Genomic DNA, 72,089 nt, shown 5'->3' with positions numbered 1-72,089 from the left:
CTTGCATGTTTCTTGTAACTGTAAGCTAAACAAAATATGTTAATTAAGTAGTTGCACAAATCTTTATAAATTCTTATTCATTTGATTTTCATGCAATACTTTTGAAATTTTAAAGTAACTACATTATTTCAAATAAAGTTTTATAGCATGATAACTTATGCACGCCGCAGCTTGAAAATTGTTAAGTTTCAAATTGTAATTACTAATATTAAGTCTCCTTAAAATTAAGAATGTTTGAATTTTTATGTTATATGACACTTGGAATTTTTTAATTCATTCAATTCTTTTATCAATAGGTAATTAAACACATTAAAAGAGACTGTGTTGTTAGTCACAGACACAGATGTTACAAAATATAAAACTGTAGCAAACTTGTTTCTAACATAAAACAGTCTGATATATATAAAGACATAATTCTTTTAGATACAAAGTTATGTGGATTAAGCAAACAAGGTAATGTATTAACATCTAGTAATTCTAAAAACTTTTTTCTAACATATTCATCCACAGGCCAGTCAAGTAGATAATGTTTTTCATCTTCAACAATGCATTTAGAATCGAATCAACTTCTATTTTCTCTAGGAATGACAAGATTACAATATCTATTTCTAGATACAACTAATATGCACTTATTCTTAATTTGGTAAGATGAGAAAAAGAAAATGAAGTGGTAAAACATAAATATGACTGGACTTCTAGCACGTTACCTTCCAGGTGAACACAAGGATTTATTATTTTTCTACATTGGAGAATATATACACAGAGGAATTCAAAATTAATTCAGTGGTTTTGGAAATCTATTTCACATTTACCCTACTTCCATTCAGGTAAACTTAACATTCAGGCATAAAGAATCTAGAGTAGGTGTTGAGGAGGCAGCTGGCCTATCCCCTCTTCCCAACACTTTAAGTTTTTTTTTCTCTGAACTAATTTTTTTTCTTTTAATTTCCTATAAAAATGTTTATCGAAAGCCCCCCTCCAACTGATGGACCTTAACTCCCCTCCCCCCCCCCCAATAAAATTTGGAGTCGAGAAAATTCTGTTTTTTTGTGGGGCCTAGTCAAGGATTTTTAGGTGTTATTTTCACTGATAATGCTCCCCCTTTTCAAAATCGACCCTATACCATGCCAGACACATTTTTTCACCGGAAGAATGATAGATTTAAAAATTCAAACTAATCTGATTAATAATATCTATTAAAACCAGGCTGTTCTCATTGCGTTTTGCTGGAACATAAGCAAAATTTAATGTAAACAAGTATGATGGCATGGATTGTTTAATGACTAAATATTTAATCATTGAATTAAAAACATTGCTTTTTTTTCACAGTCAATACTTGATTTATAAAATTAGCCACCTTTGAAGTAAAATATGCACTTCGCCCTTCGGTCTAAGTAAATATTGTACTCCTAAGGTGGCTAAATCATCGTATCTCAAAAACAACAAGTGTACAATTAGAGCTTACCACATTGAGTATTGAATGCATTAAAGTTATTAAAATGATTTTCAAAGATTTTATTTAGTTTAAGGCCAGGCATTTCAAATTAAATGTTAAATTGTCTCTGTTGATTTCAAATAACTTTGCCAACCTTTTTTTCATGTTCACTAGCCAATTGTATATCTTCTTAATTAAACATTTTCTCAACCATAGAAAAAATTTGTCTCCTCCTTCAACGAAAATTGGATTTTCTTAACTTGTAAACAAAGATAGAAAATGATCGTAACACTGACAGGCTTTTCTAGATAGCAAACCAGGCGAAATGGAAAGTTTCATTATTTTTCCAAAATATTAGCTGCTGAAAAAATAGACACTTAAAATATGGCTCTTTTTATATCTTAATCATAAAATTTCTTTAAATCAAGGTCGAATTTTCTGTCATATAATATAATTGTAAAAACGATGGTATTATATCTGCCATTGTTAAATCAGTTTTTTAAATTTATTTATTTTTTTTTTTATTTTTACAAAGCTTGTTTTGTTAGAGTTTTTAAAGATGCTACTGTTAAACAAATTGCTCATGTTCTCGCACAATAAACAGATTAATACCATCTAAATCAAAATTTTACAACTCTATCAATAATTTACATAAAATTCATTGAGAAATTCAATCTATCTACTTTTAATCATACCATGAGAATATGCGTCAAAAAATATAAACCTTTAAATTAGCAAAAGAAAATAATTGTTAAGTCTACTCATGTGTAAGAAAGGCAGATGCTGCATTGTAATTTATCAACATTTCTTCAATTTATTTAACTTTTTTTTAAAATTTGAATGCAGCTTTGAAATATACGTAACATGAACAGACATCGTCTTATCTGTCAATGTTACGTTATTTCACATGCAATGTCTGTCAGTTATCGTGTTATTTAGACAATTAATTATAAGAGCTGGTAAACTTATACCTTGATATAAACAAATGTATATGCTCAAACTTTGATAAAAATTCCAAATTAAACCTCTAATTGTTCACATTGATTTGATAGTTGTCTCAAAATTGGTATTATGACTCGTATTATTTGCATGCACGTAACTTACCACATGAACGTCACACTAGAACAGACAATCATTCAAGGCTCTTCTGGATTTATCTGGAATGCTTACAATCGGAAGCTAAACAGAGAAGCACAGAATACTGGGAGAAAATTAATTATTCATAATTTCCAGGTCACATGTAGATCCACTTTGGATCCGTGATTAATTTTGTAAATAGCACGTAACGCCTCGTTGATATGACAGACACAACAAGCATCCCGCGTATTTCAGCCTACACGCCTTATTTGGGGATCAGGGGCCAGTAAAGTGATAGATGTTTATTTTTTTTATCAATAGACAAGAAAGAAAAAGAGTTTGTATAAACAGTGCCTTTTTTACAACAATGTTCCCCACGTGTTGTAGCTGAAAGACGTTACGTTCAAAATATGAAGAGAAATAAACATTAATTTCTTCATAATTTGGGATAATTTAAGCATGAAAATATTTTGTTACGTAATTTCCATCCTTCCTTTATGGTTATGATTCAAGATTTTATATGTACTTTGCATTAATTTTATTTATCTGTGTATTTTAGTGACATGGTGGAAAATGTCCCCCGACATTAGCGTAAATCTAATAGAATTATCAACTTCATTTCGAGAAAAAAATATAAAGCAATCGAGAAATCTGGTAATTTTATCTTTATTATATATTTGCGATATATGTAACAATACGAAACGTTTTTTATTTTTATTTGTTAAATAATTTACTTTCTATTCCTCTTATTAAAATCGTAGTTCAAAATGTACACAAGAGCGAATTTAGAGCCTTACTTCTTGCTACTTTATGAATTCAGTTATTCCCTTATAAAAAAAAAAATATATTATTTTTTGCAAAAAAGTAAGAAATATGTTATCTTAATCATCATCAATTGTATATATCTGATCTTGGATTTTCTGCATCATACCCTTCAGAAATTAAATAAGGCACATTGTCATAGTAACCATTTCACATGATAATTCTTTTTTCTCCTATATGAGTTTATGATGATGTGGTATCAAACACTTTAAAGGTGCTTGGACACAGATTTGAACTTAATATTTTCTCTAATTTTCTGTATTACATCACGACTTATATGTTGCAATAGCATTTCACATGAAAATATATACATTTGTGGTATCTCTCTATTATATAAACATACCGAGAGCAAATACCTTCATACCTGTATGAAGTTTTTCGAAGGTCATAGGTCATTACGTGACCTAATCACACAGCGCAGTAATATCTACATAAAAATACTTACTCTACTTAGCAATATAGCATGTTTTTCATGCATAAAAATATACAAAATACGCAAGTAAAATAATAATCATTTTATTGACAATGTAAACGAATAATTAATACAGTTCTTGATCGATTTTACATAGAGAATAGAAAACTACGTGTTATAAGTTTCATGTCTGAGCTGCATAGTCTCAACGTTACTCTATTTTTCTTCTAGGCATCTGAATGATATATTTTTTTTTTCATTAAACTTTACTCACAATAAATTTGAAAATCTGTTGGAAAATGTCAATGTAATGCAATCACGCCACAAACAGCTGACAAACACTGCACTTCGGAAGTTCGGTAGGCACACCTCCATCATCGAGATCGTTGTCTGTTAACAATGTAAGCTGTCGCCAGTGTCTCCGTGTCAACACCATAATAAATATGCCTTACTGAAATCGTAGATTTTATGTTTCTGGTCAAATTTTATACTTGATTTTAAGTTAACTGGTCCGGACATGAGTCTCCATCCATCCCTTTCCGACCGAAATTCCTCCAACTTTTTATTATCAAACATCGGACGTGTTTCTTGTGGGTTTTTTTTTACATCGAATATGGATTTTCATGAATACAAAAATTCCCAGACACCAATATGCTCACTATAATTGATCACAAGTAGCCTTTCACAGAATATTCCCTTCAAAACAGAATCCTTTGTCAGATGAATTTGAAGCGTAACCGCTTTTCAAGCCGATTTACACCTTGCGTAATTTGTCAAAATCTACGACGAACGGTTAGTGCAATCGACGAACAGTTAGTGCAAATCATATTCGATTATCTTCAATTTTCCGTCTTAAATGTATATATAAGTAATAAATAACAAGTTTAAAAACTTCACTGGGAAATGAAGTGGGTCGGTACGTGATCAAATCTTCTGAGAAGGCCTTCATCAACTATATTCGTGTAATAAAGCATCATTAGATAAGATAAATTAACAATATAGAGTGCAAACGTCTCCGATGTTATTCCTCCATATATTCCTGTTCAGAGTCCAGAATAATTGCATCTGAAAGTGTCTCTCTGGGGATAGACACATTTTTGATAGGAAAAGGTTGGTGGCGTTCATATCCTAAATACCAAATTACACTTGCTATGTGCGAACAGCAACCGACGACTCTGGCACCAACCTTGCATGTACAATACCATCTTGTATAGGCTCCTGTTTGTTAGAGCAGCCAAATTGCAACCACAGAAAAGCCCTCGTTCAGCTAGATGCTCTTTTGTATATGAAGAGGCCTGTTTGAGCTGGTGCACGCCAAATGTTAGATTGCGTAAATCTTCAAAAGAAAGCTTTGGAAAATTGTCTAGTATATGACCACATTTCTCTAGCTCTGAAAGTACTGTTATTTTTCTCAGTAGTCCATTTTCTTGTAAATACTTCAAAAGATAGTTTGGTTCTTTGGATTTTTGTAACATGGTAACTGTGAGATGATCACGAAACTCAGGATCTCCCGTTGGAGTAAAAGTGGAACGGAAACGATTGCAAAGAGCACAAATAATTCGCACAAAGTCTCCTACACTAGGTATCAGAGTGTTTGGTATAACTTTTGTCACAGTTGTAATTAAATTATTATTAAATACTAGTATATGCTTTGCGAAATATTTAATATCGTATTCCGATTGGCGCGCATAGCCAATCGAATACAACCGGTTTTGCAGGTATGTGAGAGCCATGTGCGAGTGTTTTGTTTTGTACAGGTGAATTTCTATTTTTAGCATTCCTATACGTATGACTGACCAGTGACCTACCATGGACCGATGGATTTCACTATACTAATTTATATGCATGTTTTTACTAACTCGTGCACTATATAAAGTAGGAAACCCGCCAAATTCCCCACCCCAAGCTTTTGTGCCTTTACGGTGACAGATAATGTAACTATTTGTTATACCTTAGATCGATTCAATCGATGTGTATTATTTATTCCTGATTTGAATACTGGATGCCTGGTAAGATGTTCATTAATCTTGTAATTCATTTAATTGTTAAATATAGGTAACGATCTTCTGGCAGTCGTATTAATATCTTAATTACCTTTACTTTTCGTTAACGTTTAAATGTCTTTATGTTTCGTGTTTGTCTTTGTCTATTGTTTTGTATGAGTGTTGTAAGTGTGTTTTTCTATTTTCTAGGTTTTTTTTTTCTATATCCATAATTAAATAATTGAAGACCGAACCAGTTTTGTTTTCACTGAAAAAACAAGACCCTGACCCTGTGACAAATGGCGCCCACGTTCATTTCCAACTTGAAGTGATTTCTACATGTGTATTCCATTGATTTCCACGATGATATATCGTGAACTTCAAGTTTTTCTAATGGATGAAGACCAGGGTCCAGTAATCCACTGAGGGACGAGAGGATTGATCACAACGCCTGTGAATGTGACCAATGTCTATTACTTCCCCATGGATCCGCCTAGGCCGTAAGTCTGCCCATTTTCAATATGCACGTGTTTAAATACATTTTCTAGCTAGCTAACTTATATTTGACATTCCAATCATTCTATGGAATCGAGAACTGTGTCTCTCGGATGCTCAATGATCCGTGCAACGTGACTAGTGTTCCGGTAGATTTTCCCACTGCGTGTGAATTGATCCGGAACCTGAAGCTACAACTCTAAATACTGATTTCTTTGAATTAAATTTAAAGAGAAATATTTGTGCGCACTTGTAATTATATTTTCTATGCATTGTGTCATTTGTTTGTTTTATGTGTTCTTGTGATTTATGTTATATGTATTGATGTTGTTTGAGAGATGCCGGCTGTGTGTAAGAAGTGCGAGTGTAGATTTTGATCGGGATCGAGCTCCATGTTATTTTTTCTTGTTTTGGTGGTAAACGAAAAACGTGTTTTGAGATTCTTGAACGGTAATCGATCAGACTCTAGACTGCCAAATGTATGTGTACTGTGCTTTATGTATGTTTTGATGTGCATTGTGTTGTCTACAATTGTCTATGTTTTGTTGACTGTCAATGTGTTTTGTGTAGTATCTTTGAATCCCCCCTCCCCGTGTCCTATTTTGCATGTTGCATGTCACAATATCTTGTTTGCAGCGAATACTAACTTTTCCACAGCGACGTGAACCAACTTATGGACAAGAAAGACTGCTAACAATTTATTATTACATTGACTGTTTCAGCTGCAGTGGACCTGAGTGTGGTGTGCATGCGTGTCATAATTAGATACACATTGTTTTTATTTTGTGCGCTAAACTTTGCGATAATGGCAAGCAGCGAATCTGTTGATGAATTACAACAATTGATTAATGAAATCAATTCTGAGAACAAATATAGAATCATACCCAAAGAGGAATATGACTTGTTGGTAAATAAAACTGCTTTAGAAAAAGAAACACCAGTAAGTCAGTTTAAACCACAAGGAAAATTACCAGAATTTGAATTTGATGGTGCTAAACCCAAGGTTGCTCCAAACTTGCCATCTGCATCCCCAATATTTACCTCTTCAATGTTATCTAATCATGCTCTGATGCCAAATAGCAGTAGAGTTAAAATCCCATTTTTTAGTGGTACTGATCAAAAGGGTGAAGTCAGTTTTGATGTTTGGGCATATGAGGTTAGATGTCTGAAAAATCAGTTAACTGAGAATGATTTATTACAGCTTGTTCGTAGTTCCTTAAAAGGTCAAGCCCGTGAAATGCTTATTCCTCTCGGCGAAGGTGCGACTACTGACACAATACTCTCGAAGCTCGAAGACTTTTTCGGTAATGTGTCAACACCAGAGAACATCATGCAGAATTTTTACAGCGACCACCAGAGAGAAGGTGACACAATTGTTTCATATGGCTCTAGATTAGAGCAGTGCATTACAAAAGCTGTTAAGTTAGGACATGTTGATGCTAGTGCAAAAGATGCAATGTTGAGATCAAAGTTTTGGTCAGGTCTAAGAAGCACACAATTAAGAAATGCAACAAGGCACAAGTACGAAACTGTGAAAGAGTTTCACTCCCTTCTTAGAGAAATAAGACAGATTGAACAAGAGGAAACTAGTTTGAAATCTGTAAATTCAGTTCCAAAATCAAGTGTGGCTATGTCAAATAATGTAGATTTATTGACTATACAAAATTATGAACTGCAAAATATGCAAAAACAACTTACAGAATTACTTTCTCAGATGAAGAAACTTGATAGCAGAATGGGTAAAATTGAGCAAAGTTCCAATGCAAATCATCAAACCCAAACATTTGGTTCTAATCATACAGATTCTTTTCAGACAAATTCCTCCATCAATAATAACTACAGAGGAAGTTTCCAGGGCAGAAAGAGATTTGCCAACAGGGGCAGAGGAATGTATTTTCAATCTCAGAATCTGCTTCAGCAACCTCCAAACAAGCAGTACCAGCAACAGAGGGGGCAGCAGAGTCAGCATCCCTACCAACAGCAAAATCAACAACAGCACCAGATTCAGCAACAGACTCAGCAACCATGGCAACAGAGGCAGCTTACTGGCAGAACTCAACAGTCTGGTAACATGAATGGGTTTGGTACAGGTAGTACTTTAAACTAGTTTCATCTCCTGTTGCGGGGCAGACTGGAGGTGCATTTAAAAAAAGCCCTAATTATTCTAAAAATTCAGCCAGTCTTTTGTACAGGTTAGTTGGAGAATCCAATGAATCTGATATTATTGTCAATGGCATAAAGACCAAAGCACTCATTGACTCGGGATCCATGATAACCTGTATTTCAGAAGAATTTTTCAAAAATTTTAACCCCAGGCCTGAGTTATTTGACCTTTCAGAATTTGAACTTAATGTTCAAAGTGCTAATGGCAGTGCTTTGCCATATAGTGGCTATACTGAAATTGACATTTGTGTACCTTGCTTTGGTAATTCTACATATACTATTCCTGTTCTGGTAGTTCCCCAAACAAATTATTCAAAGCAAGTGCCCATGCTCATTGGAACTAATTTCATTCGTTTTTACAGGAATGCTTATAACCAAAATTCCACTGATTCAGAAGATGTTCCAACAGAATGGAAGTTAGCATTTGACAGTATGAATGAAGAGACACCAGTAAAGACAACTAACAAGTATACCATTCAAGTGTTACCAAATGAGACAAAAGTAATCAGAGGTCTGGTAAGAAATAACCATGGTATTGTATCAGCTTTGACTGAGCAAACAAATACTTCATTATCAGGAGGTCTCATTGTTTGTCCTAGAGTTATTCCCCTTACCCAGGGTAAACGTACGACTAGTATTCCTGTCAGGGTTTGCAATATTTCAGCCTCTATTGTACATATACCCCCAAAATCACTTTTATGTTCAGTCAGTGGTGTAAAGATGGTGGACTCTTGGAATCCTGAATCATCGGAACAAGGTATTAAGAAGTCAGAAAAGTCTCTGCAGGAATTGGACATCAAGATATCAGAGGAGAACTTAACTTCTAAACAAGTAAGTGAAGCTAAGAAGTTTCTCTCCTGTTGGACACATTTATTTTCAGATGGACCAACCGATATAGGTAAGACTGATATTTTAAAACATGAAATTAAGCTTACCGACAACACACCATTCAAAGAACCATATAGACGGATTCCACTCAGGAATGTATGCAGAAGTACGAGAACACCTCAAGGAGATGCTGGATGTTGGAGCTATTAGACCATCCCAGAGCCCATATTCCTCCAACATAGTATTGGTCAGAAAGAAAGAGGTAGTTTACGTTTCTGCATAGACTACAGGAAACTCAACTCCAGAACCATCAAGGACGCATACAACCTTCCTCGCATCGATGACACTATCGACAGATTGGTTGGGTCAAATTTCTTCACCAAACTAGATTTAACCAGTTCTTACTGGCAAGTTGAGATAGAAGAGAGGGATAAAGAGAAGACAGCCTTTTCGGTCAGCGGTGTTGGTCACTATGAGTGCAACAGAATGGGGTTTGGATTGACAAATGCACCTGCAACTTTTCAGAGGATTATGGAACGATGTATGGGTGAGTTGAACTTGAGAGACTGTCTTGTTTTTCTCGATGACATACTCATATTTTCCCAGACATTTGACGAACACTTGGACCGACTAACATCTGTGTTTCAGAGACTTGGGAAACATCATCTTAAGCTTAAGGCCAAGAAGTGTGAGTTTTTCAAAGAGAGTGTTACCTACTTAGGACATGTGGTAAGTAAAGCAGGTGTAGCTACAGACCCAGAGAAGATCAAGTCTATTTCTACATGGCCAGTCCCGCACAATATCAACACACTTCGTACCTTTCTAGGATTCGCAGGTTATTACAGGAGGTATGTTAAAGATTATTCTAAAATAATTAAACCCCTTAATGATCTTCTGAAGGGCCATTCAACGAACACTAAGGAAAAAGTCAAACCACCACCATGGAGATGGGGAGATCAGGAGTCTCAGGCCTTTGAGGAAATATAACGGAAACTAACATCACCACCAATCCTTGCCTATGCTGACTTTGACAAGCCTTTCATCCTCCATACAGATGCATCAAGGAATGGTTTGGGAGCAGTACTTTACCAGCAGCAGAATGGTGAGAAGCGTGTGATAGCTTATGCCAGCAGAGGTTTGAAGAACAGTGAGAGAAACTATTCTGCGCATAATTGGAATTCTTATCTTTGAAATGGGCCGTAACAGAAAAATTCTATGACTACCTGTTTGGAAATTACTTTGAGGTCATCACTGATAACAACCCCCTCACCTACATCCTAACCACTGCTAAACTTGATGCCACAGGTCATCGATGGCTGGCTGCTTTGAGCAACTTTCATTTTTCAATCCGTTACCGGAAGGGTATTAACAATGCAGATGCAGATGGCTTATCCAGAAGACCCTTAGAAACAGAAGTTATTCCTGATGTGGTCCAGTCCATCTGTAATGCACATACTACAGAGAGAGAAAACTGTCCCTACTTTGAGAATATATTCCTACCCGACAACCTCACATCAGCTTCATGTATGACTGTAAGTACTGGTATTGTACAAGATGAGGCACAGAGTGAGTCGAACATTTCTTCCTTACCTGATACTTCATGTCATGATTCATGTGAATTTTTTAACATTGATTGGCAAAAAGAACAATCAGCTGATAAAGATATTAGTAGAGTTGTACATTTATTGAAGCATTAAAGCCATTAAAGCCATTAAAGTCATTAAAGCCATCCAAAAAATAACGGGCCACAAGAAGTGATAACAGCTGTGTACCAGGTGATTGGTCACGGTAACTACTGTATAAACAAGTACACAGACCAAGCAATAACGGGTTACTAACAGGTGTGGGTGACGCTAATTACAAGTTAAACATGGACAATTCATTTTGAAGTTGCATTTTTTATAAGTTTTTGATAAAAAAAAAATACATCCGAGTAACCGATTAGCGATATTAGTATCTGATACTCAGACGTTCGATTGAGTACCCGGTTAACCGGGTACTCGTTGACATCCCTAATATATATATATATAGATAGATAGATAGATAGATAGATAGATAGATAGATAGATAGATAGATAAAGGTTTTGGTCTATAAAATGTCGCGTGGTGAGGATAGCTGAAATATCCTTTCACATACTATATATATAGCAGTATACAGGTACGCAGTATTGTTTTTAAAAGTGGAGGTGGAGGTGCAACCTTAGAAAAAAAATCAACTTTCCTGAAAAACTCTGACAAGAAAAAAAAAGAGGAAAATTGTCCAAACTCGAAAATCCTATTGGGGGGGGGGGGGGGGGGGGGTCGGTCGGACTCAACTTTTTTCATAACGAAATTTTATTCATACAATACCATAGTACCCTGATTTCACTATACTGCAAGAAAAAAAGGGACCAGCCTTTAAATGAGCAATTTCCATGGTAACAAGTATTGCTTGAAAAAAAAAAAAATGGGGGAGGCGCTCCTCCCCCCCCCCATCCCCCACTACGTGTCTGATTTATTTTCTGTGAACAATTAAATATGTCTAAGAGTGTCATTGTATTGATCATAACGCCACCATTTCAACTGAGAAGATACATGTATGCAATTGCAACTAGACTCTGTAAAAGGGCTGTGGTTTACTCATTAATAGTAAATGGGATGGTGTAATGTCGACCGATTTTTTAATTGAAGGTTTGATCTAGTAAGCTATGATCAGCTTTTAAGGGAAAACTATTTATTTCTCAGATTTCATTGCCTTCATATTATTTTTATCGCGTTTGATTCCTAAGGTATGTGTATTGGTTAACTTGCATTACTGCTAGCATATTAAAAATGTAACGCAAGGCTAAAAAAAAAATAGATGGTGAAAGCATGTTAGAGATGCACATTCATGCATGTTAACGAAAAGATGAGTTTTCACCTATGTAGAATTAGAATTGAATATATACATGCATCGTAATAGTTCTTTTAATAATTTTCGTATGTACGACCATGAATTCCTTCTAGTGGAAGTTGCATTGTATCGTGTCCCTTAACATTGGTCGAAGTTACCCACTAACGACGCATTCATACAGGATAAACTTCGGTCAATTTCAGTTAAATATTTGTTCGTAAAATTCTCTGATGATGAACAATTTTAATGCATATTTCAAAATTCAAAAATCATCAACACAATATATATAAAAATGCATCTAATAAAATAAATATCCGTACACAAACACGTACAGTGTATAGATCTTAAACAAAACGTTTAATGGTAAAATCAAATGATCGGCCAAAACATTAAATCACACTATCCTACAACTATCAATTTTTAATGTTTCGTAGCGTTCAATAACTTTTTAGGAAATGAAGAAACAACTTCATCATGATTTGAATTCTTTATATCAATTATTGATCCAATTAAAATTTGTCACAATTCACAACAAATGGTATTATTTTTCTCAAACTGTTATTAAAAATCACGCCGCAGCACTACAATACAAATCAATAGTTCAGTGTTGAAATATGCACATGTGTAGGCTATAACATGCACATGTCAACCGATACCAATAAATTGACATGATCATGAAATTAATGAAGAAATGTCTTTTTGTAAAATGTACTACATATACAGTATACAATAATTTTCATTTAGGCCTAACGCACTATGCTTGGCGCACAACTATGACGTCACACTGTACTACGTCATTTTCTGATAAAATGTGAATAAAGAATGGTTTTGTCATTTCATTGTACAACACAAGTACATAGACTAAAATATGGAAGATAAAAATATTCACAAGACCTAGGCCATAATATGTAATACCGCCGCCCTAGTGATGTGAACCTTAAATATTTAATTTTTCTCATCAACTTTTTAAAAATATTTTAGGTATATTTTATGCAAATATACATTTTCTTTTTCAACTAACTTCCAGCATTTTCAAAGATTTTGCTGAAGTAATTACTGTCTTGATTTGTTGTTATTTTTACCAACTCTTTATGAAAGGAAGAGTAATTTTTCACTTTTCTTACGAACAACTTCCTTTCAATATCGTGAACCCGTGGTCGACGGGACTGTTCAAAATTGTTTAAATGATGGAATCATTTTATTAAAAGATTCGCTTGTTTAATTATTCAGTCGTTTATAAAAGCTTGCAACTGAATTTTAAAAATTCAAAATATAGGCTAGGATATCTTATTACTATAACACGTCAATATGTTTATTATCAATATTATTATTCAATAATTAAAACATATTAAATTGCCGAACTAAAGTAGGCCAATTTAAAAGATTTAGACTCTTTCAAATATAAATCTTCGTTATAAAATGAAAAAAAAAGGTATATACCGTAATCATTTCTGTTGGTTTGTAAAAGTAGACACAAACAGATATGTAAGATCCGCCAACTTCTTTCTTTTCATATCATGACCATGACATTGCGTACTTGACAAAGGAAGGATAGAATATCGATCTCGATTTATTTATTTACTCCATATGATGTGCACAAATCAAATTTTAAAAAGTGACAAGTAATAAGTTAACAACAACTATTTACACATTAACAATATCGTATGTTTATTTTACGTGGTGAATAGATAAATATAACGCGTGACATCTATGCCGTGAAAATGCATTTTTTTCAATATGGCGGATAACAAAATACATACATGTACATGTATATGCTTGTAATCAGTTTCAAACTTTTTTCAATACGTGCGACTTCGTGAACAAGTTTGATATTTAAAACTAAAATTCTTTATTAAAAACCACATTTTAAGTGATAATATCATTCTTGTTCACGACGTCGCTCATGTTAAACTCAAGGCTTGTTGCCCCCGATTTTGCTCTGAAAACGTCATTTCTGAAAAACATGCGGTTTACAGATTTCGGATCTCCTTTAAATCATCGTGCTACAACAATAAAAAAAGCACCTGTTGGAAGAAATTATTTAAAAAAAGAAAAAAAGTAATTGTGCAATATTTTTTACGTCGAAATTTTGCGGCCGAAAATGACAGAAACCCTATATAGTTCTTTATGCTACATTTTACAGGAAGCCCAGAATCCTAATAAAGGTACTGAAGGTGCATAATATTTTTCATTTAAAATGACCCTAGCTGCTCATTTTTGAAGTTTGTAGATTCTATTCACATGCTTAGTGGCCAGTAACCACAAATGAATATACATTGATCGATGGCAAAATAAAAGCATTATCAAATAACTTTGTAGTAGGTAGTGGAGTTACCTTTTTTTCGTAGAGTTAATAATTAATGTAAAAGAGTTTTGCAAACCAGATCTACACGACAGGTTCACCGAAAGATAATCTAATAATTTCTACATCATAACGCTTTCCAAGAAATGACCGGAGAGTTTTAGGATTTGCTAATTTTGATTTTTTTTTAGTGTTCCCATTAACTAAAACTTTGTTTTGTCAGTATTCAAAAATCATAGGATGGTGATGACACCAGTTTTGAATTTGATAGAGGTTTTGATTTAGAATTGATTCAACATGTGAAATTTTGTTACCATGAAAATACATTGTGGTGTCATCAGCAAGGATTAGAATATTTCCTTGTTCAACAAACAATGGCAAATCAAATAACAAATAAAATCAAGGGCTTAAAAAATTTTCAAATGACGCATTTAAAAACGTGTGAAATAGAACCATGTGGCACATCTGCTGCATGTGACTGGCAGGGATTTAGACGTATATGCACATATTTTCACAGTTTGAGTTCCATCATATAAATATGATTAAACCAACTTACAGACATTTAATGAAAGTATTCATATTTTTTTTTTAGATCTACTGGCCAAAGACCAGAAGAGCTCCATGTAACAAGTCCACCATCTGCCCTTCCCTTCCTGACCTTTATATCAAAAGTATAATTATCCATTTACATTTATGATATTTTCACCATACAAAAATATGCTCACATTTTGCTCATCTTAAAAATACAAACCAGTTCGGTGTGACCGGTCGGCAGGGGATGCTTACTCATCCATGGCATCTGATCCCACCTGTTTCTAGAGGTCCGTGTTTGCTCTGCTCCTAATTTGTACTTTTTTATGGGCATTTTAGCTTAATTACTGTTCGTTATCTCCATATATTTGATTCAACTAATTTTGGCGAATTGTGACACTTTCAAATGTACAAAATTCAAACATTTTTAATAAGGCCAAGTGTATATATTTACGTAGATTTTTTTTTATCAAGAGTGTATGATGTTGGAGGAAGTTGGTGAATTTTTTTTTTTTCATTTAGATTCAAAAGAGTGTTTGGTTTGAGTACACATGCATCCAAATTCTCAGTTTTTAAGTTGAAATCAATTAAATATTTATCAGATAAAAGACTATGCAATTGGATTCTTTCTGAGCTGCAACACTTGTTACAACTTATTTCTACATTGTATTTATTAGGACGCCTAATAGAGGGCCTTGGGGTCGAAGTACAATAAGGTTGATAGAAAATAATTTTGCACACTACTTAAGCATCGTCAACAGCCGTCTTCCGTGCAGACTTGCTAATACTGTGGAGCACAAGGTCATTTTTTACGTTCCAGCCGATACGATAACAAAGTAGTTTGTTGATACTGTGATGAGCATGGCCACAAACAAAGGTTCTGTACAAAAGAGGATCGAGGCAATGGAAACTGTGGTGATCATGCTATAGGTGTAATAACTGTCCCAGTATCAGCAGTGTGAAAATTGCTTACACTTTGATAAATCTCTGTTTTGATTGTTATGATCTGTTAACGAAACATCACTGAATAAGTTAAGAATGAATTCAAAAAGATTAGAATTTTCAATGAGATTCATAATTTTCCATTGTCTAATTTTTATCTCTATAAATTCCTATTAGAAATAAATTCCTATGAGAGATAAGAGCAACTAAAAAGGAGTTTTATCATGTATAAAGACACAGTGGTTCCCCATGCACAGCCTTATTAATTGATTGAATAATTAATTTAAGGTTAAGATACTTGTCTAATGTGTGCGTTCGAGCGAGAAGGATTTCCTGTGGCCATCCATCTACATATGATGCCCTTATTTAACTCTTTGGCACGAATTGTACAAACCAGGAATTAATTAGGACGCATTGAATATTCTGCATGGGAACATACAAATTTTGTTTGGTGTATCTGAAATCGTATTTTGCCATTTTTTCTAGCAAAAATCTTTTTCTTATTAAAAGAAGGGCATTGCAGTGCAAAAGGGCATTACACCATATACAGAAAAGACATTGCACGACTTTAAAGGGACATTGCATTTTACCATGCTAAACGCTCTAGAAAAAAACACTATACACTTTGGTTTACACATTGTTCCGAAGCATAGAACTGGTATTACATATTTTACATAACTACTTCTGTACAATTCAGGATTGAACTGTTTTGAAATGTTATCTAATGGTTTATTCACACATTTCTTTGAATACAATTTACATAGTCAAGAAGTTTTTTTCATTACTTATTCCTATAGCAATTACGAATTTCCAAAAAGCTTCACATTTATCTTAATTAACAGTTGATTCAAGATTCTCATAAGGGTTTTTCTCATAATGTAGTTCCTGATATGCACTCTCGTTTTCAATCACATGCAATTCCTGATACAAGATTGTGTCTTTTTGTACAATTTTATTTGCATCTGAATGTCCTCCTTCTTCTCCATCGATTTCTGTGGAAATATTCCGATCTTTTGGCATTCTGCAGATGCTGAACGTTTTCCTTCCACTTCAAAAAAAAAAAAAAAAAAAAAAAAAAAAAAAAAAAAAAAAAAAAAAAAAAAAACATAAATGATTGCGTAACTACTAGTGTAATGAGAAGAAATTCTTTTGCCTGCATAATTTCACAATTGCCGTCAGTTTATAAATAATTACATGTGTTTCTTTTTATTTTATTAACATATTCATTTATGACTGATTGTATGTTGTTTACGTCCAATTCGAGAATTTTACATCTTTCCACCCCCCCTTTTTTTTTAATCAAGAATGCAAGCTACCTATTGTAAATATTCACTCATTACTGATGCTGATCGATATTTTGTCTTGCTGTAATGTCAAAATTTATTGTAAATTTGAAATCTTATTAATGGAGTAGGATAATTTTACTTTTCAGTAAGCATCTTTTAAATTAAATTGACTAAATAAATTAAAAGCTAAATGTAAGAATAAAAGTGTAAATAAGTACCGTATAAATAATACAGCAATTATCGCAATCGCAACGACTGCCATTGCTCCCAAAATGCCACCCACTGTGTAATATTCTTTCTTATATGATTCTAATGGTTTTCTGTCTTCCCCTTAAAATGGAAAATATTTTGAAATATTCTTTTCAATGACTGTTACACATGTCCTGGTATTTTTCAGTTTAACATAATAAGAAATAATCAGTTATATTTACTTCTACAAAACGCGGTCGAGTAATATCCTACAATTAATAACATTCATAACACTATTATGCACTGATACTGAACAGGACTTTTTCATGTACTGGCATGATTACGAAACGTGCAGATATTTCCTTTCAACAACAACAAACAAAGGTTAATTATAAGGCAAAAACATTACGTCAATGGTAATCAATCAAGTTTGTAGAGAGTCATTTTCATTTGCGAACGATGTAAACATAAAAAAATGGACAAAATTGCTGACTCTTTAGAAAGACTCTCATAGTAAGGATCTATGAAAATAAGGAAAACCATGTTAGCACAAAAGTACAGGGGGTGAGAGAGATTAAAAAAAGCCAAAGTGTTTTATGGATTGGATTATTTCTTCTAGGGATACATCCTAACTTTAGAACGGAAAATAGTCTCAGAGTGATACAGTAATCCCAAGCTGAAATGGATGATGAAATTTCATAAATGTTACGAAGGTAACATTGTCGGAAAATTAGTCTTCCTAAACTTGAGACATTTTTTGGAACAGTGTCAACACTTTTAGAATATAAACTCAGTCACTTGTATCTGAAGCAGCCGCCTATTCTTTTAATTTTTTCCTCACTGAAAAGACGGCGTCCATACATTGTAACTTCTACAGTAAAATTCAGTCAAAAAAGTCACAGGATTCTCAAAGAACTACGCACGCTAACTCTCGATTCCAGCCTACATTTTACATCCATTTAATTCAATACTAATGGCAATTTAGCCATAAAATCTTTGTTGAATGCAAAGAAGAGTTGTATGGTAATTGATTAATAATTTTAATACCAGTGTTAAATAGTTAATTACGCAGCTAGGTTAAGGACGCCCATGAAATATACGCCTTTATATATTCAGGGGAAATGAATACAATTTTTAATATTTTTTTAACAGCAGTGGTTTCGATAAATGTGAATTTTGGTCTTTGCATTTGTATATATCGGGTCTCTGCTGAGTTCGGCCAAAGTGACATCGCTTACATCAGCTGTTTGTCACGTGACAGGTTTAAAATTGGACCATATATGTACAACTACAAAGATCGTAAAAGTTCAACGATATACGGGCATCTTTCCGCTATAAAATTTATTTTATTTTCTTTGAGACAAGTTCCTTAACCCGAAAAGTGCTGGGAGCAACTTCCTCATGCTCGAGAATTGTTAAAAATTTAGCTGTCTTTCTAGAAACTCCAGACAAAAATGTAATACGCACTGGAATAATATGAGATTACGGAATAAATAAACAATGCACAACCAGCTCCCAGCACTTTTCAGAGTAGTAGGAATAAAAGCTAAACGTGTTTAAAAATTCAGAATTGATAGTAAAGCGGATATCGTTGAACTTTTGATATTTTCGAGGGGCTGGACCTGTCATTCTAGCACGTTACTGTACAAATGTGCTCCCTACGGCTTTATTATAAGTCTACATATTATCAATTTAGTTTGACAATAAAATGTGGATTAATATATTTCAGAATATGTCTCTCTTTTTGTCCGACTACGCATGTTTCGTATTTATTTTTATTTTTACAAGCTACGATAAAAGCTTGATCCACGCCTCAAGTACAGAGAAACTGCGTGTCAAACTGAGAAATGACGTCATCTCAGTAAGTATAGCGAGATCAAGCTGGCTTTCATTCTGCAAACGCTAAGTGCTATTATGGCAAGATAAGTTGCACATCCATTTATCTTTATCTCAATTATGAGAAACGAAAGTATTTAGTGTGTTTTAAAAAGAACATATATTATTAATTCATCGAGATTCATTTGTATTGTTTTAACGTGACGTCATAATAGCTTTCCCGAACCTCTGCACAGGCTGACATGTATATGGGAGTCCTTAACCTAGCTGCGTACTCCTAGTTCCAGCTCCTTTAATAAGGGGGTAGGCGATGTTTTCCATTAGAATCGGACTTGAAAGCATCAGCACATTTTAAAAAATTCTTGGATATGAATAAATGTTTCTTAAATCTTTTTTTATGTTTTACGCCTATAAAATTAAACATATGTAATTGATAAAATACAATGTTTAAGTTGTAAACCCCTTCGAAATTGGTGAATAAATGAGCATTTGTGTCCCTCTTTGTCTGTGAATATATGTCCCCCGTCCCCCCGTGAAACACAAAAACCTTTGGTATGAATTTGTGAAACAACAATCCATATTACCTTTAAAAAGGAATTTTGGTTTCACTGGGGGGGGGGGATGTTTTGAAAATGTTTTCTGTTGATTTCTATAGTGAAAAACACAAGTTTTACCAAAATTATAGAGTAATTTTTCTTTCTTTTCCTAAATAGGTAATGTTTTATGAAAAATTATAAATACCTATATAAATATGAAAAATTATTCAAATGTGTTAACTTTTGAAAATTGACTTGGAGGTAGGCGGGAGAACAATACTATCGTTCGCAGTTCTTTTGCTTCCTTACAACCGAGTTTCCTTATATCCATACAAGGAACATACTGAAAAGTCTTCTAGGGATTCGAAAAAAGTTTATTTTTTTTTTATTAGCGAGTTCTTTATACCTGAGTTTTACTGTAATCACTTAAAGAGAAGGTACTAATGCAGAGATTGGTAAAATAGAGCAAGAAACACTCAAAACACGTTTCCATCAATGCAAAAGTCAAGAGTTACATAATTTAAGTTCCTGAAATATTTTTCTTGTTTCACGAAGGTCAGAACTCAACTAAAATTGCTTATACTCTAACTAGCACGCTAATGCAAAAGTCTAAACATAAAGTGCATAGAATAAAAATAATATGGTAAAAATATACATACATGTATAAGCTACTTTATTTTAATAGACAATCCTTAGCGATACCTCAACGATAATATTCAATAAAAAGAAATTAAAAATTAATAAAAATCGTCAGCTATAAAATACAAGAAGAAAGAAAACATACATTCTTCAGACTAAGGTATTTAGCATGTTCTGAATAGATAACATCACCGTCTTGAGTTTTTTGTGATGAAGGTTGGATGAAATGATCAAATACTTCAGATCTTGGAACGTGAAGTGGACTCATATTACGATCTAGATAATTTATATGAGATGGTGGGAATTTTTCCTTAGATGGTCAGTATGTTCCAAAGCGTCATGATAATCATAATGCAGCGACTGTATTTTAAATTAATTTCATGTTTTTGAAACCAGTATTTTGCTTGAAATCATATGTTCCAAATTTTTAATTGACTTTGTGATATCGCAGAACTTGCATTTACGCCACTAGAAGGTTCAAAATTAACGAGATAATAATGATATAACCATTAAAAGTATATATGTATATACTAGGGATGCCCAGTAAAACCATGGACAAAGCGTTCTTATTGAAAAATAACGCATGCACTGAGTCGAATAATTTTACAGCAAATCCTTATTCATCATATCTGATTACATCTTATTTTATATCTATACGAGGGTTTGTCCATAAAGATCGTGCTCAATGAAGTTTTTGTCAAATTGAATGGCGTTATATATGTATTGTATACCAAAATATTTGTTATGGAAATCCAAGTCAGAATACTTTAATTTGGTTTTGGTTAAATTGTTTTAACTTAATAATTTTTTGTAAAAATTACGGTCCTTTAAGGTCTCAGATAGTGCGTACGGCCCAGGGTTAAAATGTCATAAACTTTGAAATTAAGTTTTGAATTAAAATGATTACTTTCTTCATAAAAGTTGACAAATTTTATTAAAGAAATTAAATTAAATGTGTCTCAAGTAAAACTAAAAAAAAAAAAGAAAAAGAAATTGCTTAAAGGCAATTGATCTCACAGTTTAACTGTTTGAAATTCTCCCATTAAGAAAATATCTAATCTATTTTTTGAAGAAGAGGCTTGTGTATAAAGAGGATGTAAATAGTATAGTTTGTGTAATTAATTAATCTGCAATCAATCGGAACTTTATTGCAAGGTTTGTTCTTGAATTAGAATAATTCAATCTCTGTTATTAGAAACAGGTTTTCCCTGCAATAAAGAGCTGTAATGGATATAAATACCTTTACCTTAGAATTTAATGTGAAGACAATGTCTGTGCTTTTATTCTTTCAGCCCTACAAGCGCTTGTCTGGATAATTGAGCTAGAATATATTATTTGTGGTCAAGATATTGACAATTACATGTCATATAATGTATATACAGTTTAACTCAATATTGACGTCAGCTACTACTCCTTCATGTCTCATCTTAAAATTGTAAATTTTAGATAATTTTATTATTTCCAAGAATGTTTGTTGTTAAGTAACCAGAAATCGAGTAGGCAGTTTAAACTTGCCATAACCATTATAATGAAAAGTACACAAAATTATCAAATGATATTTGGAGGTAATGAACTCAAATTGCATCTGCTGACCATTCCAAATGTTCCTCCTATCTCTACCTACTAAGAGCGTTGACTAAGACTAAAACAATGTTTGAGAAAACTATTATTACATACGTGTATAGATATAGCCTAAAGTCATCGACCGGAGCGGAATGGATAATTTTTGGTAAAGATTAAAACCTATCCCAGGCCTTTAGTTCTTACCATTTTATAGTCTGAAGTGAACTCCTATACATTTATACCTGACATCGGCCCATACAAACATTAAGCAACAAGAATCTTTTGCCTATATATTTATATCATATCAATTCTCTTTTCATGATTGGATGAATAAATATAGAGACGGATGGTAAACACATACTGTAAATGTATTATATTTAGCGTATACGATATTGGCTGAAGTTGATTTTCGAACAAGTTAGTGTAGGTTTGATTTAGCGCATTTCTTAATGTTCTTATTTATGTTCATATGTGCAAGACATATAGCATTGTGTTTGAATTGCAAGCAACTTTCCGCCAAAAGCGCTAAAAAGAATACACAGCCAAGTGAAATACGTAAACAGTATTGAACAATTGATAAAACATTTATTCCTTAAAGAAATTTTGTCTCTAGAGAAGAAGTTTCAACCACTTAAAATTTTAGGATTAAATGAAGTTTATCAAATAATCATTAAAACCAACTCACCTTTCTCAAAAGTATTTCCTTTGATGAATCCAACCAAACAATTACCATCAGTTCTATTACACGTAGCATTGATACAGTAATCTCTACAGTGTGCGTGACAATTCTCTCCGTAAAATCCCTCATCACATTCTGAAGTTAATGCAGGAATGTTTTAGAGTAAAGTTTTATAGTAGGGCAATGTTTCAATGATCCAGTGTAACTAAAGTATCAAAGTATTGGTTATGTCAGGGTCTCAACAAATATAGTAGTTATATTATGTATATTATAGAACATCAACCAAAATAGTAATTCATTGTGCGATTTTCAAGGGGGAACAATCATCGCACCAAATCAGAAACGATGACAAATACATAAATAAATCCAAGTCAGTCTTATATCTTAGTATTATTATCAAGATATACATCAAATATCCTGATATAGAGCAGTATATGTTATGTTTTATATTATACTTAATATAAATAACACGAATAACTGTAATTAAATTTCGTTCGTACAAAACATAACACTTGATTTAATCTCCATAAAATTAAATGCTAGATTTGCTATTGAGAAAATCCTTTTTGGAGAAAAACATTCTATTTAATCAATGTTTTATTCTTTTTACTTAAGATCGATCTTTGAGGATCAGTAAAAAAATAAACGCAGCTCTGTTAAGGCGTACTACGAAGAAATCAATGGAATATGAACGTGCATAAATACATACCTTTTTAAACTGAATTTATTTTTGAGAAGCTACTATATTATCACATGACTTTAATATTAATTGAAACAACATTGTATACGCTGCTCTGTATGGAATTTGGTTTGGCCACGTTATTTGACAGTCACGTGATAAATGTATGTAATGTGTACTGTATGTAGGTCATGAACACATTTCAACATCGCAAGGGCATACCCTAGTTAAAATTAAAAATTTAAGTAATAAATTGTTTCTACATAAGTTGTAGTTTATGGAAAGTGCTGCTGCTTTAAATAGAATTCGCATCTTATTAGTTTAATTTCAAGTTATTTCGCTCTAGTCGAAATATGTGTGACCTTTACATAGTATTTTATGTATTTATTAAGTAATCCTCTCGATTTCAGGAAAGCAGCAGCACTTTTCAAGTTAAGAAATGTAACCATTATGTATATTTAAAAAATGGTCAAGATCTATAAAGTGTATGCCCTTGTGAAAAGGTGATTTAATGAAGCAACGCGGCGTGAAACATGCAAACCCTGTACAAAAAACACAGTAGAATTAATTCAATACATTCTCTCGATAGTTTTTAAATAATGGCACTAAACAAAGGTATCGGATTTGTATTAATGGTCTACCTAACATTTGCAAATAATATTCTGTTTAATAATAATTTGCATTTTTCACTGTGAAGAAATTACTTGATCCGCCTCTCACTGCACATAAAATGCGTCAATTTTTACCAAGATGACGACATGTCAACAAGTGCATTGCGATCAGTGACTTGTTTATATCTTGCTTTGTGGGATTTAACTAGCGATAAAAATGAATGCAGTGGTAAGTTTTGATGTAGTTTATTACTCTTATGCAGTTTAAAATCGCAAATTATTTCATTTTCTGTTATTGTGAGGAATTACTATTTATGTGTGATGTCACAGTAAGCATTTCCCTTATAATTTAGGCCCCGCCCCCTTTATGCAGCCTTAACAGATTTGCGAATGTATCAAAGCAATGAAAAATGCAAAAATGTACTTGAGAAATCTTGCAATTCTTTAGGGTACTACTCCATACATCCTGCAGGCAACTGTAAAAAATGAGACAGTAAATTACATTTTTAAAATCAAAATTACCTTTGTTGCAGTGTGGTGACCCTGTCCAGCCAGGAGAACACACACAGGACCCATCGGTGATTGTACACTCATTAGGAGTGTGACAATTTATTGAGCATTTTTGTGAACAATCAGGGCCAAACAAGCCTCTCTCACATGCTGAAACAAATTTTAGATTTCAGTTACTAAATATACATCAATATACAATACATGTTTATTTAATCCATATAATACACATAATTTATAATCAACAGTAACATCAAGAAATCAAATAAGTTTTGTTTGTTTGTTTGTTGTTTAACGTCCCTCTCGAGAATTTTTCACTCATATGGAGACGCCACCACTTGCCGGTGGAGAACTGCAAATTTTGTCCTATACTCGGCACTTACGGCCATTGAGCAGTGAGGGATCTTTTTTGTGCCAGCATCTACTGCGGCACGGGACCTCGGTTTATACGGTCTCATCCGAAGGACCGGTCTCCACGTCCCACAGTGGGATTCGAACCCGCGACGTAGGGAGAAATCAAATAAGAAAATAGAGAAAAAAAAATTCTATAAAGGTTTTTATTTCATTTCAGTTACTTTATAGAACATGTGAAAATTTACATGATATCTAAATCAGTATATATTTCTTCGATAAGGTAAAAAAAAATTTCAGAGATTCAAAATTTTAAATATTACAATATGTATAGTAAAATGAAATGTTTTTGCACCAGTGTTCTGACGTCATATGTTTCATATCTGGCCAAGCGAAAGAATTGTTTTGAATGAAATCAATTATTGCACCTAATGTACCCATTAACAAACAGATTGGGAATAATTAGATTTTTGACAGTTAGTAACATGTCTTGTACGGCGTTTGAACACAGAAAGGTTCACATAAAGGAATGTGAGAAGATTTTTCTTTACATTCCTTAAAGAGGGAAGAATTTTTCTAGCAATCTTGAGAACTTTAAATTAATATAGATATTGTATTAAATTAAGAATGGGTAAGACTATGAAAGAAAATATTCGAACTGGAATATTGAAAATGATTATTGCTCAAAATCCGTTTATTACTTTCCTTGGTTTCATTCTATTTCATTTTCTGAAGAGTTTAAATGCTTGTTATATTTTCCTGTGAAGATAATGTTTAAAACACCAAGTCTATTTAATTTGTTTATCCTTATGATCAGTTTATTTTATGAATGACACTTATGATGTCACAGTACCACGTGACCAATTTTTTTTTCATTACTAAAATCCAGAATATTGGATTTTTTTTTTTCAAATAAGTATGGCTTTTTTTCAAGCTACATATAAATGATGGATAAAAAGATAATGATGTGTTAAAATATATATTTTCATTTAAATTTGTGGAAATTAAGCAAAAATGTTAAAAACATTAAGTATACTCCTGTGTATTTCTTACATTTGATGCACCCATCACCAGTATATCCATTGTCACAACCCTTGTTGCAACTTCCATTTACATGATCACAATTTGTGTCATTTAAGCAGTGACCACTACATGTCTCTTTGCAATGGATTCCAAACTTTCCAATAGAACAGACTGTCAAAAATATATTCAAAATTATTTATTAAAAAAATGGAGAAATAGGAAGATCTGATGTATATTGGGTTAATTCCGATGTAGTAATTGCAGATAAATTCATAATATGCTTACTAATACCTACTCCTATTACAGAAAGATCCTATATACCCAGGACTACAACCCAAGTCACAATTGCCTGTTGTTTTGTTGCAGTGAGAACTATTCAAGCAATTTCCACTACATTTATGAATACAACCTTGGCCATAGGTTCCATATTCACACTCTGTAGTTGAATTAAATAAAAGACGTACATTGTACAATATACATAATATTTTGATTTAAAAAACGGTTATTTATCTATTTAGTGATTTATTTATTGAATGGTTTTTGTTCCATTTAGCCTTTATTACGATCGGATTGCTTTTGTTATCAGCTCTTTATTTTTGCTTGATTTACTCGCGTATTTTCTCTATTGCTCACAGCTATCTGATTGACTCAGACTAGATCACATAATCAAGTGTATAACAGATTCAGACATGCAGACCATGAGCAAACCCCAAGCAAACACGGGAAGCGAACCCCGGTCTGTCCTCGCCTTCAGTCCGCTTTCAGTTAGGTTATATCTGGTTGGTACTGTACTCGCTACGAGTATGACATCACGAATACAAAATAATATGAAATGAAATATCTGTATAGGAAAACCAATCAATATCGAGTGTTGTGACATCATCACTATTATTCATTTTAGAAAGTTGTTTTTAATTTTTTGAAATATTAAGTCAGTGTTTTTTAAGCTTTAAACTAACACTGTCTTTATCTTTTTCATACTTCCTCATGTGATCTAGTTTAAGCCATCCTTTTAAAAGGGTGGGAAGCAGATGTGTCATCAACAAAAAAAAAATATTAAAATATCAAACACAAGAATGGAAATATGTTTGTTGACTTCTTGCAGTGTTTCATACATGCACAATGTTCACTGATTAGAGATTTTGAATGCGAAAGGTACTGGGCAACTATAAAAAAAGATACCCCAGATATATTGATTTTATAAAGAAAAAACTATGGAAATGAAAATGGTTTTGAAATACAAGGGAATAGCTTAACCTTTGTTACATAAGGGCCCCATCCATCCCGTAGCACAACCGTCTACACAACTGCCTGACTCATGATGACAGGAGGCGTTGTGTTGGCAATGTCCAACACATCTGTGTTGACAACCAACTCCATACCATCCAACAGGGCACACTGTTTAAAAGACTATAACATGCAATTAAGAATTGTCTGATATGCCATTACGATTGAAAAAAAAGATGTGACCAACTACTATTGTAGAAGGATGGATAATTTCTTTAAATTTTATTTATATTTCGAGAGTAGTGTCGTAAAAATCCTATATTGAAAACAAATCATACGTAATTTGACTGTATCAGTTGCATTTATTAATAATCGTGTAAAACTTGAGGAATATTTCAATTTTATTGCAATGTCTGTCTTCACGTTATGTTTTTGAATTTTAACAAAGAATAACTGTGTATGCCCTTAAAATTTTTATATCTTACTGTACTATTTTTCTTTTATTTTCTCATTCTGCGGAAGAGTTTTCAATAAGTTAAAAGGAAAGTTACATTGTACTTTTTTCCAAGGATAATATTGATGATAATAATTACGATAATAAACATAATGATGATAAGAAATGTCCATATTTCCAATGTGCCGTTAAATGTCAATAAAAAGAGTCCATAATTGACAAAGACTTTAATAAAATTATATAGAGTTCGAGACATATAATTACTCATGTTTTGACGCCATACATTTATCACACTTGTCGCCTGTCCACCCTGGCTTACATCCCAGACATGTTCCATTAACTATGTTGCAGCTATGTTCTTGACAGTTCACAGAGCAGGGTAGGTCACAGTTAAGACCATAAACTCTCTTCTTAGCACAACCTTTTCAACAGAATAAAGAACTTTTTAGACGAAAGTATTTATGAATATCAAATTAATGTCAATATTCATATTGGTTGGTTATCAATCGAGCAATAAGTAGAATGAAAGAGAACGTAATGTAAAATCTATACTCTGTATATATATATATATATATATAATTATATATATATATATATATATAGAGAGAGAGAGAGAGAGAGAGAGAGAGAGAGAGAGAGCACAAAAAAATCACTTTTATAAGGATACCCACTTCCGCCCCAGCCCATGGTTGGTTTCTCGATCTACGGAATCTGTCTCCTAGCAGTACAGGAACAGCACGCGAGACCGCTCGGCCATCTAGGCAGGTCTAAAAACTTACTTTTGATGCCGATGGAATTTTCGCGGCGCCGCCCTACACTACACGGTAGTAGAATGGAATCACTTTTGTTAGGATAAGGATTTCTTTGTGCTTTCTATATTAAAATTTCTTCACTTAGGGCAATTATGTTAGTTTAGGAATTGTTGTAAAATGTGCTTTAAATGTAAAATTTGCATTGTGACGTCACAATGTGAAAATGACGTCAACATGTAGATGACTTGTGACAAAAAAAAATGGTTGACTCAGTCGTACCCGAGCAACGAACGGCTGTATGTTTCTCATAAAAAATAATTTGCATGTTAAGAAATAAAAGACTCGGAAAAATCCCTTAGCTTCTTTCAACAGACCCCTAGGGAGCATGTCACGTGACCGCCTGGATCACGTGATTTGCGTATAGGCAGAACAATGGCAGATGTGCATTAAAATCGGAGAGGACTACTTTAAAAAATAATGAACACTGAAACCTCCTTTTATTTCTTTTAAGGAAGTAATTCAATTAGTTCGCCAACTTTTTGATCATCCCTCGCATATTCATATCAGCCCTACAAATCCATTTCAGCCCTGCAGGAGCCGTATCATGATCAGCCGTGAAGGCTATTGTGATGTGAGGCATATCTCATATGCAAAAAATTATGTATTTTTAATAAGTATGTAATAAATACAAGTAATATTCCCCTTTTTATATCAAAAAAGTGCATATAACTCTTGAAGGAAATGAAATAAAACAATTTGAGATTTATAGTAAAGCTACTTTGATTTACAGTAAAACTCTGAAAATATAGTAAACTATAATAAATTATGATATCCTATAGTATATTTCTTTGTTATGGAATAATGATATACTTTTCATACAAACAGGGCGAACCCCTTAATTTTTGACTGTGATAGATGATAAAGTGAAACTTCTCCAACCCCCCAAACCCCTGAAAACCGGTTCTTCCTAAATATCAACCGAATTTATAAGTCCCGGAAGAATTTTTAACATTTCCTTACACATAAAATTCTCTTAAAAGCGGCCACCCCTGAAAAACGACCATCGGCCACTTAAGAAACGTAAGAAACAAAAGGTAATCTCCCCTCTTGAGACCGGCCACTTTTTGATTGCAAGAAATATAACTGTCATTGGCAAGAGGGGTTGTACAAAAAGTACATGTACATATACAAATAACAGGTAAGGGATAAATAAATATATATATATATATATATATATATATATATAAATGTACAATCAGTTATAGTGGGTTCAATAAGCGCAGTCAGTTTTTTGTTTAACATAAACTTTGATATTTTTTAAGTATCTATATCGCTTGCGTTCATTAGTTCTTTACTGGAGAATCATTTTCCTGTCGTTTGAAAAATAAATGCACTTCATAATATAAGGAATTCCATCACCGATACTATAACAATTAAACATTGTACATGTTTTTAAATTTCTACCAAAATTATTTCCCCTGCACATTTCAGTCGGAAGATGAACTAGCATGTTTGTTGTTTTGTGAGTGTAATTTGTAAATCTTAAGCTACACTCTACAGATAACTTTTGAGATCAAATTTTCTTTTTGAAAATTCTGTAATTTATACAATCAGGTGAGTTATCGACAATACTACAAGAAATCCATTTTTGCACAAATTGGTTTCTTACTATATCTTTAATAATTGAAGTAAGCCAGTTAAAGCTATTTTTTTTATTGATCCATAAATAAGGCAGTCCACAACAATAAAGGTAACTTTTATATATTTTATCCAAAAGTGTTAAAAAACCCATTCTATATTATCCTGTCAGCTTTGTCTGATCACAATTGTCTCACAAAGAAAAGATTAAGTTGAAAGCTTCGAATTAAGAAAATAAATGCACATATTTACACTCGTACCTCATTTGTAAATTTTAGATTTGATGGAACGATGGAGCGAAACATGCGGTAATGGATTGTATTGTATAAAAAAAATTAAAAGGATTTTGGATGTGAGCAAGCAAAGCTTAGACTTTTAGCAAACACGAAAACTAACCTAATAAAGGACCCCTTTGGGCCAACTACGAGTGTATTTTATGAAAAAAATATAATCTGAAGCTCACCTATTTGCTTAATTAAAGAGCTTTTGCTACTGAAAAAATTCAGTTTAGTGTATCAATATCTGCGTTTATTTTTCTTATCAACATATTAAAAAAAAGTTGCTGTCCTTTAAAAAAAGGACTACAATACGTGGATCATATCCATGTGTTTCTAAACGAAATTTAAAGAAATTTCTAGATTTAGTGATTTTACAAAGGTGTAATTAAATTTATTTTTTGTACATGTATCTTGTAATTTTCATCATTTTTAAGTCTGCTTAACTAGGCTGTAATGATAAAAAAAAAATTGTCGAAGTTTGCCGAAAACAATGCGAGAAAACTTCAGATCAGGTGTCAGATCTACGATGGAAATGTAAGTTTAATGTTGAAATTTTTTTCGTATGAGTTACGATTACAGAGTTCACAAAATTGTCTAAACAGCTGTTAAAGCTTGCATTTGCGTCATTTAAATCACCTCGGTTGTCTTGATGATTAAATACACGTACTTCCTATTATAATGACACAACAGTCACCCCTAAAGATAAAACTTCATAACAAAAAAAATGTGCAAGCTTTTATTTTTTTTTACTTCTGTTTTTGTAATTCTTACCCCATTCTCAATCTTTAATTAATCTCATCCTAACAAATTCAAATTGAAATAGAAAGTACTTTAAACTTACATATTGTTTGTTTAATTCATGTTTGTTATTATTAATGTTATAGGTGACACATTAGCTGACTTATCACCATGCCTGCAAGAATTTCTGAAAGGACTGGAAGGTTTGTGGTGCACATGTGGTGCATCATTTTTTAAGTCTGCTTAATTAGGCTGTTATGATAAAAAATGATATGAATATGAAATGTTGATCTAGGTATCTATCACAATTGTAATGTAGCCTTTAAAATTAACAACAGAATTAAAAGCAATTTGATTAAAATCAGATCTTTGTTACGCTCCGAAATTCTGATGGTCGCTGTACAAAGATCTGAAGACATCCCATTGAGGGTCACGTCAGAATGAACTTTGGATTATCCAATGAAAACGCCGTTGGCAGATTCTTTGGATGTGCTTTACGCGAAACATTCCGAAGAAAACGAGTTCCGAAAATACGCAATGGCGGCGCCCATGACATTGTTGAAATTTTTCATCTGAGCAACATTTGCGTTGTTTATTGATCGATATGGATGCAAACAAATATAAACAGTGGAGGAAAAGTGACCATACGGAAGATTTTAATAGATGTGCAATATGTGTGTGTTCCCTCCGACTCTGAAAGTTTGCAGAAAATTTGAGATGGTCATGATTCCAAAAACAATGCGAGAAAACTTCAGATCAGGTGTCAGATCTACGATGGAAATGTAAGTTTAATGTTGAAATTTTTTTCGTATGAGTTACGATTACAGAGTTCACAAAATTGTCTAAACAGCTGTTAAAGCTTGCATGTACATCATCTAAATCACCTCGGTTGTTTTGATGATTAAATACACGTACTTCCTATTATAATGACACAACAGTCACCCCTAAAGATAAAACTTCATAACAAAAAAAAAATGTGCAAGCTTTTAATTTTTTTTTACTTCTGTTTTTGTAATTCTTACCCCATTCTCATTCTTTAATTAATCTCATCCTAACAAATTCAAATTGAAATAGAAAGTACTTTAAACTTACATATTGTTTGTTTAATTCATGTTTGTTATTATTAATGTTGTAAGTGACACATTAGCTGACTTATCACCATGCCTGCAAGAATTTCTGAAAGGACTGGAAGGTTTGTGGTGCACATACTATAAAATGTAATAATTTTTCACATACACCTACTTATCATTTGTAAAGTCTTAAAATTGATATATCAATTAGGCCATTCCAACCAAAAGAATCAATTTCAGAACTCCTGATTTTGTTTTTTTCCCTGTTCTGTGGAGTTAAAACAAACACACACACACACTTAAAAATGACCTTACTTTTATGTGACTCATTGACAAGATATTAAGTAAATTTGTATTCTCTTAGCCTCCACAGTGACTATGTTACCACTTTTCTGTCACGATAGTTTTATGATGTCCTTGTAAATTATAAGTCAGGAAATGACCCAAGAAAATAAGAGCAGCAAAATGATATATTCTACTTTTGTCTCATCTACGTTCATTATTTTCACATCCTTGAGGTACATTTAAGTATTTAAAACATGGATCCTGGTGGGGCATTTGTATCACACCCACACTTTTTGTTTAAATATCATGCTAACTGGGTGTAAGGTATGTTATTAATTTAACCTGCAAATTTAAATACATTGTACATGCTGAATGTTCCTTGAAATAACGTAGAATGTATAAATTTTTTAGGTGACTGACACTGTGCATTATTTTTGTGGAGAAAAGTCTGCCATGTTAACCTCTGCTCTCCAAAATACTGTATACAGTGCCATTGTGTGGGAAATGAAAACACAGTATCCTCTATTTCCTGTATCAGTGGTCTACATCTGGTTCAAGAAGAAAAGTAGAAAAGCTGAGTTAGAAAAGACAGCATTCCTTCCTATGAAAAAAAGGAACATAAAGACATAATGATCTTTACTTTGAAGCAGTAAAAAATATGTATGCCCTCATTGTCTTGAAATTTTGAATGTGTTTTCATTAGCTGTCTCTGATTAAAATGAAAAGAAAATCATCACACCAGTGTCAGCAGCCATTATAGTCCTGAATTTTATAATATTAAATAAGTAATGATAAACATAATTCATAAAACTTTTTATTACAATTATATATTTCAAAAAAAAAATGCAAATTGTATACTTTCTTTTATTGCATACTTGTCTCTCCAGTTCCCATTGGACATGTGTGATGATTGTAGAATGTATTCTAAACAATGAATGTTCATTGATGCAAGTCTGTTTTAATACAAATTGGAGTTTCTTGAAAATAAACAACTTTAACTTTTTGCTACTGTCTAACTTTTTACCACTGTCTATAGATATACTTTGATTGATATGACAATAGTTCTCCTGACAGTCCACCAAGCTTAAAATGGGGGAAAACATGCACAATACAGGTATAACAACTTTCTTGTTCATTGTCTTCCGTGGTATGTGAGAACACAGGAATAATGTTTGAGTACAGAAATGGTTTTGAATATCAATGGGTTTAGTTTGAAAAACCAGAGCCTGGCAGGGTCTGTCATCATTTTCGCTGCTCCCTGAAACAATGAAAAACAAGTAAATGATGGGGGTTGAAATGGATGCTACAAATATTATTTTCAACAACAGCAATAACTATTTTTATTTGTAATCAGAAATAAGTATAACAATCTTTAGTGTCTTTTATGCCATGTATGTTTAGCTGTAAATATAAACAGAGGTGAATAATTTAAGCTGCTGGAAGGGATAAATTCTTGGGATTATTTTAGAAAGTAACACATAGAAAGGATTTGTTTGATGGAGCAGTGTTGCAGGAAATCTTAAAGAATTTTGAACAAAGTATGTAAATTTTAATTAGAAAGCTCTGACATGTTGTGTATGCTAAACAATGAAAGTTCAAAAATGTTTTGATGTGCCAGGGGGGTTTAGAATTTTAGGGAGGGGGTCTGCAATTTTTATTGACTGACAGGCCCTATGGGACAGTGGTGCAAAAAAAGGATTATGGTGGTAATGTATACACACCAGACAAAGAATGAATACATGTGAGAAGAACTATAAAAATAAGATTGAACTACAAATCAAGTATCATAATTAATGAAATTTAATCAGAAACATAACATTTTTCTTTTTAATGCTACATTTATTGTGTGTAAGATACCTTGTTTTTTATGAAAATGCTAGTCTAAATGCAACTTGTAACTTGTGTCAACATTCACTTTGTTTTTAAAATGCAATATGTTCTTTTCACTTATGACTGCCTTTGACATCGGACAATCCCCAAGATTCAGGTAAAGCCCGTAGATCAATATATATTATTTAAAAAAATTCGTGTGAGATTTTCTAGATTGACCTTTATCATCATTACCTCGATAAAATATTTTGTTGACCTGTCACCTGTCTGGTGCTCCGTCTTGAGTGTCACAACGGGACAACACGCCATAGACTTGCAACAGCTGAGAGAGTGACATCCCATAACCAATCGGAAGTAGAATTCTGCATTTCTGCTTGTACATGAAACATAATTAACTCGCTATTTCATTTTATACAAAGAACCGATCTGCACTTCACCCACTTCGTTCTTATTTCGCCATGTTTACGCTATGACCATACCCCTTATATATCCCGATCATTGATTGGCGGAAGAGATAAATTTTCATTGGCTAGTATAAGGTCGTGAACTTTATACAAAGTTCATTCTGACAGGACCCTCAATGGGATGTCTTCAGATCTTTGTACAGCGACCATCAGAATTTCAGAGCGTAACAAAGATCTGATTTTAATCAGATTGAATTAAAAGAGGCTTAAGCGTGCAGGTATCGTAATGGTTGAATTTTAACTCCATTGGCGGATCCAGGGAGGGAGGGGTTGCGGGTGTTGGAACCCCCTTTATTTTTGCAGAAAGAGGTAGAGAGAGAGAATGTTTTTTATGTAATATAGATATTTTTAGGCTACTATCTTAAATAAAATAAGTACTTCAATCTCTGCCCTTTCTGCTCTCTAGATAGCGTTTTGCTTATTGCTTTCCTCCGTGTACCTTCACAACCCCGGCCCCGGGCCTCGACCACTCACACGTAACATGAAAGATTTCACTTTGTTATCATCGGAAGATTCCGGCGAACGTACGGCTATGCCATTTTTGGTCCATCTTCTAAAGTAACAAACTTTAAAAAGTGTGCATAGCCAGAAGAGAATATTTATCTCCTTATATTATGGGGATATTTTAAGCAACGAAGAGAAAGGTTCAAAATGTCCCCGTAGTATGTGGGGGAGGGGGGCTCACTTTTTCTTTAAAAAGTAATCTTTTGTTATAATTTTAATATATTATTAGTTTTGATTTGCATTGGAAGCTCTCCCGCACTTTTTGTTGCGGGAAGGTTCAAAATACGGAAAGTCAAACATTTAAAAGAAATCAAAATGTACCTAAAAGTTAGGCGAAGCCTATCCCCCCCCCCCCCCCCCCGAAATAGGATTTTACAGTGTGGTGCACAGGTTGTTATTTTTATTTTATTTATTTATTTATTCATTTTTGCTTGTCAACTCTTTTTGGAGGTTGCCCCCTTTGAAAACCGTTGCTACGGGCTTGAATTTCAGTGCCTGTATGCGGTGTGAGAAAAAAACCCACCCTGGAGAACTAGAGGGTCTCGGCACTCGAGTTATCTAAAGCGATGCTAGGTTATCGATTAACTCGATCAATTTAAAATCCGAAAAAGGTTAATTTTGTGTGTGTTTTTTTCCCTCTGTCTCTTTTTAAATAACGGAATAATTAACATATGCAATCGTAACTTCTCGGCAAAACAACGTCGTGTTTTTCCGAGCTCGCCAGAAAGGTCTGAGAAGATCTCATCGCACGTGTGTAGACCTAGGCTATTTGGTCTTGCAAGCACAGGTGTGTTCACTGTTTTCTAGTGACACTTAGACTTGTGACAGTATTTGCTACGGACATGAAGAACTATACACCAGTTTCATAACATGTGCAGTTTTTTTTTTTCTAGTGAAAATTGGAGTAAATTAAAAGTCGAATATCTTGGATACGGAGTAACCCACATCTATTCTTGTTAACACGGCCGTCAAAGCATCCATAGACGAGTTCATTGGTTACTCTGAAAAATGGCACAGGTTATCCTTTCGTTAACATTTTCTACATTGATCTGTCTACTTTGAGTGGTTGTACTATCATAGCAAAATTGTTAAATTTTATCCCCGATTGTATGGTCTATAGTTTTGTCATTAAAAAAATCGGGCTATTTCGATACATGTAACCAATAACGGCTGGGACTTGACCATGTTGACATCTGTACTAGATTTATCCGGATGACATTCTAAGATGGTACACGTGTAGCACAGATTTGTAGTACGCAGATTTTTTTTTATGTTTCTCCCTCTCCCCCACATGGAAACACGTTGCTACAGGCCTTTATCAAGCTATATTTGGATTGCTGTCTATTAATTTAATTTGCGAACCTTGATGCACAAAACTAATGCCGGTTAACATGGTAAAAACTAGCTTTTAAAGCCTAGTAGTTCAACAATGTTCAAGCTGTTAAGTTATCTATATAAGTTCTTCCTACTTATTTAAAATGCTTGTACCATAGAATTTAGTTTGTTTATAAGGATATATGTATAAAAGAGAAATTCGGATCTTGGTTACGCCAAAGAATACATAAATACGATGTGCAGATTTTAGAGCGAGGTTTGCCAATGATTCGCATATTCTAATTCGTAAAGGGCGAATTGTTCTAAGGGCAATTAAGTTGTTTTAGAGACTCTCTAGCATTCTTGCGCAGGCGTAGCCTGACGTAAGCCCATGGCATCCGGTTAAACCCCGCTTATATATTTTCTGCGTGGACCTCAGGGTCCACGCAAATACTTACAAACCATCAACAAGACAGACGTACAGGAAGTTGCTTACCATGCACTATCACTTCGCATAACTCTGTTATGATTGTAGTTTGGTAACCAACAGGATAGGTAATGTTCTTTAATCTTTCATTGTAATAAATGACGTAACGACCATGTTTCATGCATGTGGTACTGAAATCCAAGGGGGGTAACCCAGACTTGTCCTTGTAACAAAGAAACCAATTGTCTCTATCGGTGGAGTTTGAAATATGAATGGAAAATCCCGCAAATCGTCCTCTTTGTCGCTTCTCTGAAGAATTTGTTTAAAATAAGAATTAATGTGATTTATCTGCTATATGCATAAACAAATCTCTACTACTACCAGGAAATCAAGCAGTCAATAATTCCTAAACCATCATAATGCTACTTTTTCATTTTAATATCGTAGCCGATGACAAACATGCTAGCAATACAAAGTAGGAGTATTATCGCCTATTAACACTAAGAATAGTCATGGTATTACTTTATCCGATTGACTGCGTCCTTGGCAAGTGTATTTTAAGCCTTGCTTTAACTTGATAAATAGAAAATACTACAATTTCATCGATTTGAATATTTAACAGTGAAGTAAGTTAGCGCTTTAAATTTTACATTAGATCGAATATTCTATACCATCATTCATTACATGCACAAGCTATTATTGGATAAATATAAATTTCCTTACATTTAAACAAAATTCGATACGAATTTTAAGTGTGGAAATGTGAAGTGCATGTTACAGAGAAATGTAATAAAGAGAAAGAGGAGGATGAGGGACAGTTTTTTTTTTCATTTTCGTCTGTGATCTAACGTATTTAAGATGTCCCATACGAACGATTTTACGTCATTTTCTCCAAACGAAATTAATGTTACCTGTCTGGAAAGAAAAAAGCGAAATAAGATTTCCCCCCAAACAATTTGTTCTCATTTTGGAGACCGTTCAATATTTGACAGACAGCATGCTTTGTGAGGGTCTCTTCAACAAACCTCAGTCAATAAAAATATGACGTAACTGCTTTTTGTAAAACGCACGGTACTTTCATGATTGATTGTATGTTGTTTTACCGCCCATTCGAGAATTTTTTACACATAAAGAGACGTCACCATAGACCGGTGAAGGGCTTCAAATTTCGACCTTTATTCGGCACTCAGGGCCATTGAGTAGTGAGGGGTCTTTATCGTGCCAACGCCTGCCGTGACACGGGACCTCAGTTTTTAAGGTAACATACGAAGGACCAGCAACTTTCACTTCAAAGTGCCGAGCGCATGGCGAAGGAAAAATTGCTACCCATTTTTTTATCGACTTAGGTCAGTCGCGGCCGAGATTCGAACTCACGACCTCCCGATCACGGAGCGAGCGCTCCACCGACTGAGCTACTGTGAACGGTGATACTTTCGTGAGAAAATTGTGGCTTTTTCGGATGAAAATTCATAAACCTAGGTCATGTGTCATGACAGGCGTTGACATTATTAGCTCCTTGAATGTCTATTAAAAGTTTAGGCAGCTATATTTTAGGCCCTGTGAATTTCTGAAAAATCAAAATTGCTTAGTTTTAGCTGACAGTGCATCAAATATCACTTTGGCCCTTGTCGAAAGCATTTCTATTGTAAATGACGCAATTTTCTCACTCGTCAATACATAATGTCATTAATTCCGTCAACATTCCCATTTCCTGAAAATTTCTTCAGAAATGACCAAATTTCCAAGGCGCTTTTCAATATTTTGTATAGAGCACAACCTTTGATCCAAAGTGTGCAATCATGTAATGATAGAACTGTTTCTGAAGATTACAAAACAAATTTTATTTTTAGGAGAGGGTGCTCATGTCTTAATTTTTTCCTGGAGGTACTCGAATACACCTGTTTCCTGAAAAAAATTAGAAAATTGCAAATTCACAAAGCCTATTTTCAATACCTGGAATTTCAGAGGAAACCATTTTCATAGGAAATGAAAGCACTAAGTCTCTACTTAAGGACATACGCAACGTACCTTACCTACTGATAATTTTTCAAGATATTCTTAATTTAAAAATATAGTGTCATCAGATGTTCGAAGACAAAAAAATCAGCCTGCATTACCAGGGGTTTTGAAATATATCAATTGATAAAAATTCTTGTATAATTCAAAGAAAAATATACAAAAATTACTATACATATATTCTAAATGTTTTTTTCACCCAAACTTGTTTTAGAAGAAGTGTACAACAGCATATATAGACATTAAAATGTAGCACACAATTTCTTTAAGTATTGGAACTCTTCAACTCCAGGGAAAAGGGCAATAAAGTTCAAACTACGTTGCGTACACTGATGTCTGAAATAGGACATATGGTGCAAGTAAATAAATTTTAATAATTGGAATCATCACAACTTTTACAAAGGAAACTTTTTAGCAAGCACCTTTTCTGGATATTCCCAAAACTAATGACCACATCACTTGAAGTTTGTATTTTTAGCTTTTGTATGACTAAAATAACCCAAAAAAAGAAAGAAAAGAAAAAGAAAAAAGAGAAACTATAGTTTTTAATGGAAATAATCTAAATAGGTTCTCTTCCGTTATTTGTAAATTATTTGGAACGCACAACACAAGGTAATCGTTAGTTTTTTTTTCATTCATTATAGTTTTAACTTTGATTAATTTGATATTTATTTTTTTAAAATCACAAAAATATGGAATCAATGAAGACAAACATCAGAGACTAGGTAAAAGCTTATGATTTATATATAAAAAAACATATACCGTATACTGAGCCATAGTCTTTGAAAAGTATCCTGATACTGTAAATACTGTAGATATCACCCAAGTTAACTCTCCAAAGTACACTTGTGTGTGGGGAGGTTCGTCCTATTTCATAGTTCCGTGTGCAGGAGGATGGGTCTCTATCAACTGCATTGCTTGAAATAAACCGAGTTGGGTCTTGTGGATCCAAAGGAGCACTTAGAGTCTGATAGGAAGTTTTACCATGTGCTAAATCAACTTAAAACGAAAACAACTTTAGTTATATTAATTTCAGTTTCTATAAGCTGTTTGTTTTTCCTTTGCACTGTAATTCTACTGTTTTTTTCTTTACACTATAATACTAATATAGATGTCACCAGCATACCTTTACCGATTTTAAGGAAAGTACATAAATATAAATACCCATGCCTCTATTCATGTTTTTAAAGAAAGAAATGAAATAATACTTTCATATATATCGCAAAAACACGATAAGCGCATAACCTGATGGGATACACGATTGGTAATTTAAAATTACAGACTATTATGTACAAAACAAAATACAATATGTAGCTACATTAATAACTATTTTAATTAGTTAATAAACTATGTACATACATTGTATATATCTATTATTATTTATTAATTCAATTTTTTTTTTTAATTTTACCATTTTAATGGTATGAAAACAACTGAGAGAAGACTGAAATACCTTTTGTCGGATATATTTTTACTTACCTACTTACACTGTAGTCCTCTTCATGCATTGAGCACATAAGGCCTAGGATATATTTTTTGGTATAGCTAATTTATTAATTTTTACGTGTTCCATTAGGACTTATGTGCGTACATTTTCACAGCAATAAAAACGCATGTAAAAATTTAAGGCATTAAAATTCGTAAATATTTTCGTAGTTTTTCTAAACAAAGCTTAATTATCAGCACATATGCGTACCAATTTTCAACCTTTCTTTTCTCCAAATTAAGGACATTTCTTTGGTATGCATAATAAATTTTCTCTTTGACACTTGCTGTATGTTTATCTGATGCAGTGCTGTGCGAAGGGAGTCAAATACATATACATGTACCTTTTTTTCTCATAGAAACACCTTCCTCCGTTATTTTTCCCGTTCTAATAGGCTTGAATATAAATCAATTTGATTACTTGGTTTAATTTTGAAGTAAATCGCTGCTACCTAAACAAGCATGTAGTCTCAGAAATATTGAAAAGATATAAGTTATAAAGTTTTCATGACTTTAATAGAAATACGTCATTCTTTTCTTAATCAACATATCACTCGGTCGATTGCACCTCTTCTATCAGATTAAGAAATGTCGAATGATTGCCAATTGAAAAGTGTACATATGGGCACTTCTTGTGAAAATAAAATTGTCTAGGATCTCATCAAACTAATTGCCGGATAATTTTCCTTTTTATTCGCATCCACATTCGAAAAAAAAAAGAAACAGAAAAAAAAGAAAAGTGAAAAACTAATATAACCAATTAACTTGTTATTTTGTAAAAACTTATAGACGTTTAAAAGAATTCGCTTTATATAAGATAGTTCATAAAAGTTTGACAGAATATTCTTTCTAAGATCGATAATACAGGGATTAAAATTCAGTGGTTAAAGAAAAGAATAATTTTTTCACGCTTTGGGATTTAAGAAAATGACATAAATATAATTTAACGACTCAAGCTTAAGACCGTAAAGCAGGCAGGAGGCAGCTTATCGCGTTTGGTGGTTTTTAATACGAATAATATCTGTATTTTTTTTAAATAAAAGTCATGTGATTTACATGTAAACTTTTTTTTTTTTTTTTTTTTTTTTTTTTTTTTGCAACCCCGCTTGATTTTATATGAGCCTTAGCCATACAATCATGCTTTTTCATCATAAAGAATTTAAAGAGTAGATACAATTCTTTTTCACGAACAGTTTGTTATAAGGTGTGATAGCGTTTATAAGAAGGTGTGGTAGAGTTTAGACGTTACAACTTACGTCACACAATATTATCATAAAACAGCCCCCCAACCCCCTTTTGATTATCATTCCAATAACAGCGTGTCAATTTACTAAATCGACCGTAGAATCGATGGATGTTTGATTTCAATGAAATCAATACTACTGTGCATTTGAAAGACAGAATCCAGCAATACTACTGACAATACTGACCAATCGTATTGAATGATTGTTCACGAGTATACAGTAAACAACAATTACACGTGGACAGGCAAAGCAAGTTTTACTTCCTATATCCATAATGTCATGTTGTAATAGAAATATAGTTCCTAATTAGGTTTAGCTATTTAACCTTTAGTACATGTACAAGGAAGAAACGGTCGAAAGATAAACTCATTAAGCTTTAATAAATTTTGTTGATTAATACAAATCACTGGTGTTTCTTTCACGGTAGATGGAGGACTAAAATGCTTCTTTTTCTTTAGATTTCTCTTGAAACCTGCTTAGCTATATAGCATAATAGTAGCAGAGTAGCCTTACTAATTCCATGCGTTAAATTTTCTTGTACTAGTATTAACTTCACCCGGTCAAATCACAACCAAATATGAAAGTGCTTTTTTGGGAACAGAAAACGGCTTTCACTGACCACGTGTTGCTGCTTCCTACAAATGACGTAATGGAAAACAACCATTCAATGTGATTGGTCAGTATTGTCAGTGGTATTGCTGGATTCTGTCTTTCACATGCACAGTAGTATTGATTTCATTGAAATCAAACATCCAATCCATGAGTAATATGGTAATCAATTTGTGAAAATTTACTACGGTCGATTAAGCAAACTGACACGCTGTTATTGGAATGATAGTACATATACAATGTACTTTATTAATTTTTTGTACCTGCCTTTCGAGAGTTTTTTTTTTTTTGGGGGGGGGGGGGGTGAAAGGATAGTTAGTTAGAACATTTAAATGTAAATAAAAGCGATTTTCCTCATAAATAAAAGCGATTTTCCTCATTCCTTATGGATTCAAATTTGACCTGAATTAAGTTTTACATATTTTTACTTAACGGGATAAACACCCTGCTTGGCATTACAAAAAGAAGTCTTTTAATTCTTATTTTATCAATATTTTCTGTCCAAAAAATGTATTTAAAACATCAAAATAACATCGAAATATAGCAGATAAGATAAATTTTATTTTTAAAATATCATCGTTTATCGAAACTGTCAATTAACAATTCCAGTAAACAACTCTTCATTAATTTATTTGTACAAGATCCTGATGATACGTATGTGCATTTAATTAAATCTTCACATTTATCGTAATTTCCTTTAATTTATATTTCTTCCCAAAACCGATTTCTATTATTAGTTTTTTCTTAATCTCTAGTTTATGTACATAAGAATACTTCCAGAAAAGGCGGTAAAATTAGAAGTCTTCCGAATGCACACGACAAACGGAAAACCTGATAAACGCAAAACATGCGATACGATAAACGAAAAACCTGTCTGATAGGATATACCAGCACGATACGATAGGATATACACACGATAAGACACGATAGAATTGTCAAGAAAAAAGTTACTTATTTATACAGACTACAGGAAGATAAGGATGCGTTGAGTTTGACTGGAAGTTTTACCATTTTCTAAATTAACTTGGAAAAAAAAATGATAAAAAAACTTCACTTATTCTAATGCAATGCTTTATTACCTAGACAATACTGAAAAACGAACCTATAATAGACCATTATTTTGTGTTGCAAATTTAATATTCATATGCTGGGTGCATGCTACATGAAATTTCTGATGAGCAACTAACATGCACATGTATATAGAACATTAGGCCAAAATAAAAAAAATAGGTTTGTTTCCCCTAACGCGACCGACCCACTTAAATCGTGCCGACTGAAAAGTTTTTTTAATAAGATTATTCAAATATTTATTTTTATTGTTTATCAACTCTATAAAACACAATTTCATCAAAATTCGTTTTTTATCAGAACGGTGGCTTTTGTTTTACTCTCATTTAGCGCCCACAACATGTGGCCACAGAGGGTTATATATCTAGTGTTATAAACAATGGCGATGTATCAATCTTAATATACATCTTTAACTTATTAGAATCCTACGCTCTGGAAACATTTCGTGAATTAAATATACCATGACTAAGGAGTGTTAAGATGGTATTTACAAATGTGTCTTCTAAATTAACTTACGTAGTAAGCATGACAAAGCTTGCCTCATGAGCAGAGGAGGGGCCCAATTTGTGTATGCATATCAATAAATTTCACTCCATTTCATTCGTTTCGATCTAAAAAACACTTCATGTATGATTCTATTTTTACTATATAGGACCATAGGATTTGTAAATAAATCTTTGTATAATTATTTCATCTCGATGAATATAATTCGGATGTCGTTTCTTCATTCCTTTTATTTATGGGGTAAACTTCGTGACTATAACATTAGATATATGAAACTTTAATCATTTTAGATATGGTTTGGTTGAATTAAATATTGTTTATACAGGTACTCTCTTTTCAAATAGTGTTGAAATCTTTAAAGTTGGCTTATGGTACGGCTTTCTGAGACGTCCAGTTATTTTTCTTTTCTTTAGTTGGGCCCTTGAAAATAGGTTGTTTCTTTGCTTTAAAACACCTTTAAAAATTGCTGGGTTGACAGCATTTGGACACCTGCCTGGTGGAGGGCTCCTAATTTAGACTTTTACTCGGCACTTATGGCTATTGATCATAAAGCATCAGTAAGGGATCTTTATCGTGCCAACATCTACATGTATACTGTGACACTGCATGGCCCAACGTTTTTTACGGTCTCATTTGACTGACTAGTTTCCACGCCCCACGTCGGGACCTGTGACTTAGAATAAGCTCCTGAATTACGTCGCGACTTCAAAACGAATCACTAGAATTACTTCGCCACGCAAGGCCCTTGACATTTTATCTGTGTAAGCACTCGAAGATGATAGGTTTGAAAACAAATATACTCGGATGGCAGATGGTTGAGTATTTGCGAATCTTGTCTTTTTGTAAAAATTCAATTTCAATAAATTTACGCTGGCCTGAGATATTTCACAAGTTCAAATGAATATTTGTGAATTAATTTACCATACATGTTGCTTTTAAATTTCATTTGTATGATCTTCGGGTAAAATATCGGTTTCTTTTGTTCTTTCTTATTTATAGAGATATTATTCAATTTTCAGAATGTATTTTCAAAACTGCTGTCAGAAAGAAAAAATAATTTACCTACTTACCAACTCAACTTGAAATTTTAGGGTCGAGTTAGGGGAAACAAAGATATTTTTAATGATGGCCTTATTCTAGGGTTTCACTTAATATTTTGTAATATATCAAAAACTGTACAATATAAGTTCATTATTTTCAAAAAACAAGCATTTTCCCCTTGTTTCCCTGATTACTTTCAGATACTATACCAAGGATAAGATTATTAAATTTAATGAAATTGGATAATTGTAATATGGTCGTAAACATACTCTAATTGAAGTTATTAAGCTATATATATTTATGTTTACTCCTGATGTACATTGTATAAAAATATTTGCCAGAAGCTTTTACTAAAATTTTCTCTGCGCCACATTTATTGTTTTTATTAACGATTAAAACCTTCAACTGTTACGGGTAGGATAATGATGACTTCGAAAATACATGTCTGTAACTGATACCAGATCTTTGTTAAAAAATGAGAATTAGTTATGTTTGAATTATCATTTTGATATTACGACATTACATAATTTGCACATAATGTGTAAGAGTTACAATTGCTACATTTCACTGTTCAAATTATATAGGTTCGGTGCATGTAAAACTACGTTATTATGATGAACAACAATTTACTTTGAAGTGTATTAAGAATGAAGAAAAAAATCATTTAACATACATACCATATGCAAATGTCCTTTTAAATCCGAATGACAAAAGCAATAATTTGAGCATTATTACGGTAGAAAAGTCTGCGTTGCTTCTACTAGACATTACTTTTTAAATTTATGGCGAGGAAGTAATGTAATAAGTTATGGCGGGTCTTTTCCACAATAATATCAACTGTTTGCGTTTTGTGTATACATCCTAATAAATCAGTTACCATGATATATGTCTGAAAGAACAAGTGCACTTATGCGCCACGGTAAAAATTTAAAAAAAAAAATAAGATTCGAATTAAGCATAATTTTTCATCTCACATCATCAATTGATATCTAATTATAAGATTCAACAAATTTTACCTCTAAAATACATGTTTTTACAAAGAGCAAAGCCATACAATGTGGTAGGGGTCAGCCGACATTTGTGATTTTTATACTTAATCGAGGACGGGCATTCGAAATGAATGCCGGTCCTACTTTCGGAGCCTTTTTTATTTTCAGCCTATAAAAACTTATGCCAAAGACAAAAGACGCACTATATATTTATAGCACTTGTGTGAAAGTAGGAAATTTGTACAACATTAGGCTAGTGCTTAAAATATTAAAAATTTATGAAAAGTTCAATGTTTTTCCTATAACAAGTTGGAGCTATTTACATGTACCTGTGTGACATCTGTTGAACCCAACTGTGGGATAAATTATTTTAAATAGTCACAAGAGTTCTACCCGGTAAACAATCCTCAAAAGCGCTCACCGTAGACACAGCCAAGTTTTATATAGTTCTGCTTTAGGGATGTTTGCATGTATTTGGTTTTTTGGAAACCAGTGTTTAACTATTACCAACAGAGAAGGATTTGGCTATATACTCTGTATTAAAAGGGCACTGAAAAGGACCCATTCTCTATTGTGTAAGTGCACTAAGTCTTGTCCTTTGCAATTAAATATATATTAATAATTATTCCGAATGACTTTCCTTGTGGTATGAATTGCCAATTTCTGTTGGTTATTTACCTTGCAAAACACATGAGGGCCTTGCTACTACTTCCTTCGATTGAAAATAAAAGAACATTGGAAATTGTCCTCAGAGCTTGTAGTAAGACGGTTTTCCCGTGTTAGTGTTAGTGTTAGCTATTTTAGTGTTATAGGATTTTATGTGGCACTCGGTTTTAGATCCTACTATATGTACCTGTAAGTATTGCTTCTCATGATCAGTGCAACCGCGGTACCATATCACTAGCTGGAATTTCAAAACTATGACATAAATTCAAAATCTAAGTACAAAAGAGGTCCATTTCGACATAAACTAACATACCATGAGTATAGAGACTATCTAAACAGGTTACATGTAAGCCTAAAGGTCTAGTGATAATATTTACCACCCTTATCCAAATATGCATAATAAAATTGTTCATTTTCATTGTGAGCTCTTTGCACCATCTTAAATTCATGAATTGAACAAATTTGAATCTACATTATCTGAGGATGCTTCCATTTAAATATAACCAATCATGGCTTTGCTGTTCTTGAGTAGAAGATTTTTAAAGATTTAACCTATGTATTCCTATGTAAAACTTTGATCACCCATTGTGGCCCCACCCGACCCCCAGGGGTCATGTTTGAACAAACTTGAATGTACACTATCTAAGAATGCTTCCATATAAATATGACCAATCATGTCTTTGCTGTTCTTAAGAAATAGTTTTTTTTAAAAATTTTTACTATGTGTTCCTACGTAAAACTTTGATCGCCCATTGTGGTCCCACCCTATCCCCGGGGGTCATGATTTGAACAAATTTGAATGTACACTATCTGAGGATGCTTCCATGTAAATATGACTAATCATGGCTTTGCTGTTCTTGAGAAGAAGATTTTTAAAGATTTTCCTATGTATTCCTATGTTAAAATTTGATCGCCCATTGTGGCCCCACCCGACCCCAAGGGGTCACGATTTGAACAAACTTGAATCTACACTACCTGAGGATGCTTCCACATAAGTTTCATATTTTCAAGCACAGTGGTTCTTGAGAAGATTTTTTAATGATGCCATTAAGTTTTCACGAATTCTTAATTATCTCCCCTTGGAAGAAGGTGTGGCCCTTCATTTGAACAAATTTGAATCCCCTTTACTCAAGGATACTTTATGGCAAGTTTGGTTGAAATTTGCCCAGTGGTTCTGGAGAAGTCGAAAATGTGAAAAGATTACAGACGGACAGACAGACGGACTACAGACAAAATGTGATCAGAAAAGCTCACTTGAGCTTTCGGCTCAGGTGATCTAAAAAGAATCCAAAAATGATTTTTTTTTTTTTTTAAAAGTTGCATTATTAAAGGTTGATCCCTATACACAACTTACTACTGCTAAGTTGTAGTTCCTTCTCAACGCGAATAATGATGTCCTTGAAAAATGTCCCGGGTCATTTTTTGACATCGAAAATTTTTTCTTCAGCCGTAGAAAAAATGTTATTTTTTGTGAAAAAGAATCCAAGGGGTCACTTTTCTACAGGTGTAACCTATAAGAGATTGACCCCAATCCCGACAGATCTAGAGTGACACAAAACTTAACAGAGTTGATTGATGTCAAGACAAACACTGGACAAACACACAACATTACCTGTATTTCATCCTTTGGACCCACTGTGTTCTCAACACACAATAAGAATTGCACAAAGATACGCCACATTTGGTTATTGATTAAAACTTTTATTATGTCGTCCAGAACGTAAGTGATGACGACGTATTGTTATCACTATAACAATTATTTTGTCCGAGCATTTTCTCGAAGATTTTAAAATGGCGACAATTGCCATGGTATTAGTTGGAAAAACTTTTTCACACTTTTTCACACAACGAACGAGTTAACTAATAGTTTGATTTTTTTTCTGGGAGGTAGAAAATCTACCGTCACTTGTCCCTGTGCATGGACGCCGTCTGGGACGACATGTACTGTTGCTTGCAATGGTAAATATTCTAGATTAATTCTTTCTTTATCATCTGTTTCATATTTAGATAGTGCACTAATTATAGAAATAAGGGCTAACTAAGAACTAAACTATATGACAAACGGAATGACTTCTTGCATGTATATATGTACAGTGTAGTAATATTCCAGTTGTCAATCGCTTACATATGACATCTATGTCTCCAAACTTATTCGGTAAGCTAGTGCATGCTCTGATTAAAATCAACTTTTAAACAGATGCAGGATACCGACAAACAAGTTGATATTAACGGGCTTTCAAAATTCTCAATCAAAGTCGACATTAAGAAAACTATTGGGTCATTATAATGAAAACCATGCATTGGATGCCTAATGGGGTCTAAAGAGACCAGACTGCTAAATCTTTGAGCATATATTCCGTTTGAAAAGCATTAGAACAAAAGATGTAGTGAATACCACTCTAAAAACATCAGAATTAAATCAAGGAAGGAATATCCACAAGTTGAAACTCTGCCATTCAGTCACCTTTCAGTAAGCTTTCGGTCACTTTTCAGTTAACTGAATGGCAGAGTCTCATCTTGTGATCTTCGTGTCATTATGTTCATTGCTAAATCTAATCTAATCTCTAATTGAACGAAGAAGACTCGTTGGTCGCAACGAGATCGGATCTAATTATATTTACCATACTACTTTTTGTTAAATCAGCCTTATTCTTCTGTGTTTCTCTTTGACGTTCAATTATTTAGATTTCAATCCAAAATTAAATTAATTATATCATTGTTTATTGATTTGTTCTTATTGATCTTAAATTACGCATGCAGCAATTCAAACTATATTTTCTTGCATTATAAATCATTTCAACCTTGTAATTTATACTACCCAATAAGAATCTGATTTACAACAGCAACAAATAATAAGGAGACCGATTAATATAACTTTAACTTCCTTCAAAATCCTTTTTGATCTTCCTCCACTGTATGCCTGTATCTTGTGCTTGTTATTATCAAATAAAATACGCTTTAAACTAAGGAAGGAAATATTTTCCATGCAGGTGTAGCATTTCCATTCAATTAAATTGCATTTCATTTTCCATATGCACAGGCCACTGATATTTTAACACAGTTTTGTTAAAAGAGTACACGAAGCTTTACATTTTTCATTTATTCTCATGGATGATTTGTTTTAAAAATGTCCTTAACAAACAATGACCTTTTTTTGTTCAAGATCTGATTATAAAGTAAAAAAAAAGATTGAAAGGATAAGGAACTTTAAGAGTGTTTTTTTTTTTTTGTTTTGATTTTAGGGTGAAATTTAAAGGTATAGCAATTAAAAATACGTTGGAGTCAATCGAACGTCACCATGATGACAAGATGAAACGGGTTGATTGGATATACATGTGTGATATTATGGAAAAGTCAATGGATAAAAAGGAAGGCATACTAAATGTTGATTATCATTCTTTAAAAACGATTGCTAGTTGTTGTTTTTTTTAAATGTATTAAAGATTCACTCGTGTTAATTTCTTTATTGTTGACTTTTGAACTTTTCAAATATTTAGAGCACCAGAGCCAAATCCTGAGTTTCACTAAGTTGATTAAAATTTGTTAAATGTCATTGGATCTACTTTAAATATGTATCATATTCTTTTATATTACTTCCAAATTCCAAAGTGTGCCCAAAAATCCCTTTTAAAAGGAAATTTAGTATTAATTTCGTGTTAACTTATGGTTTAAATTGTTGGTTGTTGAGCAATATAGTCCCTTGTCTTCTTACTTTAGGACTGACTGCTTAATCTACGAACTGATGAGTGTTGTTACATTGTTTTGGGAGTTGTTTTGGTATTGCTTTAATGTGACTTATTTATTTACTTATATAATTAGACAAACCCCTCCTAGAGAGGAGATACACTGGTCAACTTGTGCAACAATCTAATAATATAAATTTTATGCCCCCGTAATCAAAGATTCGGGGGCATATAGGTTTTGCCCTGTCCGCCCGTCTATCTGTCTGTCTGTCAGTTTTTCCACAAAAAACTTTAACGTTGACCATAACTTTTGACGGATTGGAGCTATGTCTTTCATATTTCACCTGTGTATCCCTCTTGTGACAAGGGCTTCATTCAGGTATTATTTTTTATATAATATTTGACCATAACTTTTTAACAGTTGGTGCTAGGGCTTTCATATATATATATATATATATATATATATATATATATATATATATATATATATATATATATATATATATATATATATATATATATATATATATATATATATATATGTGTGTGTGTGTGTGTGTGTGTGTGTGTGTGTGTGTGTGTGTGTGTGTATTTCTTGTGACATGAATTTCCCTTGGACTCCATAAATTTTGACTGTTTCACCTTGACCTTGGAGTTTGACTTTCCTTCGGAAAACTTTTTAATTAGCCATAACTTTTAACGGTATATTTAATATTTTTCTAGTAATTCTTGTGACAAGACCTTTATTTCCGCACCATAAACATTGACCTTGGAGTCTGACTTACTTTTGAAAAACATTATCCTGGCAATAACTTTTGAAGGGCTTGTGTTAGGGCTATCATATTTCACAGGTGTATACCGCGTGATAAGTCCTTTCTTTGGATACCGATGTTATTGATCTCTTGATCTTGACATTGGAGTTTGACTTGCATTTGATGAATCTTTGCGTCATAGGGGCATCAGTGTTTCACAGACACATCTTTTTTTCAAGAATTGCAAACCATCTTGTATTTCAAAACTTCACAATGAATTTCAATTATAGTTTGTATTTTTGATTCTTCTCACCGTATATTTCAGTGGAGTACATATCTATTGGATGTATTCTGCAAGGGCAGACCTACATGTATATACATGTACCAGAGGTGTAGTTTTAATGCAAATATTTTTTTTATATTTCTTCAATCTTCTTACTGTTCATTATTCTATTTATGACTTATGTTTCAAAGAGAAATGCAATTTTAAAAGGTCAATATTTCATAAGCTGTTTTGATTATTAATCACACCATGTTGAAAACAAATTCCCTGACTAGACGGGCCCGTAGGAAGCAATTTCAGTTTGGGAAGGGGGGGGGGGCGCAGCCATACATTTTCAGCTGAGGGGGCACTACCAAAAATTTCCCGACAAGCAAAAAAAAAGTCATCAACTAAGAAAAATTCCTTGACAAGCCAAAAAAAAGGTCATCAGACGTTTTTATTGAGGAGGCACAAGCCTAAAGTATCTAAGTTTACTATAGTGATCTATATATCGGCAAAATTATTGGGGGGCACGGCCCCCAGTGTTCCTACGGCCGTGCTAGAACAATAGTGTCAGCAACCTTTTCCGCAGAAGACAGTCTTAACTTAAATCGCCATTGTTGAGCATTCAACCGATCTTTGTCTCAAAAAAGAGTGACCAGTCAGTTTCTAAGTGAATAGAAGCAGTCTCCCAATATGAATATGCCTTGCGTCACACTCTTCCTATTTTCAGCCTTTTCAAATAATGACGAATTACGGAGTGCGCGGGCGTCATGCGTACATCAGGCAATCCGGTGTATACGTCACGTATAGGCATGTTACTGTCGGCAACAACCTGTTAAAATTATAAGCATATCACAAAAAATTTTTAAGGTGAAAAATATGTCAGATCCTTCTTGACAACCGGAATTTGATTTAAATTTGACATGTTTCAATAGTGTATATCATTTTTCAAAAACACATTATTTATCCTGTAATTGGACTGACGAATCTTTTTCCCATTATAATAATCGTTGTTGCCACCATGAGCTGCTGAAAACGGAAAATGAAATCCATCAAGACAGCCAATAATATTTTGTATGTCGAAAAATATAGTCGAAACTTTGGAGACAGAGTGTTTTGTGTTTGAGTATCAGGCCAATTAATAACTTACATAATGATGAAGGTGGTATAATTAAATTGTGTTTTCTATTTCATTTAAAGAATGAATGGCTGACAAGGTACATGTAGCTAATTATAGGAGATGCTTGCGGCAATTAGGTTTTCATTAACAGTCGTTTATCTCGGGGACTGTAGTAAAGCCAACTGCAGACATATTCCACGCCTACGCAGCACAGTTAAGGCTGCAGTAAGGAGGCGGGGCCTAATTTATACGGGAAATGTTTACTATGACATCACACAAAAATATAAGTTCTTCAAATTACCACAAAATGAAATGATTTGCTATTTTAAACTTATGAATAGCTTTAAACTACATCAATACTAACTAGTGCATGCATTATTGTCGTTGGTTAAATCCCACACAGCAATATATAACCAATTCTCTGATCGCAATGCACTTGTCAATGTGACGTCATATCGGAAAATTTGACGCAGTTTGTATGCAGTGAGAGGCGGATTAAGTTATATTTATACAATGAAAAATGTATTTTGTAATTAAATAAAATATAAATTGTAGATATATAAGAGGCCATTAACTTGGATGCGATGTCTGTTTTATGATTTTATTCATATACTTCCCGAACATCCCTAGAGAAGCGATACTGTCGTATATTTGTATGAAGATTCATTGAATGGTAATAGAAGGGTCGTAATAAATCGATATATTGCAAGGGCATACCCTCAATGAATTATGACAAGCTTTTACACATAAACTTAAGAAGTATGAAGCTATTTGAAAAGTGCTGCGGACCTGTTGAAATCTTGCAAATGAATTAATTATATCTATATTTGATGTACTTGACCAGCAAAATATTCAACATACGGTCTAACAAATGTAATTTTAGCAATTAGATAGTAGAATCTATACAGGTACGCAGCACTTTTCACAAACTACAAAGAGTGTTGAAAATAATTATATGTTAAACTTAGATTTTTAACTTGGTTATGCCCTTGCAATATTAGAATTTATAGATGACCTCAATACTTCAGGTATATTTGCTAAAATCACGTGACAAGTCTTAATAAGAAATCATTTAGTTTTCAACCACATTGCATTTGTCCGATAATAGTAAAGTCCTAAAAAGAAATGTCCATCCTTGTAAAGAATGTATTTTCTAGCTAAAAAAATCGCCGATATTTCCATTTGGCACCTTAACTGTGCTGCGTATTGGAAGGATTCCTGGTTTGCCATATACCAAAGGAATATAATCAGCTGTTTCTGGTAGGTCGGGTTCGGATCCACTAGTCATGGATCATCGTCAAGCGAATGTTTGATTATATTCAGTATTAAATTTCAGAACTGACATGAAAATTCTTAAGAAACGGTTTGCTGTTGAGAAACAATATTTTTTGTAAATACATTGTATATAATCAAGAGTCAAAACAAATAACTCACTGTCATATGTCAATATGTAAAAATATTTCATATTGGTTCTGTTGTTATATGCGTAATATCCCATTCTTTACTATGTTTTATATGGTTTTGATTATAGAATTTCTTTATCTTCGAATTATGACTCATTTATCAATACTCAACAGACGAAGTCATTCGGAAACAGCCCTGAGTTGCCGCTCCGATACATGACGAGATACATGTGCATTTCAAGAAGAAACCTGGATAAATTTAGTAATCCATGTTAAAAATAATTTTTAAAGAAAATAGTATAACAAAATGTCTCCAAACATTTTGGTAACAGATAGTTATACTGAAAGATAAATGAGATATAACGATGAACCGCCAATCTCTGGAATACAATGCACACAAATTAAGGTATTTGATGCTGGCAATCTTTTTACTATATATAGGATCCTTTCTCTATTCTAGATTGAGGCAAGACAGTGTCCTTCATACATCAGTCTAAATTAAAAAAAAATTGTATATGTATTTTACGTGTTTAAAACATAAAATAATTCTGTATTTGAAAAAATCAGACGCTTTCTTTATCCTGATATAACAGTAAAAGGCCTACATGAAGTAAGAAGCAGACATTGGACTAGTTCCTTTTACAGTCCAAATTCAGAAAAAAATATTTTCAGTTATGATATTCCTAGCACTTGACTGGTAAAATTTCTGTATGGTGAACAATTCTTCAATGGAACGGAAAACAACGTAGCAAACTACGGATGAAGAGTAATGGATGCAATAGCTAATTTTCAAGTGTTACTTTTTATACATATATATAATTATGTACCTTTTTTTAATTAAAAAAGAGTCCTTATAACAATATGAAAAACTAATTAAATAATACTTAATTCAAACAAATATCCTAAAGTTCTCAAATGTTTCTGTGCTGTATCAAGAAAATAAATGCGATGTTAAATATTCGATGTAGAATAGAAGGAATGAAAATGTGTCTGCTTTGAGAATTACATAAGATAAGTATTCAAGTATCGGGACTTCCTTGTCAATCAGAATCTGCAAAGAAATTTTTTCACATATGCATAAACAGTCCAAGAAAATTGACCTTGGTACTGCTGAAAAAAAGTTTTTAGTGCAGTCCTTTCCATAATTTAAAAAAAAAAATGTGCCAGAGCGGGATCCTTAATATGTAATGAAAAGAAGCTTATGGGACTTGTTCGTTAATTTATTATCGTAACTTTGGTTGACTTAGCTCTACCTAGAAGAAGATTGCTTGATTATGATTAATTTTAAAAAAAGTAGCAAATGTGATATGATTTTAATTTGATGTGGAGTATTTGTTCATTATTATTTCCTAGGTGTTTCTTTCAATACGCCTTAGAAACGCAATTCAGAAAAAAAAAAATCTATAATAAGCTTAGTTTGCTGCCATCGATTGTATATTTTCCTGTTAATTGAAAGAAGTATTAAAAAAGATATGCTTTAAAGGTACACTGCATAATTATATATTTAGTTAGCCCCACTATAAGAAAACAATAGGCCCACAGACTACATTACTAACCTGAACACTTTTGCTAAAAAAAAAAAGCAGAATTCTGCTTCTCAATATTAAAAAAATAATATATATAGTGCCCCATCCCCTTGGGTCATGATTTAAACAAACTTGAATCTACACTACCGGAGGATGCATCATATTAGTATGAGTAATAGTGGCTTTGCTATTCTTGAGAACATTGATTTTAAAAGATTTTTTCCTATTTAATCCTACGTAAAAGTGAGATTCTATTGTAGACTGTCCTACCCCAGGGGGCCATGATTTAAACAAACTTAAATCTACACTATCTGAGAATGCATCTGTATCAATATAAAAATATCATAACCTTTTCATAAGAAAAAGGTTTTGAAATGATTTTTCCCTATATATATAGGTAAAAATTGACTCCCTATTGTGGCCACATCCTATCCCGGGGATTCCTGATTTAAACATTTTGCATCTGCACTACCTTTGGATGCTTCTTTGTTTACATAACTAATCACAATTTTGCTATCCTTCAAGAAGATTTTTAAAAGATAACGGGAAATGTCATTTTACATGCTAAACGCTCTAAAAGAAAAACACTATGTATTTTGGTTTGCACATTTTCCTAAGCACCAAATTGGTATTACATGTACATATTTTACATAACTACTTCTGTGCAATTCAGGATTGAACTGTTTTTGCATGTTATCTAATGGTTTATTCACATATTTCTTTGAATACAATTTACATAGTTAAGAGGGTTTTTTTCATTACATATTCCTATAGCGCTGACGAATTTTCAAAAAGCTTCATATTAATCTCAATTAACAGTTAATTCAAGATTCTCATAAGGGTTTTTCTCATAATGTAGTTCCTGATATGCACTCTTGTTTTCAAACACACTCAATTCCTGATATAAGGTTTTGTCATTTTGTACAATTTTATTTGCATTTGAATGTCCTCCTTCTGCTTTATCCGTTTCTGCCGAAATATTCCGATCTTTTGGCATTCTGCAGATGCTGAACGTTTTCTTTCCACTTGAAAAAAAAAGAACAATAAATAAATGAATACGTAACTACTAGTGATAATGAGAAGAAACGCCTTTGTTTGCATGATTTCATAATTGCCATTTATTAATTAATAATTATATATATGTTTATTTATACTTTATTAACATATTCATTTATGATTGATATTATGTTGTTAACGTCCCATTTGAGAATATTTTACCCAGATAGAGATGCCATCGTATACAGGTGAAGGGCTTCAAATTTAGACCTATATACTCGGCACTCAAGGCCATTGAGCAGTGAAGGTTCTTTATCGTGCCAACGCCTACCTTGACAAGGGACCTCGGTTGTTAAGGTCTCATCCAAGAGACCTTCATTTCCAGTGCCGGGCGCTTGGCGAAGGAACAGTCACTACCTATGTTTATGTATTAGGTTTGACGCGGCGTTGCGAACGAGAGTCGAACCCGGGCCTCCCGATCACGAATCGAGCGCCCTACCACTAGGCTACCGTGATCGGTAAAGAATTATGCAAAAAAACAAATTAAATTGATTCATGATTAAAAAAAAATATTTACAAATTGCAATGATAAAGATGGAGAGGGAGATTGGAGATTTAAAATCTTATTAATGAAGTAATATTATTTTACTTTTCAGTAAGCATCTTTTAGATTAAATTTACTAAATAAATTAAAAGCTAAAATGTAAGAATAAAAATTAAAATAAGTACCGTATAATTAATACAGCAATGATGACAAGCGAAACAACACCCATTGCTCCAAAAATACCACTCACTGTGTAATATTCTTTCTTATATGACACTAATGGTTTTCTGTCTTCCCCTTTAAATGGAAAATATCAAATATCCTTAACATATCTGAATCTTGTAACTTTCTTTTTTCAAAAAATGTAAATGATGCTGGCTTTTAAAACTTTACACGTACAACATTACACTGTATCATAGGATCACTCATAATTAATAAAATCGGAGCGATTGCTCAGGAAAAATAAACGTAGATAAAAAATGATAAAATATTTCCATCTATAATGGCAGCTTACAATAAGTCAAATTTCTTCCATTGCCGTTTGCAAATGTCATATATATTTTTTTTCAATGCGGCTAGGATAAGGCTGTCCGAAGAATGTCACAGTGTACCAGCCGTAGCAACGTCTCTGAACTACCTAGATATGACCTCATAATGGCATATGACGTCAAATCACTGCAAATTTGAGCAGACGTGACGGGGAAATTTTTACAAACTTGCCCCCAGCACTTTATATATAGCCAAGAATACGTTTAATTGATTTATGTAACAAGCCGTTCACAATAAGTTTGTTTTTCACTTGTGCCGATGCTATTTTTGTGTAACATTAAAGAAAATTTATAAGTGTCCGTCACGTGATCAACACAGTCATGTGACATCACGAAAATGCCTTTTTATAATACCTTATTTAACTCTCTTTACAACGTAACTGTGTAAGTGAACATAGATTTCAAATTGAAATCAAAACATAGCTCGAAATAAAATAGTATATGTCTAATGCATATTAAGCCTTCGGACAGCCCTAACATAGCTGCGAATGACTGTTACATATGTTCTGGCAATTTTCTCAGTCTTACATAATGAGAAGGAATCAGTGATATTAACTTCAATAAAAAAAAATGCGGTCGAGTTATATCCTAGAATTAAAAACATTCATAACACAATAATGCACTGATACAGAACAGGACTTTTTCGTGTCCTTGCATAATTACAAAACGTGCAGATATTTCCTTTCAACAACAACAAACAACGAAATTTATAAGACAACAATATTACGTCATTGATAATCCATCAAGTTTGTAGAGAATGATTTGTATTTGGGATGGGTGTAAACATAAAACAAATGGACAAAATTGCTAAATCACTCTTTAGAAGGAGTCTCATAATAAGGGTCTATGAAAATAAGGGAAAATCATCACAAAAGTACAGGTGGTAAGGGATATTAAACAAAAGCCAAAGTGTTTGATGGATTGATTTTCTATTCTAGGGAGACATCCAAACTTTAGAAAAGAAGATGTTATCTGATAAAACCCAAGCTGAAACTGATGATGAAATTATATAAATGTTACAAGGTAACATTGCCGGAAAATCAGTCTTCCTAAAATCGAAACTATTTTTTTTCCAGTGTCAATACTTTTAAATTATAAACTCAGTAGCTCGTATCAGCGACACTTGCCAATTCTTTTCATTTTTTTTTAATGCAAAAGGAGAAAAGTTGACTGAAAAGAAAGAAATAATCGGAGTCTATACATTGTTACTTTTACAGTAAAATTCGGTTAAAATGAAGTCACTGAGACATCGAAATTTGCTTCCTTATAACCGACTTGCATATTAATTTAAGTACTTGTTTCACTAAGGTCAGAAGTCATTTAAAGATTTCAATATTATAGCCAGCACGCATGCAAACGTCTAGATGGAAGCACAAAGAAATAATAATCTAATGAAAAGGTAAATTCAAGCTATTTTTAAATAGACAATCCTCAGCCTTCCCTCAATGATAATATTTTTTTTTTTTAAAAAGCAACTATAAATTGCAATCCTATTTGACATGAGGATAAAAACCTTCTTCAGATTCTGTTTCAAAATTTTCCCTTTAAAGAAAATATCTAATTTTCTTTTAAAAGCCTAGTGAATGTTTCTTGTATTATCTTCCCTAAAAACGTGTTCGTTCTTCATATGAAAGGCACTAAAGAGCATGCAAAAAATTGTTTTTTTGTGTAATAAATCTGCAGTCAATCGAAACTGTAATTGCAAACTTTGTTCTCGGATAAAAATTATGCATTATCTTTTACTCGAAACAGGTTTTCCTCACAATAATTAGCAAATAGATATAAATACCATAGAATCTAATGTTAGACAATGCGTTTATTCTGTCAGTTCAACAAGCGCGTGCCTGGACAATTGAGCTAGAAATATCACTTGTGTTAACTGTGCTTAACGAGGCCGAGTCTAATTATTTCTACCCTAGAGATTTTGATCAATTTTCTTGAATTAATTTTTACCATTATATTTATGTTTTAAGATTAAAAAATCAAATGTTTACCGTCCAGATTTCTTAGGGTTGCATCTCAAAAGTTGTCAAATTTTACTATTAGACCCTATGGGAATTTGTTGGAAAAGCGCGAAATTATCACATTTTTTTTCCATATTTTTTGTATTTCTGCCCTAGAGATTTCTTTTTCAGCCAGGTACATGAAAGTTATTGTGAAAAGTCACCAAATTGTGAACTTTCAAAAAAATTTGACCATCTAGTTTGGTGTAGGAATTATAACAAAAGTTCTTTTTTTTTCAATGCCCGATACCTCTAAAATTGCCATATTGCAGTATAATATATACCGGTGCAAATGTATTCTTGGCGCAGATGAATTATTTTGGTTAAAAAAAAAAAACAATTTTTAGATTGCTAGTATGTATAATATGCATGGAAGTCTTGAATATACAAGCGAGTCATGTGTCATTCTTCAGCGTCATGCGTTGCTTACAAATTCGGAAAATAGTTACATCGTTAGAGCCATTTCAGCGTTTTTTCCCTAATTGTTGTCGTAAAAAGCACATTTTCAGACCCATAGGCGTTACAGATTATGTTAATTTTGTATTAAAATCACAATATTTGGGAAAGGTGTAATGTTGAACATATGACTACATGTAATTAAAAAGCTGCGCAAAGTCATGCGCACACGAATTAGACTCGGCCTCGTTAAGATATTGACAATTACATGTCATATGATGAATATACGACTTAACTCAATAATGATGTCACTACTCCTTCATGTCTCATCTTTGTTAATCTAACATTTTTCTTTATTATTTCTAAGAGTGTTTGTTATAAAATAACTACATATTATCAAGTAGGCAATTTAAATTAGACATAACCATTGTAATGAAAAGTACACAAAAATATCAAATAATATTTGGAGGTAATGAGTTACAATTGCATCTGTTGTCCATGGAAAAAATTCCTCCTATCTCTACATGCTAAGAGCAATGACTAAAACTAAAATAATATATGAGAAAACCATTATTACATACATGTAATCTAATGCCATCGACTTGAGCGGAAATCGATATTTTTTGGGTAAAGATTAAAACCCACCTCAGGCCTTTAGTTCTTATCTTTTTGTTAATCTGAAGTGAACCTTTTTACATATATACCTGACATCGACACTTAAATAAGCAACAAGAATCTTATGCCTATACATGTATATCATATCAATTCTCTTTTCCTGAATGAACGAACAATGGAGATGGATGGTAAATAGACATTAAACAATTGATAAAACAATTATCACAAAGCCGTTTTTTAGGAGAAAATTGTCAACTACTAATAATTTTAGGTTGAAAGGATGTTTATGAAATAATAATCAAGACCAACTCACCTTTCTCAGGCTTATTTTCTTGAATATATCCAGCTAAACAACCACCGTCAGTTCTATTACATGTAGCATTGACACAGTAATCTTTACAGTGTTTCTGACAATTCTCTCCGTAAAATCCCGGATCACATTCTAAAGTTGAAACGATCATGTTTTAAAGTTTCATAGTGGACAAAGTTTCATAGTAAAGTTCCAAAGTAACTAAAGCATAAAGTATGAAATAATGTTAGGATGTCAACAAATATTGTAGCTTTTATATATAAATTATAAAACATAAACAAAAATAAGATATTCAATATTCAAAAGGAGAACAAAACATCGCAGCAAATCAAAATCGATAACAAATACATCAATTATTCAATGTCGGTCTTATAATTTAGCATTCATATCAAAATGTACATGTACATCAAATATCCTGATATAAAGCAGTTAAGGTTATGTTTCGTAGTACGCTATAAAAAAAATCCCGAATGCATGTATAGGTATATGTAATTCAATGTTTTTCGTACAAATTTTAACACTTAATTAAATTCTGATAAAATAAAATGCTAGACTTCCTATGCAGAAAATGTTTTCTTTCGAGAATATCATTTTATTTAATCAATTTTCATTTTTGTTGTACTTGATATTAATTTACGAGGACCAGTAAATAGATAAGTGTTTAAAGGAAAAAAGGCACAAATGTAGATAAAAAAATCTTGCAGGCAACTAAGAGTACTTATACAGTAATAATAAACTTTCCTATAGGATTACCTTTGTTGCAGTGCGGTGACCCTGTCCAGCCAGGTAAACACACACAGGACCCATTTGTGTGAAAACATTCATAAGCGGTACGGCAATTTATTGAGCATTTCTCTGAACAATTTGAGCCAAACAAGCCTCTCTCACATGCTGAAACAAATTGTAGATTTCAATTTATATTTAAGAAATGAATTTAATTTTTGAAGATTTATGAGGACATGAACTACGACGCTTCACGCCGGCATATTTCATGAAGCGCGTTAGCGCTTCATGATGAAAATGCTGGCGTGAAGCGTTATAGTTCATGTACCTCATGGGTTTTCAAAAATTAAATTCATTTCTTATATTTACATTATTTTTCTGATGAGTTGCCAAAAATTACACCATTCAACTGTCATTTTTTAAGGCAATACAGTTTGCACTATACTTTTGACGTCGAGTGCGGTATTATGACGTAACAATGGAGATATTCATGTCTTATAATTTGCAAAGAATATTAAGGAAAAATATCTGGAAATGTAAATATAAGTCAATATACAATGCATGTACATTTAATCCTCAGCATCACTTTTACATGTAAAACACAAAAGTTATAATCAACAGTAAAAATAAATGATCAAACTGAAGAATAAAAAAAAAATCTTAAATTTATTTTATTCCAATTACTTTATAGTAAAAATTACATGTTATTTAAAACACCAATTTATATCTCTTTTTATAAGAAAAAAATGAATATCTTCTTTGCTTCAAAGATTAAAAAAATTCAATATTTCAATATGTATATTAAAGTAAGCTTTTTTATACGACGTTGCTCTGAAGTCATATATGTCTGGCCAAGCGATAAAAAAAGATTAAAAAAGGAATCAAATATTACATCTACTATCATACCCATTAACAAACAGATTGGGGATAATTAGATTATTGAAAGTTTACTTAGTATGATGTCCTATACAGCGTTTGAATGCAGAAAACGTCCACATAAAGGAATGACAGAAGAGTTGTGTACACATTCCCCAAAGAGGAGGGCATTTTATAGCAATCTTAAGGGTTTTAAATTATATATATTGTAATAAATTAACAACTGGTACGACTATGAAAATTCACAGAAGATTCACGATCTGAAATATTGAACAAGTTAATTGATCAAAATACGTTTATTTAGAATTTGGCATCACTATCTTTATTTTCATTATATTTCATTATCTTAAGAGTTTAATTACTCGTACATTTTGCTTAGAAAGAAAACTTCGTTAAATAAATACTCAGAGGCCACTAGCGTAAAAGTAAAAATTAGCATCACAATTATAGGTCTGCAATGCCCAATATGTCAGTGTTTTCAATAAGATTTTCAATAGAAGGAAATATATTTGGAATAGCGGGAAACCAATCTCGGTGAGGGGTCTGGGGGCCGCCTCAGGCCCCCAGCGGGTCCAGAGCAGAGCCCTGGTAGGGGCCCGGGGGGGGGGCGAAGTCCCCCTGGACCGAAAACGAAAATTGGCATTTTTGACTCATTTTTCGTACCTCTCAGACCAATAAAAAGTACCATTTTTTTAAAATATTTCTGTCACTATCAATTACCAATTTTACCCAATAAAGTTATTTAGAAAACAATATGTACCCTTTCACTGATTTGTTATATGGACTTTTGACGGACTGATTTTTTTTTCTTCCTGAAAACTAGATGTCCATAAAAACATTAAGACAACCCAAGTATGAAATTCTAGCACAGACAATTGTCTGTGCTAGAATTTCATATTGTAAATGATACATAATTAGTCCCTTTCACATAAACTGGTCAAGACAATTAGTCAAAATTAAGAAAATAATTCATTTAAAAATTTATGAACTTTTTAACACTTAGTGACGTACAGTACCCCCCAGCATTGAAATATTCTATAATCTTACACTAAAATATCATAAACCTTTAAATTTATTTACTATTTTGTACAAATTGTCAAAACAAAACAATGAAGAAAATTGATACGAATTACTTGTACATAAAAACCTTCTTAAATGTGAAAAATAATACAGGTTCCTGTTACATTTCAAACAAGAACACAAATTTTACATTTTCTGTTTGAGGAAATTCTGTAAGAATTCCTACGTCTCAATCACGATTAAAAAATTAAGACTTTTATTCTTTAGGTCTTAGAATTTTACGTTTTCAGTTTGAGGAAACTCTGTAAGAATTCCTACGTCCTATATCGGCCTAAAATTAAATATTTGCTGTTGTAATAATCTTAACCTAGCTTGTGGAATGAAGGTAAAGTTTTAAAAAAATATTTATTTTCCTGTTCGTCATTTTAGGCCGTAGATACTTGACGCTTGTGTCAATGAAGCCCAAAATTCTCAACAATCTTGATCATATCCTGTAAAGCTAATAAAAGTTAAATCCCGATCGTGAGTTGTGGATTTTATATGAGGTTGGAATTATTCATTAAAAATTTATTCTTTAAACTTTACTCTCGCAAGTTGTAGCTGTAGCCTTGTTCAGTTGTTGTAGTATTGATTGATTGATTGTTTGTTGTTTAACGCCCCTCTCGATAATTTTTCATTCATATGGAGACGCCACCACTTGCCGGTGGAGGGCTGCAAATTTTGACCTATACTCGGCACAAAGGGCCATTGAGCAGTGAAGGATCTTTTCGTGCCAGCACCTACTGCAACACGGGACCCCGGTTTATACGGTCTCATCCGAAGGACCGGTCTCCACGTCCCGCAGTGGGATTCGAACCCGCGACGTAAGGATCAACGCCTTACTCCGCGACCTTAGAGCAGACGCTCTAACCATTGCGCCACGCGGGCGACCAGTAGTTTTAGTACGTATTGGATCAAATCAAACTTCCATCAAAAAGAGCGCACTCAAGGAAAGTTACTCTTGATCATGTAGCTAGCTGCGATAAAATCTGCGGATTTTGCGTACCAACCCTGGCAAAATCCCAATGACGGAAATTTCATAGCCGGTAAAATTTTTTGTACAGGCGGTTAATTTTGCCGGTTGCCGGCTCTTATTGAAATCACTGTATGTGTTTCTTTTATTCCATCAGTGGATTATTATAGGTAACCGCATCCTTAAGAGTGCTTAATGACATACGTTTAAATTAATTACAAAGATTAAATGTAAAAAAGAAATTTTTTATGTCGATGTCTCGGGTTGTTTACAATCGATTAACTCAATGCTTGTTTGAGAATATTTGTTATTTTTCACTTCTGGGGGTTCAGTTATTTAAGAAATAAAGTCCGCGTTATCGTGAATGTTGCAGGATAACCTCCGAGGTCGAGAAATGTTGTCTGAAATATAAAAGCCGAGGCGTTAGCCGAGGCTTTTATATTTCAGACAACATTTCGAGACCGAGGAGGTTATCCTGCATCATTCACGACAACAAGGACTTGATTTCTATTCTACTAACAGCTCTAAAATACGGCTGATCGTTTTCTCTATAGAGAAACGAATTAGGTCACCATGTCGAAATTTTGCTGTTCCATTTAACACCAGAGTCAATTTGTTTGTTTACTTGTGTATCGATTGCATAAAATGCAGACGGTTTCAGCTTTCGTTGGATTAAAAATATCCTTTATTTATTTATAAATTTGTTTGTAACATATATTGATTAATTTTTATGAATGTAAAATAACAAAATCAGTTGTCTATTTCATTGCTTCATCTGTAAAATCACGGAGTGTAAATGTTGTGGGGAGGTCCGTGGAACAGTCCGACTTGGCTATAAAAAGGATATTTATCAGCTGTTTCAGGCAATACACACTATTTAGACTGCGTAAGACGACACATCGATATGGTCTAAATGAGTATTAGATTCTACATTGAAATATTTATTTCAACTGTACAGGTTTGACATGTGTTTCAGCGGGCATGATATCGAAACTGTCATAAGAATAGTCCTAAGATATGACTTAAGAGATATCTTAGGACAAAACTTAGGATGGTCCTAAGAGAGTTCTTAAGATCGACATAGAAGCTCTCTTAGGAATGTCCTTACTAGGATAGACTTACGAGATTCTTTAGACAAATCTTAAATATTGTAACATCACAGACTATGCTTATAATAATTATAGTTATATAATAAAATAAAAAAATAATTATTGGGACTTACAATTTTTTTTAATAACTTGTAAAAATTGAATTAGATAGAAGTAGTCATAGAATAATTGTCTACTTCTAAAAACGCTTTCTTATTTTAATTGATAAATTTATTACGCGGCTAGGATAAAGCTGTCCGTAAAATATCAAACTGTTCCAACTGTAGTAACTTCTTTGAACTACCTAGATATGACGTCATAATAGCATATGACGTCAAGTCACTGCATACTTGAGCTGACATGACGGGGAAAGTGTCGTAACTTTTACATTCCTTTCACATGACATGTAAAGATTTTTAGCGTTTTTGTTTGTTTCAAGCATCTGGATTCTTCTTTAAGCTTAAGTGTGCTGTTATGATGTTGAACATTTGCAATTTAATATCGTCATTCCTTTCAATTGTCCGATATACATATATTGAAAAAATAACTAAAAATGACTATGAAAAGCTCCCCCTTACACGTCCGAGGACAGAGTTAGAATTTATAAATCGTGTATATATTGGACTGGCACAAGTTATTAATAAGGATAAATTGAGGGTCTTCGGTGTGAATCTACAAGAGAAGTACGTCCTCTAACTGAATTTTGCTGGGGGATTGTATGTAATTTATCCTTTTTTGTATGAAGTGCGATAAAGAGTGGAAAATAACCTTTTGTATATGGGTAAGTTGAATTACTCGTGGAATATTTTCTCAAAAATTAAAATTCAGACTTGCCCCCAGCATTTTATATGTACCAGAGATTACGATGAATTTACTTATGTGATAAATTTTTCTCAATAATGTTGTTTTGCACTTGTGCCGATGCGATTTTTGTGTAACATTTAGCAATTTATAAGTGTCCGTCACGTGATCAACAAAGTCATGTGACATCACAAAAATGCGTTATTATAATACCTGATTAACTCTCATCACAAGTTGACTGCAAATTCATTCGTACATTACAAATTGAAATTAAAATCTAGCTCAAAATAAAATGTATATTTTAATGTATATTGAGCCTTCGGACAGCCTTAACATAGCCGCGTAAAGGGACAAATCTCTCTCTCTCTCTCTAAGTAAATAAATAAATAAATAAATAAATAATGAAGAAAATATGAAAACATACATTTTGAAAGGGTTTAAAAGATAAGTTTGTAAAAATTCTCATTTCAATATTAATACTAAGTCTTGCAAAACAAATTAGATAAATAAATTTTATATAATTAACAAACTAAGAAATAAACCCGTCGGGTATTAAATTAGCTTGGGCGAGCAATTTAGCGGACAGAGTCTAGACAGGGAAATACTGCCTCGATTATAGTAAGATAGCTTTTGACGCGGTATAGAACCTCCTCCATTTCATATAAGGTACAGCGAGCATGAATAGCCCTTGGTGGTGACCTCTTCAAGTTACTGTGTCCCGCTAAATCCCGTGCTGGTTAGTGCTATTCTCATTCATTCGTGATCCTCGACTGAATAATAACTAGTACAGCTTTAGTATAGCTTTAGGTTTTAACGCATTTAAAGAACCATCAAAGCAATCCCAACTTTTTCGAAGTGTAACTTAAATACTTTTGGAATTGTGATCACTACAAGTAACTCCAATTTAATTCAAGTCAATTTAATTTCTTAATTGCTAAGAAGAAATATCATAATAGCACGGCAAATTACAATTGGACAATTATTTATACATAGGTAGGAACGAAGCACTCAGTGTTTTTCAAAGTTGGAGGGAAGGGGGTGGGCAGAGCAACAGATTGTAACTAAAATGTACAACCGTATAATAAACGAACAAACAAAAAAAGAAAAAGTTCCTGATTAACTCTGAGAGGCACAAAAAAGGAAAACTTCTAAACACTAGATATTTTAGGGGGGGGGGGGGGTTAGAAGAAACTTTTTTGTAAAAGGTTTTGGGGGGAGTAATAGGAGGACCCACATTGCCCCCCCCCTCCCCCTATACTACATGTCTGATAAGAATTGAACGATTGCACAAAGTTTGGAGTCTCCTAAGTTCATGTTAGGACGGGTCTTGCAATGCCTTAACTTTAGGAGAAATTCTAAGATACGTCTTAAGTTAGGACAGATTCAATGGCCTCACTTAGGACTAAGATATCTCTTAAGATATGTCTTAGTCCTAAGATCGCTTTGATAGCATGCCTGCTGATCTGATAATTTTTTATGACGTTCGTGATTTATTGGAGAATAATGTCCGCGGCATTTCTTTGATCTCGTCAATAACTGTGGTAGAATTAAGACTAAACTTAAGTTATATCGTCGATACTTAATTCTCCTGTTCCAGTGTAGATAATTAATAAAACTCCAAGATTATTTAATCTCTTTATCCTCACGATCAGTTTATTTTAAGAATTGATACTTATGATGTCACAGTACCTCGTGACCTGCTTTTTTTTTTATAACTACGAGACCCTGAATATTGGACAGTTTGTGAAAGAAGTATTAGTGCTACTATTTCTCACGATACATGTAATTGAAAGATAAAAAAGAATAATAATGTCTGCACTTTAATTTAAAGGTATTTAGCAACGAATTAAAACCTTTATGCACGCCTGTGTATTTCTTACATTTGTTGCACATATCACCAGTGTATCCATTGTTACAACCCTTGTTGCAACTTCCATTTACATGATTACAATTTGTGTCATTTAAACAATGACCACTGCATGTCTCTCTGCAAAGGATTCCAAACTTTCTAATGGGACAGCCTGTTGGGAAAAAATACATGTATATTAATCAATCTTGGAAAAATATAAAGATTTGATTTATCGAGTTATCGAGTTATTCCTTATTTATTGCAGATAAATCTATAATATTGCTAACTTGTACATACTCTTGTTACAGAGAGTTCCTATATACCCAGGACTACAACCTAGGTCACAACTGCCCGTTGTTTTGTTGCAGTGAGAACTATTCAAGCAATTTCCACTACATTTATGAATACAATCTTGACCGTATGTTCCATCCCCACACTCTGTAAAACAGGTTTATTGTACCGATATACATATATTCAAGAAAATATGTGTTTATTTATGTATTGATTGATTTATGGACCATGTTTCCGTAAGGCTTTATATTAAGATGTTAAGATGTTATCCGCTCTCCATGATTGTTTGAATTACTAGTGTATTTTCTCTATTGTTCCCAGCTATCTGATTGGCTCAAACTTGATCACATGGTCAAGTTGAAAACAAACGGAAAAAGTATAACGGGTTCTGTTTGGGTCCGTTTTCTCTTAAGTTGTGCCTGCTCGCTACTGTACTATTTACACGTATGAGATCACAATTAAAATAGGAGTTCAAGTATCTGTATAGAAAAAAAAAACGAAAAAAAAAACACATGAAAAATCGAATATTTTGACGTCACCACTATAATTGATTTAAAGATGATTGTTTCCAATTTTAGAAATATGAAGTCAGTAAGATTTTTGAACCTTAAAATAGACACAGTGTCTTTATATGTTTCATACTTAATCATCTTTTTAAAAGGGTGGGAAGCAGATGTTTCATCACTGTGAAAAATAAATTTGAAGATCAAATATAAACTTTGAAATATTATTTATTGAAATATTAGTTTTCTTTTAATTATGCAGCGTTTATCACATGTACAATGTTCACTGACTAGAAATTTTTAATGCAAAAGACATTGATCAACAGTTAACTCCCCACCCACCCACCAACCCCAAAAAACAGAGATATTGATTATATATATATATATATATATATATATATATATATATATATATATATATATATATATATATATATATATATATATATATATATATATATATATATACACATTTTTTTTTGTTTTTTAAATACAGGATTGCTTAACCTTTATTACACAAGGGTCCCATCCATCCTGCAGTACAACCGTCTACACAACTGCCTGACTCGTGATGACAGGAGGCGATGTGTTGGCAATGTCCAACACACCCCTGTTGACAACCAAGTCCATACCATCCAGAAGGGCACACTGTTCAAAAGTCTTTAAACATGCAATAAATAGTTGCCTGAAATTCCTTTATAATGGATAGAAGATATGGTCAACTACTTTTGAAATAAAGATGGGTTTCTCATTTCATTAAATTTTATTTATATTTCGAAATTAATCTCGTAAAAGTCCTATATTGAAATAATAAAAAAAAATAGTCATAGGAATTTTGCCTGTATCAATTGAATTAATAAATTATTGAGTAAAACTTGAGGAATGCTTTAATTCCATTTCATTAAATGTGTTTTAATTTCAATCAAAAAAATATTATGTAATAAGCTGTATATCAGAACAGTATATGTCTTTAGATGCTTAGATCTTGTTGTACGTATTTTCTTTCTCTCTATTTGTTTTCTTTCTGCCGGATAACTTTGATGATAATGATTATGATAATAAATGGAATGACAGGCAGACATGTCCATAGTAGTAAGTCCTTAATGTCTTTGAATGTTGATAAAAGGTGTCCGTAATTGACAAAGACTTAATTAAAATCTAAAAGTTTTCAAATTAGTTTGCGTTCTACAGAATGTTGATTAATGTACAAATACTCATTTTATCAATCCATACGTTTATCACACGTGTCTCCCGTCCATCCTGGCTTACATCCCAGACAACTTCCGTTAACTATGTGACATCTTTGTTCCTGACAGTTGACGGGGCAGGGTAGATCACAGTTAACGCCATAAACTCCCTTTTTAGCGCAACCTGTACAACAGAATGTGAACTATATGTATTTCGGATTTCTGGCAGTATTCTTACTGGTTTAATTCATCATTTTAACTAACTTATCGAGCAATGTATAGAGTGAATGTGATGCGGACAACAATGAGGCTTTTTTTTATTGAAAATCAACTTTGCTTTGATTAAAGAGATTATGCCTACTTAAACTTCCTTTTTGGTGTATCGATATCCACATTTACATGATTTTTTTTATTATCGAAATATAGAAAAAAGGATGAGCATGCATTTTAAAAGAGTAACCTTGTATATGTATATGCTTACCATGCACTATAACTTCACATAACTCTGTTGTGGTCGGAATTTGGTAACTATCTGGATAGGTAACCTCCTTCAATCTTTCATTATAATAAATGACGTAGCGACCATGTTTCATACATGTGGCATTAAAATCCAAGGGAGGTAACTCAGATTTGTCCTTGTAACAAAGAAACCAATCGTCCATATCGGTGGAGTTTGAAATATAAATGGAAAATCCTGCAAATCTTCCTCTTTGTCGTTCCACTGGAGAATGTTTTAAAAAGGAATTAGTATTATTTTTTTTTAAATATCTCATTTACAAGTTATACCTCAATCGCCTCTTCATTGAATACCATAATGCTGCTTTTCTTTTTTATATAACTAATTATTATCGGCCATGAACATAAAGCATAGTGTCACTTTATCTAATTGACTGCATCCCCCCTGGTAATTTCATTGTTTGTCTTGCTTTAAATAGCTGTACATATTAAAGATGACGATTCCATCAATAATTTTTTCTACTTAATTTGGACATCTGTTTCAAAGGAGATGATAAAGTTAGTGCTTGGATTATACATAAGTTAGCGTGGTCAAGATTTGCTGACATAAAAAATGGTTAACGCAGAAACCGGTTGTACAATTTTTATCAAAAACAGAAATCTTCCTCATTCTGTTCTTGAGAAAAAGATTTTTAAAGATATTTCCTCTATATTTCTATGTAAAACCCACTGTGGTGACCTCGCCCTACCTCCAGTGGTCATAATATGAACACATTTGAATAAACAGTATATAATGAAGCTTTCACGTTTCATCTTTTTCTAGTCCAGTAGAAGAAGAACTTTAAGACAAATTTTCAGGGATTCTTCATTATTACCCTTGAAAAAAAGTCGTAGCACTTCCTGTGAACAAATTTAAACATCCTTTAAAGGATGCTTTGTGGCAAATTTGGTTCATATTTGCCCAGTGGTTCTTGCGAAGAAGTCGAAAATGTGTAAAGTTACACGACATACGACAGACGGACGCCAGACATCCTTCCGTTAGAAAAGCTCACTTGAGCCTTTGGCTCAGGTAAGATAACAAATGCTTAATATGTAATAATATAGTATATAACAAGAATTAAAATGCTCATAACTACTAGGATCTCGGGTAAAAAAGGAGATTGTTTCAATGGTTTTGTTTGGTCTTACAATGGTAATGCAATATGTCTTTTGGATGTGTTGACGATAACAACATAATATGGTACACTGTAAAATGCACTGAAAGCTATACACCATTCGGAAACCTACATTTACACCTGAGCAATATTCTGAATCTTGCAAGTGTCAATTGATCAAAAATACATTCTGCAAACAGTAGTTTCATTTAGTGACTATAGGTATTAGTTCAAGATTATTTATGTTTGTACTTCTTTTCGTATGGTGTCATAGTTCTGCCACTGCTTGTCACATAACTATGTCGACTTCTCAGATCATTATGTTGACTTGTCAGATATTTTTGTTGACGTCGTTTGTTAAAGTGTTTAAAAACTCGACGTGAAAACGTGTCAATGCCCTTTTTGTGCCATTTAGATGACAAATTAGTTTTTACAAATGGACAATGGATCTGACTGATTAATTTTATGTTGTTTAACGTCCCATTCGAGAATTTTTCACTCATTTAGAGATGTCACAATATACCGGTTAAGGGCTTCAAATTCAGACATTACTCGACACTTAGGGCCAAGAGGCAGTGAGAGATCTTTATCGTGGCTACGCCTGC

At 33.0% G+C, this 72,089-nt stretch overlaps 1 protein-coding gene across 1 annotated transcript; it reads right to left on the bottom strand.

The window, feature by feature from the left end:
* Window positions 1–16,692: 16,692 nt before the first annotated feature.
* On the bottom strand, window positions 16,693–70,536 carry LOC133180171 (protein draper-like). The gene is made up of 10 exons (XM_061314740.1): window positions 70,356–70,536; window positions 69,921–70,058; window positions 60,528–60,656; window positions 39,520–39,756; window positions 36,811–37,050; window positions 27,725–27,862; window positions 25,791–25,931; window positions 24,402–24,539; window positions 22,596–22,724; window positions 16,693–16,853 (listed from the first exon to the last, which is right to left on the bottom strand). Exons 1-10 carry the CDS (start codon window positions 70,534–70,536, stop codon window positions 16,693–16,695), a joined length of 1,632 nt encoding a protein of 543 aa, XP_061170724.1.
* Window positions 70,537–72,089: the final 1,553 nt, after the last annotated feature.

The sequence above is a fragment of the Saccostrea echinata genome, unplaced genomic scaffold, assembly GCF_033153115.1.
Source record: "Saccostrea echinata isolate AGI-Se365-2 ecotype Australia unplaced genomic scaffold, CSIRO_AGI_Sech_v1 ptg000006l, whole genome shotgun sequence".
In the NCBI taxonomy this organism is placed as follows: domain Eukaryota; kingdom Metazoa; phylum Mollusca; class Bivalvia; order Ostreida; family Ostreidae; genus Saccostrea; species Saccostrea echinata.
Note: the sequence above shows the minus strand (reverse complement) of the source record. Positions and strands in the feature narration are given on the sequence as shown.

What these genes read in the sequence shown, in the direction of transcription:
- LOC133180171 (XM_061314740.1), bottom strand. Translation starts at nt 70,536, where the DNA reads ATGGACGATTGGTTTCTTTGTTACAAGGACAAATCTGAGTTACCTCCC. An exon ending in GGGAGACACGTGTGATAAAC is followed by an intron (nt 60,657 to 69,920) that starts GTATGGATTGAT and finishes TTTCAACTTTAG; the next exon opens with AATGTGATCCGGGATTTTAC. An exon ending in AGGAAATACTTTTGAGAAAG is followed by an intron (nt 16,854 to 22,595) that starts GTGAGTTGGTTT and finishes ATATTTCCACAG; the next exon opens with AAATCGATGGAGAAGAAGGA.